The sequence below is a fragment of the Vicia villosa genome, unplaced genomic scaffold (assembly GCF_029867415.1).
Source record: "Vicia villosa cultivar HV-30 ecotype Madison, WI unplaced genomic scaffold, Vvil1.0 ctg.000684F_1_1_3, whole genome shotgun sequence".
NCBI classification, from domain to species: Eukaryota; Viridiplantae; Streptophyta; class Magnoliopsida; order Fabales; family Fabaceae; genus Vicia; species Vicia villosa.
The window spans coordinates 190,699-262,787 of NW_026705306.1; the positions used below are offsets into that span (position 1 = coordinate 190,699).

Genomic DNA, 72,089 nt, shown 5'->3' on the forward strand with positions numbered 1-72,089 from the left:
CAACTTATTTTTTATTTAATAAAAATTATAATTACTATAATTTTTTGTATTTTATCATAATTTATTTTATATATTCAAAAGTTGTTATCAACGGATAGTTTATTTTGTGTCAAGAGTTATAATACGAATCAAGTGTACTCAATTTTTTTAATATTATGTGATAAGTTATGACTTTTTAATCACTCAGTTATACAAATATTATTTCCAAGAAAATATTTATGAAATTTTTACAATTGAATATCATATCACCTATATAAAATTACAAGGATAAAATTGTAAATTATTATTAAAATCCTTCCCCTCCCCTCGTGAACCAAACACATTTTTAAACGAAATCCCTTCCCTCCTCTCCCCTCCCCTCGTTTGAACCAAACATATATATATAATTACAAAAAATCCCTCCCCTCCCCTTTCCTTCCCTCCATTAAAATCCCTCCCCTCCATTTCTCTTCCCTCCATTAAAATCCCTCACCTCCTCTCCCCTCATTTGAACCAAACATACCCTTAAAAAACACACTTAAAAAGAATGGAAAGATTAATAAGTATAGGTAAATTGTAAAAATAAAATAAAAATAGAAGGTAAATAAATGTGATGTAGCGAGAACTAAACGCGTTGTAAAAAAATCGCATTTATACGGTAAAACGGGAAAGATCCAAATGGAAAATTTAATAATGCAATAACACGCAAATTCAGCCTATAAAATGGAGTATAGAAAAATTAAAAAGATTATTTTAATAAATGTCGGAAAATTAAAATGTCCTTATTATTGGATTAGCAGGTGCTGTCAGTAGGGTGAGTTGGATTTTTCAGACCAAAAACGGATGACGATAAATAAACAGAATAAACAAGTTTCTCTAACTATTAGCCCTGGCCAAACGCACACGGTGCCTCTAATCTCATCACAATCAATTAATTTATTTTTTAAATTTAACCATTTTATGACAAACAGTTTGGGTAAAAAAAAGGATAATTAGCTTATAGTATGAAGTAAAGTAAAAAAAAGCTTATATGGAATAAGACCTAATTTTGTCCTAATTTACTTTTTTTTCCCTTCCTTTTCTTATTTAAATTAAACCCATCATTATCATTATACTATCATTATAATATTATTATTTACTAATAATTGATTAAAAACTTGATTCCAATACAAATTTCAAACTAATCGCGTCATTGAAATTATCACCACTTTATAAAACAGTCACAGACCTTTTCTTTTTTCTCACTCTTTCTCTCTCTCTCTCTATAAACCCTCTCTCTCTATCTCTAGAAAAGAAAAGAGAAAGAAAAGGTTGGAGAGAATATAGCAAACTCCAAAAGCATCATCAACACCACATCACAAGAAACCGTTTGTTCGATAGATCTGTGGAGAAGAAGATGGGACAGAATCAAAGATCTCTGATCTACGCGTTCGTTTCTCGAGGAAGCGTTCTTCTCTCCGAGTACACCGAATTCAGCGGAAATTTCAATTCCATCGCGTTTCAGTGCCTTCAGAAGCTTCCAGCTTCTAACAACAAATTCACCTACAACTGTGATGGCCACACCTTCAATTACCTCGTCGATAATGGATACAGTTCGTACTTTTCACTTTTTTTTTTCATCTTAATCTTATTCTCAATTCATTTCATTTCCGATCTAACGAAAACCTAGTTCTAAATTCGATTTCATGAACAAATTAGTAACCTAGATATTAGTTATATCAGTATTTTGACGCTATTTGACTATAAAATTGATATTAGGTTAGCGTTGTTCTTCAGTGATTTTTGTGTTTTATATGCTTATTAATTAATTAATTAATTAATTATCTAGAGATTAATTTAAAATTAGGTTCTGGCGTTTGAAGAGTAGAGTAATTTATAGTACTCATTTTATTTGTATGGATTTTGGTGTTTTTGTAGCGTATTGTGTTGTTGCGGATGAATCGGTTGGAAGACAAGTGCCTGTGGCTTTTCTGGAGCGTGTGAAGGATGATTTTGTTGCGAAATATGGCGGTGGGAAGGCTTCTACAGCTGCACCTAACAGTCTTAATAAGGAATTTGGGTATTGAGTTTTTGTTTTATGAGTTTGATGATTGAGGATTTGTTTTGTGACTGTGTTGTTTAATGGAAGTTTATGTGCTTTGATGTTTGCTTGTGGCAGGCCTAAGTTGAAGGAACATATGCAGTACTGTGTTGATCATCCTGAGGAGGTGAGCAAGCTTGCTAAGGTGAAAGCTCAGGTTTCTGAAGTCAAAGGTGTCATGATGGAGAATATTGAAAAGGTACGGGCTACATATTATGCTTTGTAGTCATTCACTTTGGCTTTGAGGATTATATACAACGGAAGCTGAATGGATCTAAATCTAATTGATTTGTGATTTTAGAAATCTTAAACTCAAAAGTCCGGCTTTGTTCTGGATTACCTCTGGAATATGGCCTCTCTACCGAATCTTTGGTCATTCTGTTCTATTTTCTTTCATTAATTAGGATGACTTTAAGTATAAAATGGAAATTGATATAGTGAATTGCACAATAACTACAAAATAGGTATATATAAATTCTTACTCTTTCAGTATATCATTGCGTATTAGAGTTTGACCTAACTCGTCCTTACAAAACCGGTTGGTAAGGTGAGGAGTGTCCCTCTATATATATACTCTTTCAATGCTCTATCTCTAGCCAATGTGGGACTTTAGGATCTTCCTAATACACCCCCTCACGCCCAGCACTCTTTTGGGCTTGGTGCGTGGATATTAATGGTGGGCGGCCCATGGTCCGATCGATAGGCTCTGATACCATATTAGAGTTTGACCTAACTCATCCTTACAAAACCGGTTGGTAAGGTGAGGAGTGTCCCTCTATATATACTCTTTCAATGCTCTATCTCTAGCCAATGTGGGACTTTAGGATCTTCCTAATATTGCGCGTGTAAGTTAAATATGTTAGGCTTAAATATATTTTTGGTCATTGTTAAATGAGGAAACTCTTTCTTCATTTCTCATCCTTGCAAAATTTGACAATAATGTTTTTTGGTTTCAAATGACACCTATTAATGGTTGTCGTGTCATGTTCGCATAAAGTAATTGTTAAGGACCAAGAAACAACAATGTTAGAGGGATAAAAATCAAAGAAAATAATTTATGTGGACCTAAACTTTAATTCACCCGGTTTACGGAGACGTCCCAAAATACTTTTAAAATTTGGAAGGATAAAAATTCAAGATTTTTTATGCATTGGCCAAAATCATAATTTGCTTGTTTTATAAAGATCAAACACATTGTTAACCCAATATATTATATAATTTTACACCTTTTACTTATGAAAGGATTTTGCCATGTGTTAAACTTATGCACTGTAAAATTTTCACCAACCTCCCAATTCTAGATAAATTGCGATTTTGAAAAATTAGATTGAGTGTACTTTTTTTTTTAAGATGGCAAATGTTTGTAAATTGTAATTAGTTGTTCAAAAACAAGGTAATCAAAATTAAACCGGACATCAAATTGGTGTAGGTACCAATTATGGTTCAAAGATTCAACCTGATTGAACCGGGATTGGACCAGTATTACTTAAACATAATTTTTACACTCTAATATATTACTTTTTATAATCACATTTTTGGACCATTAAAATATTCATTTTTTACTTAAATATAATGAATGTTTAAGAGAGTAATAGAGTAATATCATTTCTTCCGCAACTTTTTTTCTTTGATTTTGTCTCTTTAATTCTGGTTGTATATTATACATATGTTTATTATTGTTCCAATCCACGGATACAATATCTATTTATTTTTTAAAATGAAGTGTGCAACGTTGATTGAATGTGCCATTTTGATTATTCCATCCCTCCAATCTCATTATTCTAAAACAAGGCTACACTTCACATAAACCTCTACTCATTCTGAACTCCTTTTTGTATTCCAGTACTCTTTTAATTCTTCTGATACAGTTGCTTCATACAGTCCCTTTTTCTCTGCTATTGTACTTTTGAAACATATGCTTGATGCAGTCATTTTTTGGGATCTCAAAGTCTAAGAGTGGAAGGACGGCATTATCTTAAAACATTATTTTCTATAATATATTACTCATCACATGAAATTATTATTCTATGTCCACGAACAGCATGTGATAGTGTTTATTTGGAACACAGTATTATGACTCATGAGTGTTTTTGGTTACTTTTGTTTTTTGATTTTGATTAGCTCCTAAATAAGCTGATATTGGGACTCGGTTATGACTTATGGTTATGATTTTGTATAGTAAGAAGTTGAGGCTTTGTTTGGTCATGTTGTGCACCATTTATCATTTATATGATGTATTTTAAGCTATTTTCATTGAATCTTCAAATTGCACTAACTGATACGATTCATGGTTTGAAGTTTAGCTTGGCTATTCATGATTCAATATCTTATTTTTTGTTATAAAATTGTATAGCACTCATAATCAATGCTTTTGGGGAGATTTCTTTTTCATAAACGTTTTGGACTTGAACATGTGAGCTATGTTTTGGCCAGACATGCAATAAATTTCTTTGCACGAAAAGCAATAAATATGAGGGTTCATATCTGATCCTGAAGTTATATTAAATGTAAGACCTAAAATGGTTTTTTTTTAATGATCAATTGGTTGACCTACCTAACTTGGGAAAAGGAAGGTTAACAATGACTAGGGTTCAAGAGGAGCACAAAAAATTAACCGACTATTTGTTCAATTGTTCTCTTGCCAGTATTTTTATTTAAGTAGAAAGAAGTTATTATATTAGAAATCATTTTGAAGAACCATAGCTTCTTTTTTGTAAATAACAAATATTAGACTACTATTTTAATAGCTAATGAAGCTGTGGGTGGTGTCACTTTTTGAAAAAAAGTGTATAGCTTAATTGTTAGGTTGGGTTTTACAGAAGCTTGTGATCAGTGAGTTGAGGTTTTATAAGTTTCTTAACATATTGTACCTTGATTCTAAGTGGAGAGAAAGTGGATTCCTCTGGCTGCATTTTTTATAGTTTTGCATGGTGAGCCAAGGCTTGCTTTTTAATGGACCCTTGATGGAGCTAGGCTAGGATAACTTCTATCTCCTTCTTCAAGTGCTGTTAATGGGGGACCTACCATCTTTTGGCTCATTGTGTAATTCATTGTAGTTCTATTTTCTGATTTTCACTTAGTTTATGCTTCTGAATTCCATGTTAAAGTTGTGATCATTTGATTCAATGCTTCCGTATGTAGCCATAGCCAGTAGGCTGTAATGAATTGGGTTTGGTTCAGAAAAAGATTGTTGAATTAAGGATGCCTTCTGGAATTGTTTCATTTATCCTTAATTTCTATCTGGCTATCACTTGCATTAAATTAGTGTAGCTATAAGTAATATGGCTGAGCTAACAACAATGATCACTGAGTTCTCATGATTTTTTTCTTGCTGAGAATGTATTAAATTTAGATAGATTTTAGGGAAGTTTTGAAGGCATCTCTTCTTTCATGATAGTACATGTTACTTCTATTTCTGTTATGCGTGGCTTGAGTTGTGCTTTGCTTGCTGATTATAACATTTCAATTTAAATTCTCTACTGGACCAGAAACCAAATTATATTGAAAACAAAGATATATCTGTTGTATTCAATTGTTCTACAACTATCAAATATTTACTCTGCATTTTTGTTGACATTACAATTTTGTGCATTTCAATGACATATTGAAGGAGTGAATGTCTGTCTATTACTTATACCACATGTATGATATTGAAAAGGTGGTAGATATATCACAGATATACATGTCAGAAGAAAAGCAGAGAGAAAAACTAGTCAAGTTTTTGGCATCTGTGATATCCTAATCTTCCATGTCTGCAATCCTTATTAGATGTCTAATTATATTGACATGTTTGAAACTTAATGTAGGTTCTGGACAGGGGGGAAAAGATAGAGCTTTTGGTTGACAAGACTGAGAACCTTCATCACCAGGTTAGTAATTGTGTGATTGGAATGTCTCAAACTTAAGCATCAGTACTTGGGTTTTTCATGTCAACAACTATTTTCATTCTAATTCCTTAAGCATTTTTTACGATGATTGATGGCATGGAGTGTAATGATAAGATCTACCTATTCCTCCATCCAACATAAAAGATAAAGAGTTGAAGGGGTGGTAAAAGAAACACTACCTATTTTTTCAAATCAATTTGTTTTCTCAGTTGCTGTGTCCATATAAAAGATAGAGAGTTGAGGGGGTGGTAAAAGAAACAATACCTATTTTTTCAAATTGATTTGTTTTCTCAGTTGCTGTGTACTGTTTTTGATGCAGGCACAAGACTTCAGGAACTCAGGGACCAAAATCCGCAGAAAAATGTGGCTTCAAAATATGAAGATAAAGCTGATTGTACTGGCAATTTTGATAGCCTTGATCCTCGTAATTGTCCTCCCAATCGTTCTTCGGAATAAATAAACGCCACTCTCCTAGACATTTATCTTGTTATTTCGACTTTCTTGTGATTATATATATGATATGATGAGGAAAGATACCAGGTTTATGGCATGATTTTGTATGTAGTCAAGATATTAACCTGTATACCGTTTACCTTTAAGCTTTTACAGTATGATGATGATATATGAATGATTTTATATGCTTTTTTTTGCCTGTCTATTGTAGTTCAATTTCAGTTCATCTGATCCATCTTATTATTATTCATTCAATTTAAGTTCCTTGTTTGTCCCCTTGATTATGAATGTTTTCACGAGGACAAAAAAAAAGTCTTCAAATATTAAGGATTTAGGGCATGCTTGATAAGATTTTGATTTTTTAAATAATCTTTTGCAAGTTAGTTTTAAATATAAAAACTATGTTAAAGAATAAAAACTTAAAAAAATCTGTTTGGTAATTTTAATGTTAAAAATGGGAGATTAAAATACTTTAAAGTGGGAAATTAAAAAGTAAATTACATAAAATGTTTTTTTCCACATATTTCACTTTTTCCTTAATTACAATATCTTGACTTTCAATTCGATATTTATTTAAATTTCATACTCCCTCAAGTCACTTCTAAGAAAATTATTACTAGTATGAAACTAGTCACTGTAATCAGAAAATTATTATTAGTATTCATCAAAGAAATCACACTATTATTTAGAAGATTTTAAAAATATTTTATGTAATTTTAAAAGTAATTTTTATTTTTTGGAGATGCATCTTCGGAGAAAATTTGTTACCGTTACAATAATAAGTTAATGAAACACAAGCACTAAAAGATCAAAAAGTGTTACCATTAAAAGTGTGATAGTGTCTGTCACCTACCTGCTTCGTCTTCCACATACAATCTTCAGATAACTTAAGATGCAAATAAATCAAACAAACGGTCCCCAGTTGTATTCATGAATCCGCTCAAAGTCCTTGAAGTACCGCAGGTAGATGACATTCACGTAAGTGACACTCTTGTTCACAAAAATGACAATGCCAACCAAATACAACAGGTATGCTCTCATAGCGCACACTCTATGCTGCACTACCTGCTTATAATCACGAGTAGCTGTGCTCTAAGTAGCTCATCAGTAAACATCTTTGTCAAAAAGCTAAACCTAGCACCAGTCCCTCGGGTGAAATCAAACTCCTGCAAGGCAGCCTCTGGGTTAACTCCTAGATATTCTACCATCAACTCCAGCCCCTCGTCTTTGTTAATCTTCCCACGATCTAAAATCTCCCTCTAACCATAAGATGCAGCAGACACACGACATTGTTTAGTGTGATAGACATTTCATCATGTGATAGATGAAATAATAACGTCTCCGTGTGCCATCTCTCTACAAACGTATTAAGCATATCATGGTTAACTGTAACATAATCGGTCTTGCACAAGTCTCGCACCCCAGTTAGTTGCAAAACTTCCTAAAACCATAAGTCATTAGGCTGAGGTAGGCCAGTAATCTTCTACCCATGGTTGATGATTTTTAGCGGATCACGTTCCTGCATACATAATTTAATAAGAATGAATATAGTAAACATAATTTAATATTACAATAAACACAGGTTAAAAATAATGAATCCAACGATGATAAGTATGACGGGCCTCCTCCAAACCCTTGAGGTGCCTTCTGGGCTTGGAATGCCTCAGGTGTTGCCGCTGTCTCTTGGGCCTGAGACGCCTCAGGTGCCCCTAGTGTATGAGGTAGCTCAGGTACTCGGGCACCTCTGTTGTCTCGGGTGCCTGAATAGGTGAACTCTGTAGTCTACAGGAAGATAGGGGCACTGATGCATGAGGAGGGGCCCTCGCCTCCATCGGGAAAAGGAAGAAGAGGGCGTACATGAGTCCTAGAACCACAAGAATCTAAATCTGAATCTTATAAGTTTGCTCAATGTTATTCGTGAAGCAAACATGATTTTCGTGGAAAATGCTGATATCAGAAGTTAATTCTCACAGACGGTGCCGTTGTTCCGTTTGGGAATCAGAAATGGATGCTCTGACTTCGCAAAGGAACCTGAAATAAATAGATTATGATAACACTAGTTTTGAACGGTGTCTCTCATCTCCGTTACGGTGGCTCCAGATGGTCCTTCATGGCTAGCACTCCAATGTCCAAGTTAGTTCAAAATTCAAGGTGGTTATATCCAAATTGGAGATTAGAGATTGTGTACCTTCTCATCGCATGTGAAATATTTTTATATTTTGGATCGAGTAGAGTGGATTTGAGATGGATTGAGCCTTAGACCGGTCCAAAATAGTTTTGATTCACAAAAAAAGTGTTGTTGTGTCCTACATATCTCTTTTAATTCACAAAAATATATGTTATAATAATGAGATTTATGTAAAATAAAAAGATATATTTAAATTAAAACAAAATATTTCACCACAGTTATATGTAACAACCGTGGTGGAAAAGTGCACCTTTTAAAAATGCCAAAATAGTGTTGTTGGGGGTCGAACCTGTGACCTTTCAACTTTTCACTACTATTTCTTAATCCAACCGTAGTAAATAATGACGCACTATTTCTGAATGCACTTTCCCATTAGAGATGTTTTGCATGATGTTAAAACACTAGGACAACTTTAGCATTTATGTATATTGGACGGTATCTCTGAGCCTTAATGTGCATCTTAGTATTAGGGAACTTAGAATGCATTTAGAAAAGGTTTTATGCATCAAAAATCATGTTTTATGTGAAAGACACGCTTATGTGTCAACACATACGTGCTATGAGTTGACACATGTCGATCATTATTAAATCCTTTAGGCTCTGTTTGCATGTGTCGACACATACTATAGTTTCTGTTTGCATGTGTCGACACATAGAAGAAAATTTTCTTCTATGAGTCGATACATACGACTTATGAGTCGACACATGTACTTGGTTTTTAAAGGTTGTAAGTTTTGTTTGCATGAGTCGACTCATAACGCTCTTCAGGTCGACACATAGTAGAAAATTTAATGCTATGAGTCGACTCATGACATACATGTGTCAAAATGAGTCAACACATGACTTACACGTGTCAACACATGTGTGAATGTTTTTTGAAATTTTGCATTCTTTTCTAAAATCTAATTTCCCCTTTTGCCTCAAATTTGCGTACATATAAATGTTAGAACAAGATTTGGTTATGCATTCAATCTTTAAGTTTTGTTGATAACATCACATATTTTCAATGTAATAATTTTGTACTCTAATAGTTTCTTAAGTGTGCAAATTTACTATTTTGATTGATTAAGGATTGTTGTCTAGAAAATCATCAAAAATAGCTTCAACACACATTAGAAGAACTATTCATCTCAATTCTGAAGTGACATCAGCAGTTCTGAAGAATGTCGAATGGCTCATCAAATAAAGAATCTACAAATGTATCTTAAGCTAAGTTATTCTATCATACCAGAAGTCAAGATTTTAAGGCTCAAATAAGCTTTTGCTTCCAACTCAGAAATCAAGAATGCGTCGTTCAAATTAGCTGTTGCTTTCAACTCTGAAGACTTCATTCTAACTCTGAAGACTCAACTCTCTTGGATCGTTTATGTTGCCTAATCTCTTCCATGCTTTCTCTACTTCAGACCAGAAGTACATCTCAAAAGAAGAATGATCAAAAAAACTTGCAATAGAAGCAATATGGTACAACAATACATCACCTTTTTCACTATTGCAGGAACGTATTGTACAGACCCAATTTTTGGTGTGCTCTTTGTCCCCCACGATCTTTAGGAGCCATTACATCAAGGAAAGCTATGTCTTGTCTTCTCTCAACGATTATCTTTTCATGGGACTATATATAAGAGACACTCTCATTTGAAGAAGCAGCCGACTAACAACGCTACTCAAGCTATATTTTCAATCTCAGCAAATAAATTTAAAAGAGAAAAAGACAGAAATATCTTAGAGATATTGTACTAAATACTCCATTGTGATAAATCTAGTTTCTAAGAATCTCTAGAACACAAGAGTTGTCGCTCGTCAGATTGTGTTATCATTTGTTCTTAAAGTTTTTGTTTCAATCCGCTTATTAAGAAGCATTATCTTGTAAACAAATATATTTGTAAATCTGTTGAGATTTGTATTCCTCAAGTGACTAGGTTGTTAGTCTGTATACTTAAGAGAGCTAAGGTGTCTTTCTAGACTCTGAGAGGTTGTTTGTTATCTTTCAAAATTAGTGGATTAAGTCCTTTTCTAAGGAGAAATCACTTTGGGTGGTGGACAAGATTAACCTTTTCTAAGGTGAACTTGTATAACCGAACATGTTCTTTTCTTCTCCCTCCTAACTATCTCATGAATTATTGTGAATAGTTTTTCTAAGAAGAAAAGTTTTCAGAAAACCCAATTCAAATTCCCTTTCTTGTGTTTTTCTCTACCTTGAATAAATACCACATACATGCATCATTTCAAGGTGATGAAACCATAAACATACAAAGAGTTCTCTTCATGTTCAACCTCATATCTATGCATACACATAAACAAATTACACATAATCATTCTATGTATGGGTGCTATCTAAATTCGGTTGATAACGTCCAATTTATGTTGTTGAATTATAATTTGGGTTGAGAATCTTTAGGGGTTTCATTGGGAAAAACCAGATTTTGATAAATTGCTTCACAACAAAAGTTCGATAAATTGCTTCACTCAGATTTTGATTAATCATTTCATTGGAAATAGAATACTTGCGTGTTTAAATTCAAACATATTGTATTTATTATTGAAATATACTGATTCAATTGCTTTTCATTATCATTGCAAGTCTTAGTGGTTTTAACACATATCCGAGTTTTCTAATAACGTTTCGGATTAGACGAATTGATCCAGGCGTATTTCCGCTATCCATAACAACAATTTTAAAACTGTATCTTCACCAAGTATTTTTTTAATTGGGGATCTATTCACCCCCTTTAGATGATTTGCCTTCGTCTAACAGTTCAGATTTTTTACCACGACAAATAGCCCGTGGTGAAAAGTAACCCACTTTCTATCACACCCTTCGTTACCACAGATCATCAACTGTGGTGAAATACTTAATTCAAATGTGGTAAAAGATAATTTTTGTAGTAGTGTGATAGTCACCATAGATTTTGTTTTTGATGAGTAGTTAATGTTGAAATAGTGAGTTGCAATAAATGTGTCAACATCTAAAGGAGTAACTTCCAGCAAATAGGTGATTCAGGTGGATGTTGATCCACCACTAATGAACAATATGCATGTAGATCCTTAAGCACAAGAATAACCAGACTGTGATATTGAAATTGACTTCAAACCTGAAGTTTTAGATGGAGTACAAGATTATGCATTTGTATGTGACAAAGAACACCATTTAATGAAGCCACCAGAAAGATATGGGTATGACGACTTGGCAGCATATGCTCTTCTTACTAGTTCGGGAGACATTTCCACCTTTCAAAAGGCTATATCTAGCCAGGAGCGGATAGAGTTCTTGAAGGAATTATTTTTGGGCCGGATTCGCTTTCTAATCAGTTAGACAACCGTCTAGATTAATTAGCATAGTAAAAAAGGAAAGATTTACTAGAATGGGTCCCTGATAGATTAAGTAACTTTCTTAATCAGTTATAGAACAATCTTCGCCCCATAATCGATTATATATGATCCAAAATCAGACATAGGCAAAAGTCACGCTGAATATACGATTAAGCAACATCCATAACCGATTAGACATTGGCCAAAACCAATTGTAAGAAGGTTTTGACAAAAGATGAAGTTTGGAAAATCATTTTAAGTGAGTGTGTGCACTGCCTCAACACTCTAAGACTTACTATTGCCCATTTTACTTATAATTGATCAGAAAGACTAAAACACTTAAGCGCGAGATCAAACGAGCTTTCACATCTTCAGTTCTTTTCGATGTCGATGTTAGCAAATGATTCTCTTGCACAAAACATCTGAACCTTCTTTCTTTTTGATTTTCTTCAATCTATTTTTTCCTTGAAGATGCTCATGATAGTTTTACTAGGATTCCTTTTATCATCATTAAAATCTATTATATTTGTTAAGCACATAGAGCCGCAGAGTTCTCTAAACAACAGGAACAAATAGACTCACTGAGAAACAAAACTCTCAACAAGAAAATTCAATAAATCTTAGAGATGACGAAGATGGAAGAAAAGATAATGTCAATGGAATAATCTCTTTTTTTAGTACATATTCCTAACTAACCCAAAAATGTCAAAAGCCTATCGATCCAATGACCGGGAGACTGAGGGTTCAAAAGATCGTTAACATACAAATAAATCATTGACACATCATTGAAAAAATTAAATCTGATTCCCGTAGAAATCATCATTGCACCTCAACTTTTGCAAGACAATTAATACACGCCTCGCCCTAGGCCATCTAAACTTAGAGTTGGGGAAACTTGGTTGAGAGAGAAAACACAAATTTTAGGACAAGTCCACATCATACTAGCAAGAAACGTGAACAAGAATAATGGAAAGAGATAACACTAGATTCAAACCCCTACAAACTCTAAAGAGTTAAGAACACACAACACCTATCATACAAGCTTAAAAACACCTTTGGTGAGTCTCTTGACAAGACAAAGACCCGAGTCTGCAACTCAAATATCACTCGATCTCTAACCAAACATGAAAATTGTTGACAATTATATTCAACTTGTAAGGTTCATGCCTACATCTGTTAGTTAGTATAAAATCTAACTAATAAATAGTCCGACTCAGGTACACATTTTTCTAAACTTTGTTTGGATTGATGGAACCGGGTGGAGCGGAGCGGAATGGGATGGAATAAAATGATATTCCATTGTTTGGATAAGTTAAAAACGGATGGAGTGGAGCGGAATGGAGTGGTATGGATTCCATTCCATTCCATCACTTACCACCATTTTTCTTCCCCTCCGATTTGGGCGGAATGAACAACTTACTTTGTTCCGTCCTGAAATTTCCAAACAATGGAATGGTATCTTCGTTCCGCTCCGCTCCACTCCGCTCCATCCCACTCCGCTCCGCTCCATTCCGCTCCGTTGATTTTATGATATCCAAACATAGCCTAAGACTCACACTCACATATATTTCTTAGCACCAATAAAGGTGGCAATTTTTTTTTTGATAAATAAACAAATCCTCCACAAACATTAGACAATATTTTCATAGATTTATACATATAATAGACAAATGTTTTATAAAAACATTGTAATAATATTAATATTTGACAAGTACTCGAGTTGTTTCTATTTTATAATATCCAATTAATATATCAAGTGCAAATCAATCTTCCACATGGCTATTTTACTAGTTAGTTTACAAATACACTTCCTATAAAGTTAAAATGATGCGAGAGAAAAAAAAAAAGAAGACACGTACTTCCAAATCGCATATGTTAACCATAATCTTAACTAGGAACATCAACATATTACAAATAAATTAGAGAAAACATAGACATAGACAAATAAGAAATTGTAGATGAGATAAGGAGTCATATAATCTAAGGCTTGAAGTAGCAGATTTGAGTGAGCCACCACCACCTGTATCAGGCTTTTTAACGTTTTGCGCTGATCCTGTAGCTGCAGAAGAATACTTACACGTCCCATAACCTGCCACAAAGCACCAATATTCTCATCATTAGTTTCCCCTTCCAAACAATCAATTTAAATTTGGTTGATGGTGTAAAATTTGTCCAGAAAAATACTAAGCAAACTTACTAGGGTCTTTGTCAGTAACAACTCCGGTGTTGCCAAAATCACAGTCCGAATTGTGGCGTCCCGACTTCTGATAATACGCGTTCATGGCGTAGGCTGCATGGGACCTCAAAGAATCGGGCTTAAAGCACACCCCACCATTCTTTATCGGTCCACAGTCTATCCCATTGCTGCAAACATAGTCAATGTTGGCTTGCAACGCCTTTTCTGATGCGTTAGTCTTCGGCACGCACCACTTCTTTGAAGCAGACGGTTCCGGTGACCCTGCCGGCCCCATTGCAGCAGGCCCAGATGCAGGCCCCATTGCCACGGGCCCAGATGTAGGCCCCATTGACGCAGGCCCTGATGCAGGAACCATTGCCATGGGCCCAGACGCGGGCCCCATTGCCTGTGGTTACATTACATCAACATATTAGAACACTATAAACCTCAGTTCACACTGTCACGCACTAAATATAATAATAACAGTACTAAAAAATAAGAAACACTTCAAATTATTTTAATGCAGTTTAGAGTATGTGTTTGGAATTTTCCGATTCAGAGAATTTTCACACGTGCCTCTAAAACCTTCGTACACATATTAATGAATGAAGGAATTTAGAAAGTGTCCTTATAGTCAAATATTATAATAGCCTTTGAAATTTTAACCAAAAGCTAGCAAGTGGCATGGTAAGGTAAGATGACATGACATGACACCATATCGACATGAAAACGAAATCACCAAAATAGCCCCCAATAACTCTCCAACATGCAAATTCTCGAAAAACCAATGTGAATAAAATAGAGACTTAGTTGTACCTGCTTTTAAAACATGTCGTGTTCAAATTTGTCACGAATGCATATGCATCGAATTAAACCATCACACAAGGATTCTCTTTTATTCTTTCAAACAAATAAATAATTGAAAAAAAATGAACAAGTACCTGTTGATGTTGTCGGGTAAAAACACCAACGTCGTAAACCGGTGTAAGATCCGGTTTAAACAACCCGTAATTCCGCTCGGAAACAGTGGGTTTAAGATTCTCATTAAACAAGGAGAAAATATAAGTTTCAAACGTTCTATTAGGCATCAAAGGAGTCCCTTTCCCTGAATTAACGTGTTTAATAAGATTCCCATTATAAGAAACGGCATTCTCCAAACTCACACCGGGTTGGTTCGGGTCACCCAAAGAAGGCCAACCCGTTTCACCAACAACCAGTTCCACGTCATCGTATCCAAGTTTCTTCATCGCCGAATAAACCGCATCCATCTGAGCATCAAACATATTCGTATAGTTTATTCCAGTTGCTTTATCAAAAACGCCACCGTTTGGTTTAAAGAGCGCATAGTTCAACGTTTCGGGTTTGGCTGGAGAGAAACCGAAGAACGGATACGGGTTAACCATGAAGGGAGATTTAGTTTTACGATGAAAGTCCAGAATGGGAGCGAAGATAGCACGGTCGTAGCCACGGCGGAAGCTTCCAATGCTTGGTGGTTCTGAGGAAGATAGAATACCGAGGGAGTTAGGTGTAACGACTTGAATATGAGTGAGGTTTGCGAGTGTGAGAGCTTGGTGGAGTGCTTTCATGGCGGGGAGAATGTGGGCGATGAGGTTTTTATCTGAAGTTGCGAGGATTTCGTTACCGACGGCGATACGGTTGAAGGCGGTTTTGGGGTGGAAAGGGAGGATGTTTGTTGTGATCCATGAATGGGCTGAGGGTAGTTTGGTGAGGGAAGGGATGTCGCTGTTGGAGACTGTTACGGTGACGGAGATGTTTGTGTTGGCGAAGGCGCGGAGGATGTCGGGGTTTGCGTCGAAGAGTTTGACACGGTTGATGGTGGTTTGGGTTTTGAGGAATGAGGCGACGGTGGAGGGTGGTGGGAGGTTGTCGGCGATGGTGCCGTAGTTGACGCCGATGGTGTTTGTTGTGGCGGCGGAGGAGGAACGTTGAAGGAAGAGGAGGAGGAGGAGAAGAAGGAAGGGAAATGGGGTTGCCATTTTGAGTGAGTTTGTGAGATGCGGGAATGATAGAAGTTTTAATGTGGAAGGGAACGTTAATAGGATTTTGATTGGATCAATCAAACTTCAGAGTTCAAACACCGTTATCTAATGGGGTCCACTTTGGAGTAAAACTCTAATCCAAGGTTTCTGTTCAGTTTGAGCGTTTGATATAGTAATTTAGTAGTTTAGCCGACAAACAAAGATGTTAACAACGAAATAAGGTTTCTATCTAATTGATCATAGTTTAAAAAAAAAAAAGTGTACTTTTTGATTTTTTTGTCTAATTGATGATAGTTTTAAAAAAAGTGTACTTTTTGATTTTTTGTCTAATTGATCATAGTTTTAAAAAAAAGTGTACTTTTTGTTTTTTTTCTATTTGATCATAATTTAAAAAAAAAGTGTACTTTTTGAATATTTGTATAATTTAAAGAGAACTTTTTTCACGTTGTTTATTAAAAAAACTCGCGTGTTTCTTAGAGAGAAGTTCTCTCTCTAACTTAATGTGTTACTTCTACGTTTTTGTGTGGTTTTTTTTTTTTTTTTTGGTTTTTTACCCAAATCTCTACTCCTTTTAGTGGATTGTTGGTAGACATGGCAATAAAACCCAGACTCACGGGTACCCACCCGAACCCGCTCCGGAGTTGACGGGAAAAACCCGCTTTGACTGGGTTTGAATTTGGGTTTGGATTTTCCCCGATTAGAAAACATGGGGATGGGTCGGGTAATGGGGACACTAGTACCCACCCCGAACCCGAACCCGCCCCGTTTATTTCAATATGTACATTATTATTTATATTTCATAATTTATATTATTAAATATGTGGTTAATGTTTTAATAATTTGATTTGTATTTATTATTTTAAATATTTGAAATATATGTATGAAATTTTTTTGAGATTGTTTTATTTTGTTATTTATAATGTAATTTGATTTTTGAAAAAGTAAATATTTTTATTAAAAAATTAATTTTACGAAATACATGGTGGCGGGGCGGGGATACCCGAACCCAACCCGAACCCGTTAAAGACGGGTTTGGGTTTTAATTCCCCATCCCCGTTTGGGTTTGGGGCGGGTAACGGGGATTGATTGGGGATTCGGGTTTGGGTTTGGGGGAGGTAAAAACCGTCCCCGACCCGCCCCGTTGCCATGCCTAATTGTTGGTGCTTTTCAAACTCCCATTTGTTGCCGTTGTATCCTTATGGAGTTTGGTGTTATTATGGTTTGAGGGGTGTCTCATGGAGCGGTGGAAGAATGTTCTGTTGTTTGTGGAGGAAGAAGAAGGTATAACAGTTAATGGAAAGGCGGAGCTAGGAGACGGAGTCTTCCATAGAACTCTCGTTGAAAAGTTGTGGACGAACAACCCTTTCAACAATACAGCTTTCAAAGGAACGACGATTCAAGCTTGGTGTATCAAGCACAACGTTGAAGCTCAAAATCTGGGGAAGAACTTATTCTTGTTCAGGTTTTAGTCTAAGCGGAATGTGAATACGGTCTTAAGCGGGGGTCCTTGGAACTTCAATGGAAACCTCTTAATCCTTGAAATAGTTTCTAGAGAAGAACAATCATCTAGTTTGGAGATGCATTATGGAGTGTTTTAGGTCGGAGTTTACGATCTACCATTATGGAGATGCATTATGGAGTGTTTTAGGTCGGACCTTCTCTTGGTGCCCAGATCAATTGAAGTTTTTTCCCTCAGCAATGGGGTTGCCTGGTCTTTTTTGTTGCAATTAGGATCAGTTAATTATCAAGAGCGCAATTTTTCGAGTTCATTCTGGTATTCAATCTCCTTCCACCTCAACGGTTCGAAACCTTCGTTTCTCCCTCGTCAGGTTCAAGAAGTTTGAATAGGGGCAGCTGATGCACCCCAAAATTTTCCCTCTTTATTTGAGCTATATGTTATTAACGACGTTTATTTTGTCATTCAAAATTGAAGAAAAATAATAAAGAGTTCTTGTGGTTTTAAGGAAGTGCGACGCGAAGAATGGTTTAAACAGTGAAAATACGAGAAAATTCACAAGTCCTATTTGGAAAGTGATATGAGCTGAATTCTCACGTGGCCCCCACCGTTTTGACGATATCTACAACTTTCGTGTTCGGCTCGGGAGCCAGTTCTTTGAGGAAGGTTGTCAAATTGGCAAATTGTTTGGATTTTTATAGAGAAAAATGGTGTTGAATGTAGGGTTTCGGATCTTAGAAAATTCATATCTCATAATCTGTTAGTCGGATTCGCTCGAAAATTTAACTGGAGCTCCGTGCCATTATTACCAAGATTTCATATGTTCGGACCGTCGACCAATTTACACTGAAAACTCCCAACATTTTGAAGAACGTCGTAATCTTTCGGTGAAAAGTGTGTTTTCGAGTATGTCGCGCCAAGTTTGAAAATTCATAACTTCTTCGATTTTTATCGTATGAAGTCCATTCCAGCGGCATTCTCTTGGAAATTTAGTTAGCTTCGATTCTTCGTCACAAATGCTTGTTCAGATTTTGAGCCGAAGATGGAGTTTTATCGAGTTCTTTGAGCGATACGCACGAAATTCTGCACAGTCGCGCTAGATGAATTGGCGTTTCTCGTCATTCAAACGCGCGTAATTTCTTCATCGCTTATCGGATTGAGACGATTCTCGCGGCTACGATCCAAAATTTTAGTCATCTTCGAGTTGACGCCGGTCCTGCTTTCAAACTTCGCACTGATTCGCGTTTCCTCGAAAACGAGTCAAAAAAGAGATAATTAAGGGCGTTTCGGACATTTCATCACTCACACTATATAAACTATTTTTCTTCACATTCTCTCATAACTTGAATTCACCAAAAATCTTCATAAACACTTTCTCCCAATCCTCTCTCAATTCCCTTGGATCAAAATCACAAATCACATAAAACTTTCATCAATCCTCATGAACATTCATTGATCTTCATCAAATTCAAGAACAACATGGATTGAAGATCAAGATCTCGAGTTCGAATTCGCTCTTCTATCTCCATTAGCTTGCGCGCCAATCTCTTCTCTCTCCTTCCGGATTCGCTTTTCAATTTTGTTCGTGTTCGCATTCGTGTCGTGTTCGTGTTCGCGCGTCGGTTTAGATCGTCATCCGGTAAGCTTTCAAATCTTGAATTAAGTGCTTAATTGTTGATGTTAACATGATTTGAATGTTAGATCTAGATGTTGATTATGCTTAATTGATGTTGATGATGATTAAATGTTAGATTCAAGTTGTTAGATTGAAACTTTGCTTGCAATTGCATGTTGATACAAGTTTGGTGCACTATGTGTTCGTGATAATGCTTGCATGAATTCGTTGCTTGATAATTATTGATGATGACTTGAAATCTATGTGGATTGATGCCTAATTGTGGTTGCTTGATGTTCATAATGCTGTGCAAATTGAGACTAATTTTGTGCACAGTGTAACCGGTTACGCTCCTGGCCGTAACCGGTTACGAACTCGTATTTGCCTCTCCTTTTGCTTCTGTGCACAGCGTAACCGATTACGCTCCAGGCCGTAACCGGTTACGAACCTTTGTTTTGCTTTGTTTGTGCTACTGGTTGCAGCGTAACCGGTTACGCTCCCAGCCGTAACCAGTTACGGCTGTGTTCTTTGATTTCAACTTCAAAAATTCATATCTTTTGACTCGTAACTTCGTTTTGCGTGTTCTTTATATCGTTGAAAAGCTTGTGAAATGTACTTTCTTGTGGATTGGTTTATCTTACTAAATTTTATATCCTTCATGATTGTATTTTGGTTCGCTTCCGGTGTTTTTTTTTGCGCGTTTACTCGCGTGTGTTTGTCGTTTGTTTTGATGTGTGTTTCGACATGTTTTCGTATATTTTCTTACGCGTGCCATTGCTGTTTTGTTTGAGTTTTGGTTTACTTGTTTCGTGTTTCCGCATATTATGTTGTTATCCATTTTCGATTTAGTTTGTAGTATAATAACGCAATTCCGATTGCGATATATTGTTATCTCTAACTTGTGTGCTAGTGTGCAAGGCTTTTGGATAGTCGTCGATCGACGCTTATTACGTGAGTGTTCCTCTTTATTTGTAGGACACGATTTCATTCACTCGCATCGTGTTCTCATATTGGAGACACGTTCCTATTACTTTATATCTGCTTGCTTGGTTTGCTTGTTCCTCTTGCAGGTGTATTGTGATTATGCTCGACGCGCATGTCGACCTTTGTGTGCTTTCACGGCTAATCGGTGTGCTGACTATTTGCTTTTGCTTTGCTAGCTGGCTCGCGGGATCCTTAGTTTCCTTTCTCTCGTCGCTACAGTTTACGGATCATCATCCTTTTGGTATTGATCCAGTTTCATTTTATTTTTCTCGCACTTTATCGCTTTCCCGCATCATCCTCTAACATGAGAAGTAGGACTTAGACATTCATCTGGACAAGTTCTCAAAAGAGACTCTGTTTTTGTTGGTGTGTTTATATTTGTGCTTTGCGGAAGGGAGTCACGGTGTAATAAGACCTATATGGCGCTCTGTTAAATCCTCATGGAAGGCATGCGTAAAGGGTTAGCAATCAACCCCCTCCCAGTCTCATCGAGTCCGTTCGGTATACGCACGCTACGCGTTGCTTGCTTCTGAACCAACACAAGATCTTGTTATCGAGTATGTCAGGAAAACGATTCATGCAATCGGACCCCCGCATTTCCTATAGCTCACGTTGATCGACGTTGACACATGGTGTACGCACGCACCGTTTTCCTTTTGGATCCGTGACGGCTTGGTTGCTGAGAGGGACTCGCTCCTCTTGTCTATGACCCGATCATTTCCGCGAGGTCTAATGCTTGGTTGACTCGGGTGATTCGCTCCCCTTGGCTATGGCGGGACCGCTTTTCTACCACTCAGCCAGTGCCGTTGGTTTGTTTGCTTTACGAGCAGAGCTCGCTTGTGTGATATTCTTGTTTGCATTCGCTTTTCCCTGTAGGTTGATAGTTTAGTTTAGACTTGTACCCTTTGTATGATAACATTAGGTAGCAAGCTTTCCCCCTTAGCGTAGGTTTTCCTCATGCATTCTTTAAAACACAAACCACACTCTTCGATTTTCTTTTCTTAAGAGCTTGTTATTTCCGCTCCATTCGCAAGCCTAAGTCTCCAAAGGTCGAGCAGCGGAGTGTGAATGTAACTTGTTCACCTAAAAAACAAAAACAAAACAGAAATTAGTTAGCCGAGCTACGGTACCTCTGATTCCTCAAAAAGGATACGTAGGCAGCGGGGTAGGGCCCGTGCGAGTATAACTCTTTCTTTTCCCTACATTTTGCATGCATTTTAGTTCAAATTAGCGCAATTTGCTTACACACCCATAGATTTAGACACAAGCGTGGATACCATCGAGAACGATGGGCGCGAGGGGTGCTTATACCTTCCCCTCGCGTAACCGACTCCCTTACCCTTTTTCTCTGGTCGTGAGACCGTTGTTTTGTTTTGTGATTTGCTGGCATACCCTTCCTTTTCAGGATAAATATGTTAGTGGCGGCTCTTTTGATTTTCGCGGTAGCGACAGAAAGAAACGCAGACAAACAAGTGTTGTGAGTGAAAGCAATGTTCAGAAATTACCAGAGGTGTTGTTGGATGACCAACACTTCCTACCCAAATGTAAATACTCAGTCGGAACTTTAGAGGGTTAGAGAATCTCCATACAGTTCGAGCCTTGTCAAGGCTCACACAAATTGAAAATCCTGCAGTGGTCTTTCTCATGGAGACAAAGCTTAGAGAAGTGGAAATGGATAGGATCCGACTGAAATATGGTTTTAATTTTTGATTGGGAGTTAGCTGTGTTGGTGATAGTAGAGAAAAGGCAGGTGGCCTTGCTCTTTTATGGACAACTCAAGTCAAGAATACTATTACCTCGCATTCCCTCCACCACACTGGGGCTTTCTTTGAGGATGAGACTAGTGGACAGAAGGCCCTTTTATTTGGAATCTATGGGTAGTCGGAGGAACAAAGGAATAAGAAAACTCGGGAACTCATAAGAAGCTTGAGGCCCACGAAAGGTATGTGGGTTTATTTTGGTGACTTCAATGATGTGGTTCGTGTTGCTGATAAAATGAGGGGAAACACCAGATCTGGCTATCAACTAGAGTGGGGGCAAGGAAGCAGTGGAAGAATGTGAACTTATTGATCTTGGTTATGAAGGAAAATTATTCACCTGGTCAAATGGTAGAGAGGAACCTGAAAACATTCAGTGTAGACTCGAAAGAGGTTGGGGCAATATGAATTTTCTGAATAGTTTTTCTACAGTTAGAATTTGATATCTTTTCACGAAGGTGCTCTGATCACGCTACTATGGCAATTGAGTAGGAGGCATAGAATCAACACTTACAGTGGAAAAGAAGGTCTGTTTTCAAATTTGAAGAAGTTTGGACGAAGGATGATATATGCGAATAAGAAACTCGTAGGGAATGGTCCAATCCTCATGATTACATTGAAGAGAAAATAAAAAACCTCAGTGCTCTGGGTCCTTTGTTCGAAAAGTACCACAAGAACAATATCAGAAAAGAGATCTTAAAAGTGGAAGCAGTAGGCATGGCAACAAGGCGGGTCGCGGACGGTTATTACCTCCCCTAAACCCAAATCTGAATTCCTAAACAATCCCCATTCCCACCCCAAACTCAAATGCGGATGGAGAATTAAAATCCAAATTCAATTTAAACGGGTTCAGGTATCCCCGCCCCGCCACCATCCATTTAGTGTAATCAAATTTTTAAATAGAAATACTTATTTTTTCCAAAATCAAATTACATTATAAATAATAAGATAAAACAATTTCAAAAAATTTCATACATACATTTCAAATATTTAAATAATAAATACAAATCAAAATATTGACCACATAATATTCTAAATTATCAAAAATATATAATAATATACATAATGAAATAAATGAGGCAGGTTCAGGGTGGGTACTAATGTCCCAATTACCCGACCCGTTCCCATAATTTATTATCAGGGAAAACCCAAACCCAAATCCAGTCAAAGCGGGTTTCCCCTTCAACTTCGGGGCGGGTTAGGGTGGGTACCCGCAGATACGGGGATTGTTGCCATGCCTAGGAAGCCGAAATCAACGACACGAGTCTCTGGGCTTCTTCTGTTGATGAGCTTTCTAAGATGAAACATTTGAACAAGCAATTGGACGACCTCTTGGCCAAAGAAGAGATAATCTGGAGCCAACGAAGTAGAGCTTTGTGGTTAAAAATAGGGACAAGAATGCAACTTTCTTTCATGGGAAAGTGTCTCAATGGAGGAGGACAAACACCATTGTGGGAATTAAGGATTCTAATGGTATATGGTGGAACAAGGAAGATGACATTGAAAGGACCTTCAGGAGTTACTTTGATGACATTTTTTCCTCGAGTGGTATTAAAGGTGCAGCAGACCTTTTGACCCTCTTGATATTATGGGGGCCATTACTCAGATGCGCCCCTAAAGGCGCCTAGGCTTGACATAATTCCTACTTTATTTTATCAACGGTATTGGCACATCGTAGGTGAGGAGATTGTAAAGATTTCTCTTGACATCCTCAAAAATGGTCGTAGCCCTGAAGCCCTGAACAAGACTTGTCTCTGCTTGATCCCTAAAGAGAAGAACCCCCACTCCCCGAAGGATTTTCGTCCCATCATCCTTTGTAATATCACTATGAAGACTCTAACTAAGTGCTTAGCCAACAGATTGAAACATCTTCTGTCCAACATAGTTGATGAAGAACAAAGTGCTTCCGTGCAGGGGCTCCTAATCATCAACAATGGCCTTATTGCAATGAAGTGCTTCCATTGACTCAAGAAGAAAACAAGAGGGAAGAAAGTTAGAATAAGGCTTGTAACACCCCGATTTACCCCGCATAATATTAATAAAATCAGAGTTTAAAATCTTTATTTAAAACAATTCTTTGAAACCAGGATGTCACATTTTCTTCATAATACAAAAATAATTTCTCTTAATCATAATAGATACATAACACATATAAACAGATGAACTTTTCAAACGATATTATTTCCAAAGTGAAACAATTTTCAATTACGCGGCGGAATTCAACATATTCAATCCTAGGAACATCATGACATTTTAATCCAACAATTCAGCTTCAAGCTGTAAACATACTTCAATAAGCAATTAAAATATCAATAAGAAACAAATAGCAAATAATAAGGTTCATCCCTCGAGTGTTACGTATCAGAGCGACAATCCCGACTCAATCTACTTGAAGGTAACTAGCCTTCATTCCTGATTACTTGCACGTTACCAACATAGGGGTAACATTCAAACAGAAGAGGTGAGATATCTTACAATATAAAGGAATGCATGATAAATAATATAGGAGATATAGATCATACATAATTTCACCGCTCCATACAACATTAGCAACGTTCATCATTCAACAACACATCATTAATCATCAACAATAAATAATTCACTAATCCTATCATAACCATGATAATGCAATGTAACCGACTCCCTAATATGCATGTGGTACTATCGGGGCATAAGCCCTCTCTAAAATGCCAAATAATGGGCAATAACAAGGCGTAAGCTTTCAACAACAGGGCATAAGCCCTCAACATTGTGCCAATCTAGGCCAACAACAAGGCATAAGCCTTCAACAATGTAATGTATGTGACATCTACGTGCGATAGCATAAATATGCAATAACAAGGCATAAGCCCTCAACAATTATGCCATTCCAGGCCATCATCATCGTCATAATGAAATAACAAGGCATAAGCCTTCAACAATTGCCAATCAAGACCAGCAACAACCTCATTATGAAACATCAAGGCATAAGCCTTCACCAATTTTCCAATCAAGGCGAACAATTATCATCATCACACAGCAATATCATAATACAACAACATTCATTCATCATGAACAATAAGACATAAGCCTATACAATAATCTTGTCATTTCAGGTCAACAATAAAAATCACATCATAGTAATATATTCTACAAATTATTGAATTATCATCCTCATAACCTTCTCATCAATTATCACCAAAATCATCGCATTATACGCAACACTGACACACGAAATATCAATTAACTGCAGAAAATTATTAATTTAAAATCCCAAAATTATACTAATGGACTTAACTTACACGCCCACTAATGCTACTCCCAACATCATAACAGGCTCAATGCTCATATTCTCATTATACTAATTAATTAATTAATTAATTCCAATAAAATAGTATAAACTCCAATAATTCCCAACCACTTCATACTTCATAGAAAAAAAAATCAAAAATGAATAATTAAAATTAATAACAAAATATTCGGGGAATTACAACTCTCCCCCACTTAGAATATTTTCGTCCTCGAAAATTCACCCGATGCAACCAACTCTTAGATACCACTCTAGTATTCTACCTTCCAACTCCCAAGTCATGTTTAACAATACTTCTTCTACTACTTCCACAAATATAATGATAACACCAAAACAATCCAATCGAATGCACATGCTAATCATTCAACATCTTCGCAACATAACAGTTTAGCTGACCTAACAACCACTTAACAACATTTCAAAGTAAAGGCATTTCAAGTAGCAACAACAACAACACACACAAATTTGTCCTCGACTAATCAGGTGTGTACTCTACCACTTGATAATCATCAACATAGCACATTTATAATTGGATATACAACATCATAGTAAATCATCACATTATCATTACAACACCATCACTCACAACGTCATGTCATCCTCATAGTAACATCCACATAACCAGACTTTGTCATATTATATACAGTATTACTCATTGTCTCCAATAATCAACAGATACAACTTCACAACAACAACAAAAAAATCATTATAATATCACACAACCCAATTCGATGCTAACATATCTTACGATATCACAACAATTTACAACGAACACCTTTAAGTTAGTCATCACACCACACTACAACTTTGCCACATCACGCATTAGCTGTACCACTCTAATCATTTATCTCAAAATCAATGTTCTCATTTAATTTCTGTCGACTACCAAATCTACAAGTTTCACATCAAGCTCCTAACTCTCTTTACTATCTGCCAGAAATCAGAGTTCACATTTGATATTCCCAATTTTCCAACCCGCGGCGTTAGCTCGCATACCACTCAAGCCTCCGAACTATTCAATAAGCCCTACTTCCTTCCTAGCCACTTCTCCATTAGGTTCACACGATTTGGTAAACGACCTCCTCACGATAGAACATCAATCACCTTACACCCTATCAAGCTAGCAAGACAAGTCTATCCCATCCAATACGATCCCGTATACTATCAACAAGAGATTAAGGGTGATCAGTTCCTCAATTTGTCAATAGATAGCCGACAATCATAATGGAGTTTAAACCATAGTTACCAAACTATAATATATTTCCTTTAGAACTCGTAATCAAGTCACCTAAAGCACCATAATCCAACAATCTCCTTTGAGGTTTACAATTATTTCCATAATTTCTTTCTCATTCGATCTTGTCCATTAGACACCATCGTCCAACATATTGCACAGTCTACATCACACTCACTTAACATTATACACACATTAAGTTCATTCTAACTCAAGAAATGATAGCATACCCAACACATTACAATTCGTTGTGTTCCAATTGAAGTCTGTATCCATGTAGAGAACTTCAACATTGTTTATAAATCCTTGGTTTCCTCCTAAACCTCACAACATCGAGGATCCATACATTTTCACATCCGTATATCAACTCAATCATAATCTCAATAATACCATTACCTCTCCTTACTTCAATCCATTCATCTACAACATATCATAATTGGCCTCGCCCCAAACAAATTGCAACAATACTTAATTAAGCTTAAAATCTTCTCGTCTCCTCAATCCATACTCTAAGTCTCTCGGCAATCACCACCATGTACCATTTAAATCAATCCTAGGTACGAGAATCATTATTATTGAAGATACTATCACGCTAGCTCCCCAACGCTTCTAACGGCGACCCAAACGGAGTTACGGTCCAAAATTTACGAATTTCCAAAGTTTACCAAAAATTGAGAACACCGTTGTAAAAATGTTATAATAATTAGGAGAAATCGAACACTTTGAGGCTAACACTATATTTTGCAAAACTAATTAAAGATAACCGTTGTTTACAACGAATGTCGCGGGGTGCTAATACTTTCCTCGCACATAATTGACTATTGAATCCAAATTTGGTTGCGACTACCATATTTTTGTTCTTTTAGGTTTTTATCGATATTTTCCCTTTTAAAAATAAACTTCGGTGGAGACTTCTTTGTCATTCGACTATTTATGTGCTCAAGTATTTTTTGCGCCTCGACAAATGCACAATAAATATTTAAGTTGAAAGATAGTTTTAGAAATTCGAGGGACTTCTGATTATAGTTCTTCATTGCATGTTTTTTAGTATAATTTGCATCTGCTTTAGGTGCTTTTGCTTTTTAATTTGTAAAAGTTTTGTAGGTTTTGATAAAATTTCCAAGAATTATGGAAAAGACCGGCCCAACCAAAATCATCATAACAAGACAAATTCAATGGTACTTCATTATGGAAGTTATGATCATGGAGGAAGGATATGACATGTACATAACGATAAGGGGAAAAGAAGAGAAATTACAAGACTGGGCAGAATCCTATTGCACTAGACAAGAAGAGCTACGCAATTTGGAGAATAAAATTAATAAATCGGCACCGAAAAAATAGAGGCACACCAAAAATGAAGTGCGACGCAATTTTTAGGATCGGAAGGTTGGCACGTCGGTAACATTGCAAAATCGCATTGCACCACTAGAGCGAACGTGACACGATTTTATAAAAAAGAAAAGCATAATTTTTTCTATGAATTGACAAATACATTGAGTTGTTAGAGTTCCAATTTTTATGAGAAAAAAATAACATTTCTGAGGCGTTGGAGCAGGGAGAAATCAATGAATCATTGGGGTTTCATCTCTTATTGTTTGTAGATTTAATTACTTTCTGATATTAAATTGACCATGATTTCTTTAAGGATGAATGCCTAGTTTCCCTAGATTAATTCCCCTTAGATGAATTTGTCCTTATATATGTGAACTATGTGATACATTTAGATCTGTTCTCTTTAATGATTTGTTTCTTATAGTTATTCAATAATATTTTATGTTTAATGTTTTTTATTTATGAATTTGGAGAAATCGATCTAGATAGAATTTGAGAACTAATTATAAAGTATGCTATAGGAATTAAATATTGTTGGAATGCTGTTTATATTCACCTAAAAAAAAGATATGCATAGTTGTCGAAAAATATTTATGTTTGATCATACCTTTTTCAGTTGCGATTTCCCCCAATGCATTGGAGAATTATAAACATATGAGGCAAATTGTGTGACGAGACATCATGCACAACAATTTTATAAAATAGTTATGATATAAGAAGAATCCGTATAGGCCTAGGAAGGGATTAACCAAATAAAAAGGGCAAAGGAATCAAAGTGGACTTAATAATTTATTGATAGGAAGATTTTTCTATCAAGACTATGAACTAGGGTTTGTAATAGAAAAGGGAAAAAATACTAAAAAAAAGCTATCTAAAAAAAATTAAAATAAAGATAACATTTTCATTCATTTCATAATTTTGTCCTCTCTCAATGAGTGCATATATATAATAATAATAATAGTGGATAGTAAGATAAAAAAGCCTAAAACCCAAATAAACAACAATGAGAATAAGGGCCTAAACCAAAATAAAATACTACACATGTTACTCCTCATTCTATTTAAATCTAAATAATTCCATGCTCTATCATTTATCGTATTAGAATATTTAACTGTTAGTTAGCTTTTGAATTTTTCAAATAATTGCACAAAAATCAATTTACACTATGCGTACTCACTTTTTACAATTATGTCATTCTTTATTGGATAGGAATTATAATATAATTTCTGTAGTCTTGATACAATAATTGAAATTTTTATGAATCGATAATTTCACTAATCACTTGTATATTTTTATTGGTAGAACTTTACTACATTTGAATTTTTACACCAACAACTTTTTGAGTGAATTAAGAGATTTTAAATTTTATCTTTAGAGCTCAATAAGATTTTCTATATAAACATTAGATGATGGAAGTACCCGTATATATTTGGGTTAAATGTAATACGTTGGATTAATAGCTCCCACTCGTTTAATCTAAATAGCAAATATAAGCTTATCTACCTCTCCCAATAGGTGACCAAATATCAATATTTCCATGTTTGTTCTTGTTCGAACTTATTCACTGACATAAATTTTATAATACTGTTTGAGAAACTTTTTAAAATTATTTATGTTAATTTTCATAAACTTTTATGAGTGTCGTTTTATAAATTCTCCAAGATAATTTAGGTAAATAATTTAGAGTTTTGCAACCCACATGTCATTGATGTCATCCTTGACTGCTGAACACATGTCAGTGTATTTCATGTTGTCTGAGTTGCGAGAGGAATAATGGAGAAGGGAAAACCTGACCCTGCCTGCGACGAGTATGTCTCGGAAGATTTGGTTGTACAACTGTTTGCGCATTTGCCTGTCAAGTCGTTAATTAGATTCAAAATTCTATCAAAATCTTGGTTTAGGAATCTTTCAAGTCACATGTTCGTAGATTTTCATTATGAAACTTCATTGGCGAATGAAAATAACAGTAGAATTTTAATGATGTATCACCATAACAAGTTTTCAATAGTGGATTACCAAAACTCTCTCCATAATGAAACTCAGACATTTCCAACTTTTTTACGGCGCTTCTCTGCTCCTCAAGTTTTGTGTTCATGTTCTTGCAATGAGTTAGTTTGTATCTATGACCCAGACCTCTATGATATCAATGGTTCTTCTATATCATTTTACATCTGGAACCCCACTACATCCACTCACACACGAGTATGTTGGACTCAACTGTATTTTAGGTAGGGGTGGCAATTGGATCCCTTAAGCTAAAATCCATCCACTAAAAGATCCATCCAATCCATCCACCACATAAAAAATAAGTTAATTGATGGATTAAATCCATCCATTTATATACATGGATATATCCAATCCATCCAATACATTTTGATAATCAAGTTTCTTCATAAAATTGAAATATCGAGTTTATTTCGAAAAAACTAAAAATCGAGTTTTTTCGAAAAAATATCGAGTTATTTTGAAAAAAACGAAAAAATCGTAATTTTTCGGAAAACGAAAAAAATCGAGTTTTTTCGGAAAAACTTAAAGGCGAGTTTTTTTTCAAGAAAACGAAAAAAATCGAGGTTTTTCCAAAAAACGGAAAATCGAGTTTTTTTCGTAAAAATGAAAAAAAAATCCAGTTTTTTTGGAAAAACGAAAAAATCGAGTTTTTTATGAAAAAACGGAAAAATCAAATTTTTTCAAAAAAACGAAAAGTCGAGTTTTTTTTCTTCTGAAAAATGAAAAAATGAGTTTTTTTTCGGAAAAATGAAATATCAATTTTTTTAGAAAAACGAAAAAATCGAGTTTTTCGGAAAAACAAAACGTCGAGTTTTTTTTTCAGAAAAACAAAAAGTCGAGTTTTTTTTCAGAAAAACGGAAAATTTAAGTTTTTTCGGAAGAACGAAAAAAAATATTTTAGAATATTTAAATTATTTTTTTATGAAGTTTTAAAAAAATTAAGAATTTTTTAATTATTTCTTGGATGTATGGATTGGATGAATTTTATTCTTTAATGGATGGATTGTATTGGATTTTTATTAAGAGAGTTTAGTGGATTGATAATGGATTGGTTTGGTCCATCCATTAACCATCCAATCTGTATCCATCCAATCCATCCATTTCGCCACCCGTATTTTAGGTTCAGTAATCACCTTACAAGCTCACAATATAGTTTTGGATATGATTCCTCCATTTTTTATTACATATTGATTGTGATTTTTTATAATCCAACTAATACAAATGATTCCTCCATTTCTGAGCCAAATGTTGTTTTATGTTCAAATGGCGGTTTTCTTTTTGAAGAGACTATAAATTGCTTATGCTTTCGTGTAGATGGAACCCTAATTTGTATGATAGCTTTCGATATTCAAAGCCAACAGTTTTCACGTATACCAATCCCACCTCGTTTTAATTATAGCATGGAACACTGGGGGTTTTGGATATCCCAAAATATCTAAGTCTATATGAAATGCAGCATCAATTGGACATTAATATTTTTGTCAAGATAGATTTGGTGTGGATTCATACAACAACTTTCCCTCTTGAGGCCTTTGGGTACTTCCCTTCTTTATGCTATCATAGAGATGACGATATTATTGGAACAACATTTATGAATACTGTCATGCTTGCACTTTGGATCAATAGTAAATTTTCGTATATAAAAATATTTAGATCAATAATAGATTTTTTTACGTATACCATTTTTGAATAAATTTTTTGGGATCATAAATACCATTTTTAGTATATAAAAATATTTAGATCAATAATAAAAATTTTCCGTATACAAATATTATTTTTGTTTAGGTATCATTTATAAAAATATTTGAATGAGTAGTAAATTTTCGTATAAAATAATATTTAGATCAATAATAGATTTTTCCCCGTATACCATTTTTGAATCAAATTTTTTTGGATAGTAAATACCATTTTTCATATATAATAATATTTAGTTCAATAATAGATTTTTCCCGTATTCAAATATTATTTATGTTTAGGTATCATTTACAAAAATATTTGGATAAATAGTAAATTTTCGTATATAAAAATATTTAGATTAATAATAGATTTTTTACCGTATATAATTTTTGAATTAAAATTTTTTGGATCATAAATACCATTTTTCATATAAAAAAATATTTAGATCAATAATAGATTTTTTTCCCGTATACAAATATTGTTTATGTTTAGGTATCGTTTACATAAATATTTGGGTCAATAGTAAATTTTCGTATATAAAAATATTTAGATCTATAACAGATTTTTTTCCCGTATACCATTTTAGAATAAAAAATATTTGGATCATAAATACCATTTTTTGTATATAAAAATATTTACATCAATAATAATTTTTTTCCGTATACAAATATCATTTTTGTTTAGGTATCATTTATACAAATATTTGAATGAATAGTATACTTTCGGATAAAAAAAATATTTAGATCAATAATAAGTTTTTCCCCGTATACCATTTTTGGATAAAATTTTTTTGGATTATAAATACCATTTTTTGTATATAAAAATATTTAGATCGATAATAGATTTTTTCCATATACAAATATTATTTATGTTTAGGTATCATTTACAAAAATATCTGAATGAAATAGTAAATTTTTGTATACAAACATATTTAGATCAATAATAATTTTTTTCCCGTACACCATTTTTTATTAAAATTTTTTGGATCATAAATACTATTTTTCTTATAAAGAGAAAATGGAGTATAGAGAGATTATGATAGAAAATAGAAAAGGTGAAGAGAGAGAGAAAGAATGGTGAAAATAAGGTATAATATAGTTGAATAAAATATTAAGATTTTAATGGACAATTGTGTGGATAGACAAAAAAACCAACAATTTTAATAGGTGTAAAAAAAAAAGTAAGGATGTGTAATTTTATAAAAACCAGAATCACTAATTTTCTTATATTATAGATAATTGTCTGTTTACATTACTAATGCAACAATTATTATTTTTCCACTACTATACCCCTATTTATTAGCCTTCACTTTATTAAATAACTCTATTCATTACAATTAATAAGGATATTATAGTGATTGAAATTAGTTTTAGCATCAAAACCAACACATCTAATCATTTTCTTAAAAACTGTGCATTGCTCAAATGAGACATATTTTATGAGAGAGTGAGAGTAATAATTTAATTTTGTAGTTTGAACATAATAGATTATGACTTTTTGATTTCTTTTATATGTTTTATTAGGATCATTAATAATAAAATATTCTAGAGCTTCAACAATCATTAGAGAAATCTGGTTGTAACATTGTACATGAAGTGGAAGCTCATAGGTTCCACAAGCACGAATTGTTATAAAATAAATTTTATTATTGTATAATCTATAATTTTCCTCATGCTAGATTTGATTTAGCGAAGAATGTTTTGAATCAAATCAGATAAGTTAACAGTTGAACAATTGGTTGAGTTTGATTTTTATATTAGATACTTTTAGTATTTTTCTTGTTTGTTCTTGTAGCATGAGAAATTAAAAAGAAACGGAATTTCTCAGAAATTTGGATTGATTTATTCGAACTTATTCACTGACATAAATTTTATAATACTGTTTGAGAAACTTTTTAAAATTGTTTATGTTAATTTTCATAAACTTTTATGAGTGTCATTTTATAAATTCTCCAAGATAATTTAGGTAAATAATTTAGAGTTTTGCAACCCACATGTCATTGATGTCAACCTTGACTGCTGAAGCCTGAAAGATGCCAGTGTATGAACATAGGTCAGTGTATTTCATGTTGTCTGAGTTGGGAGAAGAAAAATGGAGAAGGGAAAACCTGTCCCTGCCTGCGACGGGTATGTCTCGGAAGATTTGGTTGTACAACTGTTTGCGCATTTGCCTGTCAAGTCGTTAATTAGATTCAAAATTCTATCAAAATCTTGGTTTAGGAATCTTTCAAGTCACATGTTCGTAGATTTTCATTATGAAACTTCATTGGCGACTGAAAATAACAGTAGAATTTTGATGATGTATCACCCTAACAAGTTTTCAATAGTGGATTACCAAAACTCTCTCCATAATGAAACTCAGACATTTCCAACTTTTTTACGGCGCTTCTCTGCTCCTCAAGTTTTGTGTTCATGTTCTTGCAATGGGTTAGTTTGTATCTATGACCCAGACCTCTATGATATCAATGGTTCTTCTATATCATTTTACATCTGGAACCCCACTACATCCACTCACACACGAGTATGTTGGACTCAACTGTATTTTAGGTAGGGGTGGCAATTGGATCCTTTAAGCTAAAATCCATCCATTAAAAATCCATCCACCACATAAAAAATAAGTTAATTGATGGATTAAATCCATCCATTTATATAAATGGATATATCCAATCCATCCAACACATTTTGATAATCCAATAAATTAATTTTATTTTATACTTTAAATTATTTAAAAAATAAATAAAAATAGTTTTTTTTAAAATAATCAAATTTGAAAATACAAAAAATCAAGTTTCTTCATAAAATTGAAATATCGAGTTTATTTCGAAAAAACTAAAAATCGAGTTTTTTTTCGTAAAAATGAAAAAAAAAATCCTGTTTTTTTGGAAAAACCAAAAAATAGAGTTTTTTTTGAAAAAACGGAAAAATCAAAAATTTTCAAAAAAACGAAAAGTCTAGTTTTTTTGAAAATCGAGGTTTTTTTTTAAAAAACGAAAAAATGAGTTTTTTTCGGAAAAATAAATATCGAATTTTTTTAGGAAAACGAAAAATCAATTTTTTCGGAAAAACCAAAACGTCGAGTTTTTTTTCCAGAAAAACGGAAAATTTAAGTTTTTTCGGAAGAACGAAAAAAATATTTTAGAATATTTAAATTATTTTTTAATGAAGTTTAAAAGAAATTAAGAATTTTTTAATTATTTCTTGTGTAACACCCCACACATAATTGACTAGTATATTATGCATGAAACGTTAAAAATCGGTATTTGACTACATACAAAAGCTAAAGATACAAGAGGATCCATATAAATACAACATGAAATAATATTAACAATTACAAAACACGTGTCTTCATGGATCTGCACAGCGGAAAATAAGATCTGACGAGGTCTCCGAGCCATCACCACTTTAAGTCGTTAATTCGAACCTACTATCTGTCAAACGCTACTGAACTGCACCTGAAAAAAATATAAGTTGATTGGGGTGAGATTACTAAATCTCAGTGAGTCCTCCTATCCTATGGGTCCACTCGGTTCTACAGGGTACATGCATCAACAAACCGAATCCACCATTGATTCGGGGTTATCCTCACATCCGGTACAAGTACGGAGAAAACAAGGAATCGTCCACCATAGGACTCATCATATACAAACACACAAGTATATCACAAACAAGTATGCAAAACCCGTATCCATATACGGGGAATCAAGAAGTGTAATAAACCTCGGCTAGATTATGGAACGAACGCACCCTCGATGAGTCCACCCATGCCTAGTGTCAAGGGACTTGTACAAGCTCACTGCAAGATGGTTGAACGGGTTCGCACAAGCCTAAGTGGCCGCGAGATGACATTAGCCTAAATGGCGTCATTGTCCCATTAACCTTCTTCACGCAAGTGGGTTACACCGAGTACAAACCGCCACCTTGACGCATGGTCCCACCGGGCGAAAGCCTAGTATTAGTCTACATGACTTTACTAGAGGTGAGTTACAATCATTATGTAATAGCCTACATGGCCACATAACCCCACCATACCGTGCACGCAAATGTGTCATCGTCAATGAGTATAGGCCCCTCACGGCACTCACGAGAACACTACAACGGTAGCTCAGGTGCGCGACCTCTGATCATAACATCGGACTATTCCACGGACCACATGATCCAGGATAATACCTTACATCATAGTAAGAAGTATATCCCAACCTAACCCCCGGCCACTTCGATTCAAGCATACGTACACGCATCAAGTGTAATATCATAACACAAACCAATCCGAATGTTCAACCAAAACATTGGACATCAACATGGATCCATACTTATCTCATCCAGGTAATCAAAATCAATCACAATTGAATAGACAAGGAATTGATGAAATAAACTTATCCAACATTAGGTATAATATTCCACATAAACAAAATGAATGGAATTATCGGTAATGTGTGTCATAAAACACCACTCTTCAGACATTCATATGCATATTAATAATTAAGGAGGGGTCCGATTACGATTAGAATCCGAACTGCCCTCAGGGGAAGGAAAAAATGTAATTCTGCTCAGCACTGGCCGCTTAGCGGCCTGTAAGCGGGTTTTCTAGGGGCGAACCTCAATTGTTTCCCCGCTTAGCGGCCTCACGTCCGCTTAGCGGGCTCGCGATTTCTATTTTTCTTCACAACAGCATCCTCCGCTCAGCGGGCAAACTGGGTCCGCTCAGCGGAACCACAAATTTCTGGAAAAATGCTCAGCATCCGCTTAGCGGCCTTAGCCCGCTTAGCGGACCATAGCAGACACAGAAAAATGCAGAACTCATCAGTTCTGTCCTGGGGTATTTTAACCCCGTGAATCCACCTGCATGCACGATTTAAAGATATATCCAGCCAACAAATAACAATTAACAACCAACAAATAGCACAATTATCATGTTAGTGTCATGGATTTATAATTATTTCTCACAATCCCTAAACCCCAAACATGCAATTCCCATGATTTTCCCCAAAGTCTCTAACTAAGGACTCACCATGGATTTAATGGAGGTTATGAGAATACTCTTGCTGCCATTAGACTCTCTCTTTGACCAACACTTCACCTCTAATATGATCAAACCCGTAATCACTCTTGTACTCACTTTCAGCATCAATCATCAATCTTCAAATGCGTTTATCTCCACCAATAACCAAGCTATGAACGCGAACCATAGGTGCAAATCGAAGAGAAATTCGTTAGCTTTCCAATGGGACCAGAATCGTTACGATCGGAGTTATGAGTTGGGAGATATACCTGATTTAGTGGAGCTGTATCAATAGTTGCGAAAATGGAGCTTGCCTCATGAGTTCTTCTTTCTTTCCATGTTCCTATGCTCTCTCTTCTTCAAAAATTCTGACTTGGAAGGAATATAGTATTTACTACCACTTTATGACCATGCAATTGAAGAATAATACCCAATTTACCTTCCAACTAGGCCATATCTACAACAATGCCATTTTGTTCATATCCAACCAAATCCCTTTAATTCTAACTAGTCCACTTGTTCTCATAATAATTCTAAATAATTAACATAAGCCAATATCAATATGCCTTCTAATCATCACTTAACCAATTAAATCATAATTAACTTATGTCGGAGGATCGGGGTATTACATTCTCCCCCCCTTAAATAAAATTCGTCCTCGAATTCCTTCCGCTCACCAAGAAAACCAACTCTTCATATCTATCCAACCAAGAGAAAGAATGTTACTCACATTCCTCTTTAGATAATCCCACTACTCTGTCTGATGGTCATCCCATACGAAGAAACATAATCCGCCAAAATACTTGCGTCCCACTATTCACAATCAGAAACTCTAATCCTCACGCAGCCCATCTCTGCAGATACTTCGTCTTGACATATATGGTATAAGACCTTTCCAAGGTCCTCGACCTCCACTGCTCTGCACTGGATTTCCATATCTTCAAAAACTCTAATAATCCACTCAGCTCTTTGAATTACTTCCCGTTTGAGGATTACTGCCACAACGTCGCTTCTGGGATAACACTTCAAGTTATTCTCCACTCGAGTTCATACAATGTCATTAGGTGGTCTCCAATTCCTTGGTCTTAACCTCTGGTTCCCAAAGTCTTAGGATGATTGTCCCAAATTTATCTTTACTTATACAACTGATTCTTCTTACTTTAACCCTTACTCCAGTTTAGACATAACAACCGTCACCGCAAAACCACGAAGGTGTAATCATCTTGCAATAGTAGCCTTGTCATTCGACAACTTCACACAAGATTCCACTGATGAGAGGTGATCTTCAAAAGCTGACCTGTGACCATTGTCCAAGTCTTCCTGCACGATCATAATACACAAGACATAACCACAAAGAACTTGTGTCAACTGAAAATCTCCACTAGACCTCTGCATTTCAGCGGTCATAATACTATATCAAACACTTGTTGCTTGCAAGCTCAACTGATGATCTACAAACATCGGACAACATGCCATCCACAAAGTGTCTTTCCAAGTCGTCCCATTGACGACACGTCTCAGGATTATGGTGAACTCTTGTAAGGGACTGAGATGAACAAAACGCCACTTCGAGGAGTTTCTCTTAGGAGGACACTTCCATTCCAAAATAAGACCCAAAATAATCCGTCCATTTCTATCTCCAATCTTATCTGGTTCTTCCTTTATCCGTTGCGCTACTCTGATCCCAACAAGTCACACACCTTTAAATCCTCAGAGTCACGTTATATCCATGAATACACAGTAATTCCTTATCTACAGTTGTCCAATTACAACACGTGCCAGAACTCCATATGCGTTCATTGTTGACTACTACTCCTTGTAGTTGCGTAATCCCCAGAACCAAGTCTCCACCTACTCTATCATTTCAGGTTAGATCCATCTATCACAACTTAGGCACAAGCTTCGGTTTCAGGACATTGAAAACCAAACACCCATTGACTTAAAAATCGTCCTTCGTTACTGATTTCCGCAACGTATAAGCGTATAACTGCTATGTCCATCATTCCAACAAGCCTTGTTGCTTAGATGGTATAACTAATCCTTCATAACGTACTGCAGCTTACCACAACTCTGTCAGTTCCACATCGCTTCTCCCCAATCAAACGGCTTCATTCTCTTAGCGTAGTATCGCCTCTGATAACTCGTGTAACTTACTGATATAACGATTCTCCCATAGCCACACTCCATTCACACAGTCATCTAATGTCCGTTCCACCGCTGAATCAGACACTAAACTGACTTCCTCGACGGCTGCATCCTTCATTGTAGTGCTTCCAACGGTCTGAGTGTAGCCACAATACAAGAAATTGCACTTTGCACTTTGCATTTCGAACATCTCTCTTATAAACTCCTCAGAAGTTCTCAGACCCAAAATGTCCCTGCTTTACAAAGATTAACACTTCTCCACTCAGAGTATCTAGCAATACCTTACCAGACACATCACACATCAAGCCAATCCAAGATACAACTTGCATATTCCATCACCGGTCACCAGTGTTAAGGGATAGCCACTCAATATGCTGACCGGAATATCTTGGTCATACATGAGTTCCACCCTATACTCACATAACTGGAATTTAACACTTCACGGAACAAGAACGTCCCCAAGGTATAATATGATACTAACTCACGGGATCACGATCACTCAGAGTCTCCATAAGTATAGTATCGGATCTTGACCCATCACACCATCGCCTGTCTAGTTATTCCTCTACTATCGAGCGCGACGTATGGATCCTTATCCCACATACCTTATGAGAGTCTGGATTCGCGTCTCACGAGTCCCAAAATCAGAATTCTACCTTGAGCTTCAGATCACCTTTGCCCCACACATGTCAGAAAAAGGATGACTCACGCATCTTTGTGCACGATAGTGATACTGTGGCATTATACCCGTCTGGTAGTACCAACATGGTGGTCTAACTCCGAGGCCATGTACCCAGGTAAACTACCTCAGTGGCGTATAGCGATCTCCACGCGTATCCTAAAGTCACAACCGACAAGTGTCTGAACAGGCTTCCAATAGGCTCATCGTTCCTCAAGTCCTTCGGATCACACTCCTCAGGATGCTAAAACCTGAGAGTGCTACACACCAAGGTTTACTTACTCGGGAAGCCAAAATGCTAAGCACGAAGATTGGAGTTCAACTTCGGGTTACCATGCAGTGCGCGTACCCACTCGTCCCACGCATGCATAGGATTCCAAGGATAATTCAGTCCAGATAGGAATACTATGGTTCCTAACAACCAACACAAATGCGATCATCCTATTGACGTTCCAGATAGATCTTAGTTCTTACTCGGCTGAACGCCTAACGCCAAGCGTAATTCTGTGGCTCCACTCGGGGTCAGACGAACAACTAACAAGAACATAGGTTACTGCATTTCACGCTTCTACATCATTTCATATTCCATCTAGCGTAGTTCTAGAACCTAAATATAAAATGATAAGAACAGAAATACACATCCTCTTCTATCGACTGGGTATTCAAGCCTCGCCCAATCGTAAGTTACCACACTCGTACATTCCACCAACCTTTACTAGGTAACCACTTTCGTCTAAGATACACCAAGTTGAATCAGGATCCAATACTCCGTCCATCCAATTACTGTCCATGCCAGCGTAATCAGAAAGGTCTGACTCCTCTATCCGCGCTTCCAAAGGTTACTCTGTCCTATCAGCTCATCAGTCGCACTTAACACCGGCAGTATCATCAGTACTAAATCCTACTAAATCCCAGTTCAACACCTTCGGAGAATCTTACTTACAAGGCTCTTTCTCAATCATGTCTGGATTTCCCTTGCTATTACCAAGATTTAGAGAAAATTTCACTTCGTCCAATCAAAATACTGGGGTTCTAGTTGTCTCGACCCACACCTTGACAGTTCGGGTATCACTACTTCGTGTCGAACGCTCTCCTTAAGCTTGACGACTCCAATAATATCCACTTACAATGTCCAAACAATCCATTACTCATCCTACTTCAACGACTTAGGTTCACAACCTTGCAGGTTTTATGAGTCCTCGTGGCGGCTCTGCCGTAATTCCACTGTCACGCATTCAGTCGATGAGTTGATCAAGTTCAACGACTCAATGAGATGGCAGTAAAATCAGGCTAGCAACGCACACATGTGAGGAGGAAAGGAATTGCTAGTGATGTCTCATGGCTCGGCCGAGAATCGACCTGCTCTGATACCAACTGTAACACCCCACACATAATTGACTAGTATATTATGCATGAAACGTTAAAAATCGGTATTTGAGTACATACAAAAGCTAAAGATACAAGAGGATCCATATAAATACAACATGAAATAATATTAACAATTACAAAACACGTGTCTTCATGGATCTGCACAGCGGAAAATAAGATCTGACGAGGTCTCCGAGCCATCACCACTTTAAGTCGTTAATCCGAACCTACTATCTGTCAAACGCTACTGAACTGCACCTGAAAAAAATATAAGTTGATTGGGGTGAGATTACTAAATCTCAGTGAGTCCTCCTATCCTATGGGTCCACTCGGCTCTACAGGGTACATGCATCAACAAACCGAATCCACCATTGATTCGGGGTTATCCTCACATCCGGTACAAGTACGGAGAAAACAAGGAATCGTCCACCATAGGACTCATCATATACAAACACACAAGTATATCACAAACAAGTCTGCAAAACCCGTATCCATATACGGGGAATCAAGAAGTGTAATAAACCTCGGCTAGATTATGGAACGAACGCACCCTCGATGAGTCCACCCATGCCTAGTGTCAAGGGACTTGTACAAGCTCACTGCAAGATGGTTGAACGGGTTCGCACAAGCCTAAGTGGCCGCGAGATGACATTAGCCTAAATGGCGTCATTGTCCCATTAACCTTCTTCACGCAAGTGGGTTACACCGAGTACAAACCGCCACCTTGACGCATGGTCCCACCGGGCGAAAGCCTAGTATTAGTCTACATGACTTTACTAGAGGTGAGTTACAATCATTATGTAATAGCCTACATGGCCACATAACCCCACCATACCGTGCACGCAAATGTGTCATCGTCAATGAGTATAGGCCCCTCACGGCATTCACGAGAACACTACAACGGTAGCTCAGGTGCGCGACCTCTGATCATAACATCGGACTATTCCACGGACCACATGATCCAGGATAATACCTTACATCATAGTAAGAAGTATATCCCAACCTAACCCCCGGCCACTTCGATTCAAGCATACGTACACGCATCAAGTGTAATATCATAACACAAACCAATCCGAATGTTCAACCAAAACATTGGACATCAACATGGATCCATACTTATCTCATCCAGGTAATCAAAATCAATCACAATTGAATAGACAAGGAATTGATGAAATAAACTTATCCAACATTAGGTATAATATTCCACATAAACAAAATGAATGGAATTATCGGTAATGTGTGTCATAAAACACCACTCTTCAGACATTCATATGCATATTAATAATTAAGGAGGGGTCCGATTACGATTAGAATCCGAACTGCCCTCAGGGGAAGGAAAAAATGTAATTCTGCCCAGCACTGGCCGCTTAGCGGCCTGTAAGCGGGTTTTCTAGGGGCTGTCGCACGCTCGCGAAAAATGAACAGAGTCGCCACCAATATATTTATCCCATAAGGGAAAGGAATATCAGAAAACCTAACAAAGGAAGGAACAGGGTCTTGCGACCAGAGAATCAAGGTACGGGAGTCGGTTACGCAAGGGGAAGGTATTAGCACCCCTCGCGCCCATCGTACTCGATGGTATCCACCTATGTTTGTTTCTATCTAATGGGTGTATAACTATGTCTATGTCTAAATGCGAAATGAATGCAAAATGTAGGGAAAAGAAGAATTGTACTCGCACGGGCCCTACCCCGCTGCCTACGTATCCTTTTCAGGAATCAGAGTTACCGTAGCTCGGCTCACGTTTTTCTGTTTGTTTTGTGTTTTTTAGTTGGGCGGAGTTAACGCTCGCGCTCTTGCACAAGGGGACAGCCTAGGATGCAATGGAGCGGAGATAACATGCCCTTAGAAAGGAGAAAAAGAGAGATTGGTTTGTATCTTTTAGGGTAATTCCATGATGACGAGAACCCACTACAAGGCTTCGCATCACTTCCTTACTTTTGTTTTAAATCTGAACATTTATTAGGTTTTTTGAAGTGTTTTTGATTGGTGTTTTTTAAGGGGATTTATTTGTGACTTAGATCATACCAAAAGAATTTGGTTTTGCATATTTAGAGAACACACATCGAAGCCCACGCCACAATCGTTTCTCTAAATAACGGTTAAGAAATACATCGAGGCTTCACACCTCAATCATTTCTTCTCCGCTAAGTAAACGAAATACAAAAAGAAGTTTTTGTGAATATTTAGAGAATGCACATCGAGGCCTACGCCACGATCGTTTCTCTAAACAACGGTTAAGAAATACATCGAAGCTTCACACTTCAATCATTTCTTCTCCGCTAAGTAGGAAAGAACATATATCGGGGCCTACACCCCAATCATTTCCTTCCTACTATGAAATATAGTAACGGTATGATCTTCATCGATATTTATTAAGTATTTTAAAAGTTGAAAGGGAAAAGAATGAAAGGAGGGAACTATTCTAATTCTAGTCTAAATTGTCCATACATGTCTAATGTTAACAAAGTGACTAAATTCTAAAAGGAGCAATAAAATAGGCCAAAAATATGGCCAAAGTCAAGTAACAAAGTCACACAAAAATCATATAGAAATCAACATGTAAATGATACAAAAGCAATTCAAACATTAGTGCCAAAATGGAACTAAAAAACTACTATTTTATGGGTTTTTATAAAAGAACTCAAATGTCAAAATTAACCTAAAGGATCTACTGTTTTTATGAGCTTTTTAATGAGAAAATTCTAAGACTGAAAATAAACCCAAAAGTGATCTAAACAATCTAACAAGGAAATTTTTATTGATTTTATTGTCTTTTAATATCTAAAAAAACTAGAAAGAAAATACTAAAAGGAAAATTAAATCTAATTACAAAACATGGAAACAGGGGGGTTTAAGTCTGAAAATGGTGGTGCATGAGTAATTGTTGGCGCTGGACCCAATCAATAGCCCAACAGGTTTTTTGTTTCAGATTCAGCAACCAAACACTGAGCGAATGGGCCTAAATGGAGTGAGGAACGGATTTCGGTCAAGGCCCCAAGACAAGATTATCCATGGACAATTATTTTCAGATTTTCTTCAATTTGAGAAAAATAAAATAAATTAAATTAAAACTAAAAAATGAAAATAAAATAAGAATGAAATAAGAAGAGGGATTAGGGTTTTTACTCGTTGTGGCCTTTGAGCTTCTGCGTCCTTCTTCTTCTCAAACACTAACGCTTCCGACGGCGGTGTGGCCGAAGACGGAATTCTCCGATTCACTTCTCTCTTCTCCGCCGCGAACAATCGAACGAGCTACCGACTCCTCCCCTCACGTTACTCATCTCTCCGTCTACGTCTCCCTCAACTCGCTTTGCTCTCAGACTCCCTCCGTTTCTTCGTGTTTGTTTGTTGCGATGCGATGATGATTGAAGCAATGGTGGTGAAGATCGATGATGATAGATTGTTGAAGGTTAATTTGCGGTGAGGATTGCCGATGATTGATGACGAAGGCGTGATGTTATGCGTTCTTGATGCAGCTTCGGTAGAGGAACAAAGAATTCAGAGATTGCAATCTCAGAGAAGGTGAAGACGATGAATCGGTAACGACTTTCCTGTAACTTTTCCGTTAGACCTTCTCTTGCGATGATCTTGTTCTTTACATTTAATCTGCAGAAATTTGAGAGCGATGCTGATTGGCGATGAAGATTGTAGAAGTGGTGAAGAAAGCTTTGAAGAGAGAGTTGAAGATTGAGAGAAGATGACTGGTGGAGTTTTGAAGATTGAAGAATTGGTTGGAGAAATGATGATTCTGTTAGAGGTTCAGAGAAAGCATTGAGGATGAAGGAAGGTTAAGAAGTGATGATCGATGAAGAAGAGGAAAAGATGGAGGAGATGAATGGAGAGAGCATTGAGAGAGTGAAGGTATGGAATTATGGTGGGTGAACCCTTGAATCTGAGAAGTGAAGATGATTATATAGGGAGAGTTGATTGAAGCTGGCTGTTAGCATTGGATGAGTTCTGTTATATGAAGACTGAATGGGAACTGAGAGAGACATCCGAAGTTTGTTACAATTCGGTTAGAGGTTAGTTTCATTCTGTTTCTTCCTCTTCTCATAATCCAATCCTTCTTCTCTTTCTGTTATGATCTGTTGTTGAATGAATGGTAGTTAGTTAGGTTGTTGGTTAAAATGGTTAGAGGAAATAGGTAGTTAGGATTTGTGATTCTGTTATGGACTGTTATAAGGTGGTTAGAAAATTCAGTTAGGGGCTGTTAGGTTATGTAACTGAAATATGGAGTTGTTTGTGCATTGCGGAACTTTTGTTTATGTTTGAACTGCTGACAATTTTCCTTCTACTTTTGCTGATAGCTTGCTGCAAATTGAATATGTGGGGCTTGCCTAGTAATTCTGTTATTCTGTTTGGGTTAGTTTTGGTAGTTATGTGAGGTTAAGTAAGTGTTAGTTGCTGACTGATAGTTTTGAAGGGCTGAATTGTGTATGGATGTATTGATTGAGCGGTTCGGGTCTGCAAGTTTGGAATGGGGATGGAATTGTCCTGTCCTGAGTTTCTTGTGATAGACTGTAACTTAGGCATCCGGTTTGCACTGTTTGGATGTAGATTAGATACTTTTGAATTGTGTATGGTTTGCTCGGTTCAGTTCTGATTATCTATTCAATCTGCATCTGTTTTGATTCTCTGTACAGGTTTTCTTCACGTGTTGCTTGTGATTATCTGGTGAGCTGAACCTGATTATTTTCTGAACCGAATGTGCCACCGTTAGATGATACGTTTCCGTTCTTTTCGGACCTGATGCTGGTTTCCTTGATCTGTATGCCGTTGGAGTTTATTTTCGTAGAGGAGTAAGTCGGCATAGCGTAATCTGAACTCTAACTTTGAACCGCGTATGCTGTACTGGATTCCTTTCCTGTTTGATGCATTGTGACCTTTTTGGTAATTTTAACAGGGTGCATAAGTAGATAGCGGAGATGATGGCCTGAATACTTGTTGTCCATGGTGCAGGTTGAGCTTATGATGGATGTTTTGAATTGATAGCATGTGGACTGTTAATGAGGCTTTATGGTATGATGCTTGATTGTTTTGATTTTGAATGGTGCAGCACATGGTACATTTGGAGGCATACTTTGAACATAGTCATGGCATAAAGAATGGAGCATATGGGAGTAAAATCTTGAGTACTGAAGCTGACTTGGAACAAAGATAGGGCCAGAATAGGGTGTTGACTTCGGTCAACTGTTTGACCAAAAGTCAACAGTTGACTAAAAGTCAACCAGAAGTCAAAGATGTTCCTTTTTGTTGTTGTAAATTTCAAACATGACTTCTCTCTTGTAAATTGCTTCGCCCAAATGTATATTGACCTCTTTGACATAATGGACAATTGAAATTCAATCTTCCCTCCATTTGTATTATTTGAAATATTTGAATTTATGCTTGCAATCTTGAATAGAATTTTCCTACGAGTGAATTGTGAATGATACTCGAGCGGATATTGAATGACGACTTGAGTCTTGTATGAACACTCACCTTGAACTCATAATTACGCACCACTTTGCCATTAGTCTTCCAACATACTTGGACCATAAGTAACCCAACTGATTAAATGAAGTATTTTGAGTTGCCAAAGCCGTATCCTTAATACAACTCAAGAACGTATCGTGTCTTGATTGAAATGTCTCCTTTAACAAACGACTTTAATATGACACCTTGAGGATTCCTCCTCTGATGAAGATAAGAATTGAAGCACAGGAGAACATCTTAACACGAAATTCAATTGTCCTTTGCTGATGGACTTTAACAAACTCGAACACCGCGAATAAGAAAACCTAACCCAACGATCCTCGGTCAAACTTATGATGGATGCATACCTTGTAACTTGGTGAAGAAGAAATCCCTGAGTCAACCCTAGTACGTCTTTCAACACATACAGGGAAACCAATTGAGATAAGCTTATCTGAAGTAGAAACCCAAAACTTTCAAACCTTGATCCCAAAGCCAAGTTATTGATCAATGAATGCAAAGTTTATGCAAATGACCTAATGGAGAGTATGTACATGAATGCAAAGCCTAAGCCAGTAGAAATAATGGGGTAGGACAAATTTGGGGTATGACAGGGGCGAACCTCAATTGTTTCCCCGCTTAGCGGCCTCACGTCCGCTTAGCGGGCTCGCGATTTCTATTTTTCTTCACAACAGCATCCTCCGCTCAGCGGGCAAACTGGGTCCGCTCTGCGGAACCACAAATTTCTGGAAAAATGCTCAGCATCCGCTTAGCGGCCTTAGCCCGCTTAGCGGACCATAGCAGACACAGAAAAATGCAGAACTCATCAGTTCTGTCCTGGGGTATTTTAACCCCGTGAATCCACCTGCATGCACGATTTAAAGATATATCCAGCCAACAAATAACAATTAACAACCAACAAATAGCACAATTATCATGTTAGTGTCATGGATTTATAATTATTTCTCACAATCCCTAAACCCCAAACATGCAATTCCCATGATTTTCCCCAAAGTCTCTAACTAAGGACTCACCATGGATTTAATGGAGGTTATGAGAATACTCTTGCTGCCATTGGACTCTCTCTTTGACCAACACTTCACCTCTAATATGATCAAACCCGTAATCACTCTTGTACTCACTTTCAGCATCAATCATCAATCTTCAAATGCGTTTATCTCCACCAATAACCAAGCTATGAACGCGAACCATAGGTGCAAATCGAAGAGAAATTCGTTAGCTTTCCAATGGGACCAGAATCGTTACGATCGGAGTTACGAGTTGGGAGATATACCTGATTTAGTGGAGCTGTATCAATAGTTGCGAAAATGGAGCTTGCCTCATGAGTTCTTCTTTCTTTCCATGTTCCTATGCTCTCTCTTCTTCAAAAATTCTGACTTGGAAGGAATATAGTCTTTACTACCACTTTATGACCATGCAATTGAAGAATAATACCCAATTTACCTTCCAACTAGGCCATATCTACAACAATGCCATTTTGTTCATATCCAACCAAATCCCTTTAATTCTAACTAGTCCACTTGTTCTCATAATAATTCTAAATAATTAACATAAGCCAATATCAATATGCCTTCTAATCATCACTTAACCAATTAAATCATAATTAACTTATGTCGGAGGATCGGGGTATTACATCTTGGATGTATGGATTGGATGAATTTTATTCTTTAATGGATGAATTGAATTGGATTTTTATTAAGAGAGTTTAGTGGATTGATAATGGATTAGTGGATTGGTTTGGTCCATCCATTAACCATCCAATCTGTATCCATCCAATCCATCCATTTGCCACCCCTAATTTTAGGGTCAGTAATCACTTTACAAACTCACAGTATAGTTTTGGATATGATTCCTTCATTTCTGATTACATATTGATTGTGATTTTTTATAATCCAACTAATACAAATTAAATTCATTCGGAACTATTTTCTTTCAGAGAAAAATGCTTGGTCTGATTTGAATTTGAATTTCAATATGCCTGAGCCAAATGTTGTTTTATGTTCAAATGACGATTTTCTTTTTGAAGAGACTATAAATTGCTTATGCTTTCGTGTATATGAAACCCTAATTTGTATGATAGCTTTTGATATTCAAAGCCAACCGTTTTCACGTATAACAATCCCACCTCGTTTTAATTATAGCACGGAACACTGGGGGTTTGGGATATCCCAAAATATCTAAGTCTATATGGAATGCAGCATCAATTGGGCATTGATATTTTTTTCAAGATAGATTTGGTGTGGATTCATACAACAACTTTCCCTCTTGAGGCCTTTGGGTACTTCTCGCTATCATAGAGATGGCGATATTATTGGAACAACATTTATGAATACTGCCATGCTTGGACTTTGGATCAATAGTAAATTTCTGTATATAAAAATATTTAGATCAATAATAGATTTTTTCACGTATACCATTTTTGAATAAAATTTTTTTGGATCATAAATTCCATTTTTTGTAACACCCCAAATCTACCCCTCGAATAATAAGAAAAATCAGAGTATAAAAACATCGAAACAAGCAACAATTTGAGGCATCACATATTCGACTAACAAAACTACAATTCATGCTCAAAGTACATGGATACATAACACTTATATCAGAGGAAACTCATAATTCATCGAACATATAAATCCAAACAACTTCATCATATTGCAGCGGAATCCAAATAACAACATAATATCTAGATCAACATATGTCTTTGCCAACATGGCACAATGTGTCCAAAACGTCTCCACAAGACACGACATCAAAGTTCAAGAAAAGATAAACAACATAAAACAAGACACAAGCAAGTATCGCAAATATTCCCCCCGAGTGCTACGTATCAGAGCATTGACACACCGACTCGAGCTATAAGGTACACGGCTACTCCACGTCGTTACCTGCACGTTACCAACGGAGGGTAACATTCAAACATAAGGGGTGAGATATCATTCATTATAAAGAAACGTATGATAATATTCTAAGCAAGAGAAAAGATCATACATTGGTCACCACTTCTCATCCCCATACTCAATACAATGATTTCACAACACATAATCAACTTAAGGAACGATAACAAGGCCATCAATTCAACTATGACAACATATACAATTCGCAAGTAAAATTCCACACAATCGCAACAAACATCTCATCATCAAGTCACCACATCATAATCAAGTAAGACTCGAATGCAATTCACATGTGACTCGACTTATGCAAATGCATGTGGTACTATTTGGAGTAAAACTCCCACGCCTCAAGATTTGCCATTGGGCACACCGTCGCTAATTGCCATTAAGGCCACCGTCACTTTTTACCATTAAGGCCACCGTCTCTTTATGCAATGGATGTGACTCACTAAATGCAACATCCATACAAACACGACATTCACAAATACGGACTAAACATCATTACTTTTATAGTAATTCACCTCTTCCCAATCACGTCGCTACGTTGTATCATCATACAACAACACACCACTTCACCACACAAATCATAACATTAAACAAATACATTTAAAGAAGGACTAAAAAAGTTTTATAAGCATTCCTAAATCATATTCATTAGAAAGGTCTCAATTATAGCTTCGCATAGGTTCAAACGGCACTTAAAAAGGAGTTACGGTTCAAAAGTTACATCATTTCATAGTTTAGGAAAAATTCTGCAAAACAGAGTTCGCGGCGCCAACGGGGTTCGCGGCGCGAACTGAGCGAATCTAAAAATCCCCAACTTTCTGCCAAGCAGTTCGCAGCGCCAACAAGGGGTCGCGGCGCGAACTGAGCAGATCCAGTTTTCCCCAAGTTTCTGTCAAGAGGTTCGCGGCGCGCACAAGGGTTCGCGGCGCGAACTGGCGATTTCAGAAACCCCCAAAACACAGAAAACAGCATACGAAACCCATCCCAAAACCCCTAAACTCAACCCAATCAAGTTGGAAAACACCAAGCATCACGAATATCAGTAGAATACATGTTATAGTCACAATTATAACACCTATTATGGGTCTTCTAACATCATAACATCTTCAATCATGCTTAGATTCACAATTTCATAGAAGTCAATTATAATCTCTAACAATCTCCATTCAATTTCTACACAATCATGGATAACAACATATAATCAAAACCCCACCCAAAACATCATCATACATCCCTTTAGCATGAAAGAATCCCACCCTTACCTTAGGTTTTGGATTGAAGCCAACTCTATCTTCAACCTTGAGATTCTCCTCTTTCTCTTCACTCTACTCTTCTTTCACCAAAAACCCCAAAATGAACTTCTAATTTCTATTTCCTCTAAGACCATAGTTTTAGTTAAACCCTTACTATCTTAAATTACTAATGGGCTCTAACTAACACCCCTCACTTACTAATACCAACTTAGGCCCAATTATCAATCACACTTACTATCTTATATTATAAACTAATAATTCCCAAATAAAACAACATAAAATCAATCAAGCATATAATTAACACATAGTTCACAATTAATTCACATAAAATAAGGAATTAAAGAAAAACGGTCGTTACAACTCTCCCCCACTTAGAATATTTTCGTCCTCGAAAATTACCTCACTCGAATAACTCAGGATACGACTCGCGCATCTTGCTCTCCAATTCCCACGTCATACTTTCACCGGTAGCACCCGACCAAACGACTTTCACCAAAGCAATCTCTTTTCCTCTAAGCGCCTTCGTTTCTCGATCCTCAATTCTTATCGGCATAGTCTCCACCGTGAGATTATCCCGCACTTGTACATCATCCATATGGATTACATGCGAAGGATCAGGAATATACTTCCGAAGTTGCGACACGTGAAACACATCATGCAAATTCGAAGGCGAGATTGGCGCCAGCCTATCGAACATTCGAAGTAGAAGGAGATTAAATATCGGAGACCCGAAATTTGTCCTGAGGAGATGGAGTGGCTGTTATCCTTATTTTTGTTTGGTATCTGCTGGGGAAAGAGAATTTTGTTTTTCTGGTGGATATATTTATGGTATGTAATTGGAAGAAGGGTGATAGCTTGTAACGTAGCCCAAGGTGCCAATACAAGGTTTTCAAAGAGAATGGTTGTATGAAACAATGACCGAAAGGAAAGAAGATCTCGTACGATCTATGACTCAACACCGGGAGAGGACCTAAGCATGATCTTCAGGACTGAAAGAATAAGATCTCTTACGATCTATGACTCAACACCGACTCGACACCAGGAGAAGACCTAAGCATGATCTTCAGGACTGAAAGAATAAGATCTCTTACGATCTATGACTCAACACCGACTCGACACCAGGAGAAGACCTAAGCATGATCTTCAGGACTGGAAGAATAAGATCTATTACGATCTATGACTCAACACCGACTCGACACCAGGAGAAGACCTAAGCATGATCTTCAGGACTGAAAGAATAAGATCTCTTACGATCTGTGACTCAACATCGACTCGACACCAGGAGAAGACCTAAGCATGATCTTCAGGACTGAAAGAATAAGATCTCTTACGATCTGTGACTCAACATCGACTCGACACCAGGGACAAAAGAAGACATTGTGTCAGACACTCATCAGAGATTGAAGATACCTCGCCTCGGCACCGTGGTTGGAAGAGATTTGAAATGTAGTAGCAGATATCAATCAGAATTTGTAAGGACAATTTTTTTGTGTGGGGATGTATTATTGTCTTGACTGGGTGCGGATTTGTATTATCTGGCTTATGCTTTGTGTGCATGTTTGAATTTTTCCGTGGCGTAATGCTCCCTTTTGATGGATATGCTACGCTTTTGAGGATGCAATGTTATATGCAGTTGTAACACGGTGAACTGACTTTTTAATAATCGGAATGTCGCGGTTAAGCATGAGTCGCCACCGACTTTTATTTTATCCAAACAAATTCAGAAAGGCAAAAAGAAACAGAAAAAAACCTTTTTAAAGAAATCTAAGTTCGGGGGGTAATTTATGCAAAGGGAAGGTGTAAGGCACCCTTTGCATCCATGGTTTCCCATGGGCTCTTAATTGCTTTGCTTGCTCGTTTGTTTAGAAAAAGTAGATGAAAAAGATAGGGACTTTAGCTTGTGAATAAGCGTTGCTCTTTTGAAAAATTATGAGAAAGAATATAATAAAAAGGTTTGAGCATTGCAAGGCAATTAGGGGCAATTACCTTAAACTCAGATGATAGGTCTCTTTTTGCCTTTCAGAATGAAAGGGTCTATCCTTGTCATAAGAGGGCAGGAAGCCTTTCGTTTGGAGATTGAAGGGTCATCGAAGCATCCTTTGCCATAAGACTGTCCCATGCCATAAAGGGGCAGGTAGTCTAAGGCAAGGATCAGAATAAGCCATTTTTCGTAGGCAGCCAGAAGATACCTCAGCCTTTTTCGTAGGCAACATCCGAGGGTCGAGGTCATGTTAGTGTATCGAAGGCAGCATCATTTTAGGGTCTCATGACCTTTTATCGAGGCAACATGGCTGAGGTATCCTCGTATTCGAGGGACGTGGCTTATTCTGCAAAAACACAAAGGCAACAGGCAACAAGGCAACAGGCAACAGAGAGGGTTACCCAAAAAGCGTGCGTGTGTGCATCAATCACGTGATTATGTTCAGTTATATTATCTTGTAATTAGTGATGCTAGATTCAATTCAAAGTTGTCACTCCCTAGAATTACTAACCACAGCAATATAAACAAATAATTAAAACAATACGGGGAAGGGAAATTGCAACCAGCGGAGGAAGGGGGAATTGAAACCAGCGGGATATAATTAAAAAATAAAACAGAAAATATTAAAGTTAGGGTTTAGGGTTACCAATACTGTAGCTTCGACAATTGACAAACCCTGAAGATTTGGAAAAGAAAGAATAAACAAAGAAGGGTGAGTGCATTATCGGTTCGAAGGCAAATGAAATTAACCCTAAAAGTAAAAGAATAAAAAATTTAAGAATGCGTAAATAAATGAAAAATACTTAGCTTTGCGTTTGATTTGATATGGTTGGCGGTCGGAGGAAGCCTCGGAGGTAACCCTAAAAAAGGAAGGTAAAGGCAGAAAAGAAGAGGGTGAATGTATGTACAGTTCAAGAAAGGTTAAGGGCAAACCTAAAAAAAGGGAAACAAAATAGACTTTTAATTAAAAAGAATACTTAGCTTCGATTGACACAGGTTGATAGTCAGGAGTTGCCTGAAGCATTGACTCTGAACACCTGGGAATTAGCAGGAAGATAATAGGGAGTAGTGAGTGTACGGCTAATTCAATGGCAAGTAAAGTTAACAACAAAAAAACAAAATAATAGAATGATTGTTTAAAATAAATATGAAATAGGACTTAGCTTATGGCTGGCATGGCGCGTAATCGGAAGGATCTTTGATTAACCCTTAAGAAGAAGAAAAATTAAAATTAGTGCATTTACAGATTCATGACTATTAATACAAACCCTATTTCAGCTCACACGGCAAACAAAATAGAAAATGATATTAAACAAATCCTAAAAGGTTAATGGAATCGAGGGTTCGATTAAAAGAATAACCAACACCAAGTCTAATAGTTATAGGGTTAAACCTAATATTTTATTTAATTAAATGTATAAACATATAAAACAAAATTAAAAGATTATATAAAAAAAATCGAATTTTCGATTAAATAATGGAATTATAATGATAAAGAAAAAAAATGTTTTAATGAAATAAATTAAAAAAACAACTATTAAAGTGTATACAAATGAAAATAAAATAATATATAAAAAAAAATAAAGAAAATAGGAGACTTAGCGTTTTTGATTCCCTGCTGTTGGCCTTTGAGTATCCTTGGTGGTCCTTCAGCGTTGATGCGTTGGATCTTTGCTTGATACGTATCTGAGGGTGGTGCGCTGAGGCTACATGATAGTCACGCATGGAGCTGCAACATGGGATCTGGAAACAAGAAAAACCAAGAAAATAAGCAGAACAAATGCAGGAGGCAGGGATCGAACCCTTGCCCCTGCGAATCAAAGCACAACGCGTTACCACTACGCCACTTAGCATTCGTTGAAAACTACACCAACATTATACGTCTTATGCAAAACGCAATTGACTCAAGAATTCAAATGGATTTGCGCGCCCAGCATTGTCATCTTCCTCGTGGGACTGGTTTTGCTGCTACCACATAACCACGATTTAGCCACGAGTTTATGGTAGCCAATTCCTGCAAATAACAAACTCACAAAATACACAGCATAAATTCATGAGGGAGACATGGACCGACTAGAAATTTGCTTTCGAGTCCAATGGAGCCCCTAATTCGGGCTAATTTTACCTGTAATCAGAGTTCCCAATTCACAATCCAAAAACCCTAAACATGGTGGATCATTCAAATCGCAATGAAAATCAAATTAAACGTACAAAAACGATCTAAGCATCAATATGAAAACAACTACATAACCAAAATCCATTTATGATGCATGAGAGAACGTAATCGAAGCTAGCAACAAAACGAGCAAACCGTGGCTTTTTGATCGTGAACCCAGGCGTTTCGAGCTTTAAGAATGATTTTCCACACTTCCTGAACCCTCAAGGATTATTTGTACCTCTCCAAAAGTTTCCAGATCCTCTTTAAATTCCAGAATCGACTTGGCTTTTTCTTTGAGTCTGTTGAAGGAAGCGTACGATTTTCTGGGCAGCAATCCTTGTCCTTTGTGTTTAGAGAAGCTGCATACTTATAATAGAATGGATTAGGGTAAGAATCTTGAAAAAAATCATATTGAATCATCTATTTTCACGATGAATCTTTGATTGGAAAATTTTGTATAGAAACTTCTAATTTTGCAACCAATCTCAATCTTTTTCAACTAAGCCATATGAGCACGAATTTAAATCAAATATATGATTTAAATGATGATTTAATTTGATTAGCACCAAAATAAAATCCATCTTTTCCTATTTTCTTTCAAATATTTGATTAATATTGACTTTTTAATGAATAAAAATTCACATAAAATCGATTAATCATCAATAATTCGTGACATAAAGATTGGAACTTCTAGATGACTTGTATAACAAGATTGGATAAAAAGAACTTGGGCCCATTTGCAAAAAAATCCATTTTGAAGCATTTTACTTCACATTTTTTCTCTTAAAATCGACCCACTTTGACAAGGCATATCTCCCTCAATTTTTATGATATGGAGGAGTTCTAGGACTTTTTAGAAACCTTAGAGAGTCCTCTAACCATTGTTTTTGGTCCCATATCAAAATGATCTTCCATGCTCCTTGTGTGTCCTTTTGAAAAAAAGTTACTTTTTGTCGACTTTTGAAAAGGACCTATAATGTTTTGGTCCATATCTCTCCAATGAAGCATCTTTAGACTTGGCATGTGAGAGACAAATTTGTAGAGAATTCAATTTCCTTCAAAATGAGCTTTGAATGGAAAATTTTGGATGTTCCATGTGAGAGTTATGGCTGGTCAAAGTTCAGTTGACTTTTCCTATGCAAAAACCCTAATTTAGAAACCTTTTGATTTGTTGATTTTTGATTTTTCCTTTGAATAAATCAAACCCTATTTTCATAGCCTTGTGTAGGAGAATGTGTCTATGAGTTTTGTGTATTGATTGGCATTTGTATGAGAGAAATAGTATGGGCAAATTTTGGGGTATGACAGCTGCCCCTGTTCAATTATCTTAAACCTGAAGATGTAGAGTGGTTAGTATGCCAGTCGGTATCTGAAGGTGGAAGATGATTGAACACTAGAATACCAAGAAATTTGCCCTAGCTGAAGTAGGGACTTTTGTCGGAGATGGGCTTGAAGATGCCATCCAGATGTCGGGACTGAAGTGTTTGAGAAGTAATTGTTTGAATGTTGATCGTATAGTAGATGAATTAGATTTTAGGAGAGTTGTTCGCGTCAGCACTGTTCGTAGTAACTGAATTAGACTTTGGAAGATGATCGTGTCTACACCGTTCGTGATGATAGAATTAGATCTTTTTGTCGTGTCAGTACCGTTCGTAATAACTGATTTAGACTTAGGAAACAGTTGATCATGTCCACACCGCTCGTGATGATGGAATTAGATCTCTGAGAGTTGATCGTGTCAGTACCGTTCGTAGTAACCGAATTAGATCTTGGAGAGATAATCGTGTCTACATCGTTCGTGATGATAGAATTAGATTCTCTTGTCGTGTCAGCACTTTTCGTAGCAACTGAATTAGACTGGGAAGGTCAGTGATCGTGTCTACACCGTTCGTGATGATAGAATTAGATCTCTGAGAGTTGACCGTGTCAGTACCGTTTGTAGTAACTGAATTAGATCTTTGAAAATGACCGTGTCATTACCGTTCGTGGTAAATGAATTAGATCTTCGAGCGTTGACCGTGTCAGTAACATTCGTAGTAGCTGAATTAGATCTTTGAAAATGATCGTGTCATTACCGTTCGTGGTAAATGAATTAGATCTTCGAGCGTTGACCGTGTCAGTACCATTCGTAGTAGCTGAATTAGATCTTGGAAAGTTGGAGATTTCGTTCATTTGTCGGTACCTGTATCCTGCAATAGGTATAGTTATGCAATGTCATGATGCATGTAATGAGTCCCTCAAAATGAATGAGAAACTTTGTATGTTATGGATGAAGTCATTACGAGGTTATGTATGCAATGTATGAATACGTTTATGACATATGATATGTGATTTATGTAGTCTTGATTGAGAAAACAAATCTCTATGTCCTTGTGATTTTGATGTCTGATCTTATTTGAAAATGCTTAGCTGGGAATTTATGACTCTGCTTGGGGATGATCAGTATTTTGATGGATCCTGACTGCGGATGAAATATATTAGTAAGCCATGTCGGCGAAGAGCAAAGTGTTGGAGAAACGACAGTGTTGAAGATGTAAACTCTGTTGGGGATCCATATCTTTATCGGGACGAGAACTTTTGAAGATATCTTCTTAATGATTACTCTGTGGGGATATGATCTTATGAACCTGGCTCTGTGGAGAGATGTGGGTGTCTTGAAAGTTGCCCCCAGTATCATAGTAACTTACTACTTGATTCAGGACACGCCACTGAGTATTGATCAAAATGTTGAACTGGACTTGCATAGATTTGCCCCAGTTAGCAGGAACTTTGGAAAGATTCGCCTTGCGAGGATTTTATGAGGTGTTTACTATGGGCGATATGCCCCCAGTAATCATAGGCTCGTGACAATGTCTCACGTTGATTGGGGAGTAGCTTTAGATATACTTGGATGCATGCCCCTGATTGTTCGAGCATCCATGAGAGATTCTCGGAATCTTGACTTGATTGCCCTAAATTGATTGGACAAAACATATCATGCCCCTTGTATACGTAAGAGACATTGCTTCCTGGAGTGATCTTTGCTGGTCGGGATAACTTTGAGTCATTTAGTCATACTCTGTGCAAATTCTTTCTGATGCTAACATTTGAAATTATGTAGCAGAATGTATTTAATAATGAATTCATGAGATGCAATGCATACGTTTGTCTTGAGTTTTTGAAAAACGTTAAAACAAGAGATGTAAAGGGCGTAATACTTGTAAAAACATGATATTTGTAACAACGTGATGTTTGTAAAAAATGAAATATCAACTCAGCATTTTTGGTACCTTAAGGAGTCAGGATACCCTTTTGGTGACAGTATGCTTTCGAACTAACCATGCTTCAGTTAGGACTTTCAAGGGTTGTAACGTGGCTTGGTTCACGGTTTAAGAAACAAAGGATAAAGGCTCAAAATTTGATTGTACCCACCCCTTCTTCGCGATGATCTTCAATCCTAAGCTCAGTTAATTCAACTTATGCGTTCAGGTTCCGAGAGACTTTTGGATTTGCACCTTTGATAATGATGATGGTTCACAAGCAAAGAGAGGTTTTGAGATGGCAGTCACTTCTTCCTTTTGGTAGTCACAACATTGTGTTGTTCAGGAATTTATTGACCTTTCTTTTTCATTTTTTTTATTTTGATATCCCTAACTTTTGCCTGAACTGTCTATTTTGAGATTACAGTCAGCGGGATGCCTTGATTTTTGCCTAAGTCATCTTTTTGATTTTTGACTTAGCAGGCTTTTCTTTGCATATATGTTTTTTCATTCATTTTTTTTGAAAGATGTTGACTGCTTTGCTTAATGATTGATGAACCATCATTGGCTTTTGATTGACATCCCCCACACCTCTTTGATGTGTGCGGATGAATGCTTGTGATTGAAAGGTGTACTGAATGATTCTCTTGAAATAGAATGCACAGCCAAATTAACTGAGAACTACCCTGCCCCAGGTTATGATCAAGGGTTTTAATTAGTACAGGAAAGAAACTTCTACTTCTTAGGCTCAAAGGGGTTGACAAGGGATTATCATCCTTATATCTCCACTGTTTGGGAATTGAAACAATGCCTGTACATCGTCAGCATAGTCCGCTCAAAAGCATACTGTATGAGGTTGCGGTATCGTTTTCTTCATCTTCCCTCAAAAGGTGTACAACTTTAGCAGGAGTCGAGTATCATAGAACACATGCAAAGTAAAGATGCAATTTAGATGAGTGATAGCGAAATAATTTGTTCAAGACAAACATATGCAATGCACTGATGATGATTATTAAAACAAATAATGTCTATCATGAGTCAAATGTTTAAACAAACAGAAGAGAAACTTGCAAATGAAAGTAGATCTAATGATCCAGAAGTTTGTCCGTCTAGACGTTAGTCAGTCTTGTCATGACTAGGCATAGGAGAAGTGATCACCACCGGAGTTTCAAGAGGATTGAATTTGACTTTCCCATCATTGATCAGATCTTGAATCTTATTCCTCAATGTCCAGCAATTGTTTTTGTGATGTCCGGGAATATTGGAACGGCACGCGCACCTCGCATTGAGTTTATAGCCATAGGTGTTAGAATTCTTAGGAGTATCCCTCCGAGTAATTAATCTGATCTTCAACAGATGTCGTAATGTTTGAGCGGAAGGCTATGGATTTTGGTGAATTGACGCTTAGGTGCATCTGGCTTGCGTCGTTGTTGTAGGACTTGGTGTAGAGATTCAGAGTATCCGGGGTTCGAGCTTCCGGAATGTGTATCTAATTGAGAAGACCAGAACGGGTCATGCTTTAGACCATATCTGTAGAGGAGTGTCAGAACGAGTCATACATTAGACCATATCTGAGGAGGAATATCAGAACGATCCATACATTAGACTATATCTGTTGAGGAATAGCAGAACGAGTCGTACGTTAGACCATATCTGTTGGAATGTCGGAACGAGTCATACATTGGACTATATCGGTTGAAGGATATCAGAACGAGTTATTCATTAAACCATATCTGAAGGGGAATGTCAGAACGAGTCATACATTAGACCATATCTGATGAATAATGCCAGAACGAGTCATACATTAGACCATATCTGACTGAAGATACCGGAACGGGTCACACATTGGACCATATCTGATAGGGAATACCGGAACGGGTCGCACGTTAGACCATATCTGATAGAGAATGCTTGCTTGTTAGAGTCGATGAGTTATTTGACGAAGTTTTGGAATGTAAAAGGGCTTGTCAGAATGAATCTCCCGCTCGATTATATCTGAGAGGAATGATTGTCGAGGCGGAACCTGAAAACAAAGTTAGAAATATGCGATGTCATGAATGCAAATGAAATGTTTTTCAAGGATCTTTAAGGAATTTAGTTAGCAACATTGGAAAGTGATTTGGTCGCGTATTTGTTTGAAGAACTCTGACTCTTGTCTTTGAACATCCTTCTTTGAGAATCAAGCTCACCATATCGAGTGGGTCATCGCCTCTGATTCGGGATACTTCTGAATTTGAAGGTACACGGCTAGAGGAAAATAAATCCTCTTGCCCCTTGATAGGAGTTGAGTCTCTGAATAGGAAAGTATGCGGCCGGAGGAAAGTAAATCCTCTTGCCCCTTGATTAGGAAATTCGTCCTTGATAAGAGCACTTAAAATTGTGCGCCCTAAATTCCTAAGATCCTTAAAAGGGTTAGTTAAATCATGTTATGCTCATGGTGTCATGATGTCATGCAGATGCAATGCATTAAGTAATGCATAAGGTCAAATTGTCCTACAGGCAAATCCTGCAAGAAAGTAGAAAGTTAGAGTATAAGGTAATGAGGACGAAATGTCCTACAAGCAATCCTGCAAGGAAATTGACAGTTAGATAACAAACAGGTCACACAAGAGTCCTTAGGTTTAAAGGCTTGCATGAAGTTGGTAGGTAAATACCCCCCACTGAAGTTAAGTTGGTTCAACCTGTCCTATATAAAGATCGGGTTCTAGGGAGCTCATATCATTGACCTTTCTCGAAGGCGCTTATCTCAGTTCAGCAATCGAATCACCAACCAAGAAGGTCCTGAAAGTCCAGTCCATATGAGTGTAGCTTCGAGTATCAACCAACTCCGGTCGGAACCAAAGCCAGCTATCTCGCTACTTGCTAATAGGCCAAAGTCAAGTTCAACTAGGGTTCTAGGGCAAATTAGTGCTTAATGACACCACGCAGCAGCCAAGTGTTTCCTCAAGTCGGATCCCGAGGAACACCAGGACAAACAAATGTGTCACACTAACGATGGCCACCATATCAACCACATCAGTATACGCTGTGCAGTCTCCTTGGTCTCACGCCATTTACCTAAGGTTCTCAGATCCGGGTTAGGATCTTTCACACAAGTAAATACCCAAAACAGCCTTTGAAATATAAAGCAAACAAATCAAACAATTAAAGTGATCCTAAACTTTAAGGTAACCCCTCTTTTATTCGAAAGCATCCCCAGCAGAGTCGCCAGTTCTGTAACACGGTGAACTGACTTTTTAATAATCGGAATGTCGCGGTTAAGCATGAGTCGCCACCGACTTTTATTTTATCCAAACAAATTCAGAAAGGCAAAAAGAAACAGAAAAAAACCTTTTTAAAGAAATCTAAGTTCGGGGGGTAATTTATGCAAAGGGAAGGTGTAAGGCACCCTTTGCATCCATGGTTTCCCATGGGCTCTTAATTGCTTTGCTTGCTCGTTTGTTTAGAAAAAGTAGATGAAAAAGATAGGGACTTTAGCTTGTGAATAAGCGTTGCTCTTTTGAAAAATTATGAGAAAGAATATAATAAAAAGGTTTGAGCATTGCAAGGCAATTAGGGGCAATTACCTTAAACTCAGATGATAGGTCTCTTTTTGCCTTTCAGAATGAAAGGGTCTATCCTTGCCATAAGAGGGCAGGAAGCCTTTCGTTTGGAGATTGAAGGGTCATCGAAGCATCCTTTGCCATAAGACTGTCCCATGCCATAAAGGGGCAGGTAGTCTAAGGCAAGGATCAGAATAAGCCATTTTTCGTAGGCAGCCAGAAGATACCTCAGCCTTTTTCGTAGGCAACATCCGAGGGTCGAGGTCATGTTAGTGTATCGAAGGCAGCATCATTTTAGGGTCTCATGACCTTTTATCGAGGCAACATGGCTGAGGTATCCTCGTATTCGAGGGACGTGGCTTATTCTGCAAAAACACAAAGGCAACAGGCAACAAGGCAACAGGCAACAGAGAGGGTTACCCAAAAAGCGTGCGTGTGTGCATCAATCACGTGATTATGTTCAGTTATATTATCTTGTAATTAGTGATGCTAGATTCAATTCAAAGTTGTCACTCCCTAGAATTACTAACCACAGCAATATAAACAAATAATTAAAACAATACGGGGAAGGGAAATTGCAACCAGCGGAGGAAGGGGGAATTGAAACCAGCGGGATATAATTAAAAAATAAAACAGAAAATATTAAAGTTAGGGTTTAGGGTTACCAATACTGTAGCTTCGACAATTGACAAACCCTGAAGATTTGGAAAAGAAAGAATAAACAAAGAAGGGTGAGTGCATTATCGGTTCGAAGGCAAATGAAATTAACCCTAAAAGTAAAAGAATAAAAAATTTAAGAATGCGTAAATAAATGAAAAATACTTAGCTTTGCGTTTGATTTGATATGGTTGGCGGTCGGAGGAAGCCTCGGAGGTAACCCTAAAAAAGGAAGGTAAAGGCAGAAAAGAAGAGGGTGAATGTATGTACAGTTCAAGAAAGGTTAAGGGCAAACCTAAAAAAAGGGAAACAAAATAGACTTCTAATTAAAAAGAATACTTAGCTTCGATTGACACAGGTTGATAGTCAGGAGTTGCCTGAAGCATTGACTCTGAACACCTGGGAATTAGCAGGAAGATAATAGGGAGTAGTGAGTGTACGGCTAATTCAATGGCAAGTAAAGTTAACAACAAAAAAACAAAATAATAGAATGATTGTTTAAAATAAATATGAAATAGGACTTAGCTTATGGCTGGCATGGCGCGTAATCGGAAGGATCTTTGATTAACCCTTAAGAAGAAGAAAAATTAAAATTAGTGCATTTACAGATTCATGACTATTAATACAAACCCTATTTCAGCTCACACGGCAAACAAAATAGAAAATGATATTAAACAAATCCTAAAAGGTTAATGGAATCGAGGGTTCGATTAAAAGAATAACCAACACCAAGTCTAATAGTTATAGGGTTAAACCTAATATTTTATTTAATTAAATGTATAAACATATAAAACAAAATTAAAAGATTATATAAAAAAAATCGAATTTTCGATTAAATAATGGAATTATAATGATAAAGAAAAAAAATGTTTTAATGAAATAAATTAAAAAAACAACTATTAAAGTGTATACAAATGAAAATAAAATAATATATAAAAAAAAATAAAGAAAATAGGAGACTTAGCGTTTTTGATTCCCTGCTGTTGGCCTTTGAGTATCCTTGGTGGTCCTTCAGCGTTGATGCGTTGGATCTTTGCTTGATACGTATCTGAGGGTGGTGCGCTGAGGCTACATGATAGTCACGCATGGAGCTGCAACATGGGATCTGGAAACAAGAAAAACCAAGAAAATAAGCAGAACAAATGCAGGAGGCAGGGATCGAACCCTTGCCCCTGCGAATCAAAGCACAACGCGTTACCACTACGCCACTTAGCATTCGTTGAAAACTACACCAACATTATACGTCTTATGCAAAACGCAATTGACTCAAGAATTCAAATGGATTTGCGCGCCCAGCATTGTCATCTTCCTCGTGGGACTGGTTTTGCTGCTACCACATAACCACGATTTAGCCACGAGTTTATGGTAGCCAATTCCTGCAAATAACAAACTCACAAAATACACAGCATAAATTCATGAGGGAGACATGGACCGACTAGAAATTTGCTTTCGAGTCCAATGGAGCCCCTAATTCGGGCTAATTTTACCTGTAATCAGAGTTCCCAATTCACAATCCAAAAACCCTAAACATGGTGGATCATTCAAATCGCAATGAAAATCAAATTAAACGTACAGAAACGATCTAAGCATCAATATGAAAACAACTACATAACCAAAATCCATTTATGATGCATGAGAGAACGTAATCGAAGCTAGCAACAAAACGAGCAAACCGTGGCTTTTTGATCGTGAACCCAGGCGTTTCGAGCTTTAAGAATGATTTTCCACACTTCCTGAACCCTCAAGGATTATTTGTACCTCTCCAAAAGTTTCCAGATCCTCTTTAAATTCCAGAATCGACTTGGCTTTTTCTTTGAGTCTGTTGAAGGAAGCGTACGATTTTCTGGGCAGCAATCCTTGTCCTTTGTGTTTAGAGAAGCTGCATACTTATAATAGAATGGATTAGGGTAAGAATCTTGAAAAAAATCATATTGAATCATCTATTTTCACGATGAATCTTTGATTGGAAAATTTTGTATAGAAACTTCTAATTTTGCAACCAATCTCAATCTTTTTCAACTAAGCCATATGAGCACGAATTTAAATCAAATATATGATTTAAATGATGATTTAATTTGATTAGCACCAAAATAAAATCCATCTTTTCCTATTTTCTTTCAAATATTTGATTAATATTGACTTTTTAATGAATAAAAATTCACATAAAATCGATTAATCATCAATAATTCGTGACATAAAGATTGGAACTTCTAGATGACTTGTATAACAAGATTGGATAAAAAGAACTTGGGCCCATTTGCAAAAAAATCCATTTTGAAGCATTTTACTTCACATTTTTTCTCTTAAAATCGACCCACTTTGACAAGGCATATCTCCCTCAATTTTTATGATATGGAGGAGTTCTAGGACTTTTTAGAAACCTTAGAGAGTCCTCTAACCATTGTTTTTGGTCCCATATCAAAATGATCTTCCATGCTCCTTGTGTGTCCTTTTGAAAAAAAGTTACTTTTTGTCGACTTTTGAAAAGGACCTATAATGTTTTGGTCCATATCTCTCCAATGAAGCATCTTTAGACTTGGCATGTGAGAGACAAATTTGTAGAGAATTCAATTTCCTTCAAAATGAGCTTTGAATGGAAAATTTTGGATGTTCCATGTGAGAGTTATGGCTGGTCAAAGTTCAGTTGACTTTTCCTATGCAAAAACCCTAATTTAGAAACCTTTTGATTTGTTGATTTTTGATTTTTCCTTTGAATAAATCAAACCCTATTTTCATAGCCTTGTGTAGGAGAATGTGTCTATGAGTTTTGTGTATTGATTGGCATTTGTATGAGAGAAATAGTATGGGCAAATTTTGGGGTATGACAGCAGTGAATACTATATGCAGAATGCCAAATAAAGGCATTAGTGAGGTAAACACCAGGGAGAATCCCCTTAGCGTTAAGGACCATGCGGAGGTGCCAATAGGTATTGGACTTTGATTTGTAAGATGCACCTTGAAGAATAGCTTGTGACTTCTCACCATGTGCCACTGCTCGGAGGATTTTCAATTTGATGAGATTCCCTCGATCCACCATGTTGGGGATGAGAGATCCAGATAAGAAGCCCAGGTGGGGGAAGTAGAACAACTCCTAGGAGAAATAAACTCCTATGCTTGAGGAATGGAACAAACTCTCGGGAGAAATAAACTCCATGCTTGAGGAGAGACCAAGTTTCCAGGAGAAATAAACTCCTATGGTTGGGGAGAGAACAAAATAGCTCAAAAGATTATGCCCCATGTTTCATGACCCATGAAGGAAATTTCCCTAAAGGATCCTTGAAGAGATTAGTCGAATCTCGACGTAACTGCCCCAGATTGGTTGAACTCAAGAGAGCTTCCTCGACGTGATTGCCCCAGATTGGTCAAAGCTTGAAGAGATTTATCGACCTGATTGCCCCAGATTGGTCAAAGCTTGAAGAGATTTATCGACATGATTGCCCCAGATATACTGAATTTGAGAGGTCCAACCTCGATTCAATTGCCCCTGATCAGGTACATCTTACTAGAATCCTCGAGCTTTCTTTGTTTTGAAGTCAAACAAACGTGGAAACAACTTTACCACGCTCAACGGAGTCTTCAAACTCTTCCCCTCAAGGTAATCAAAGAAAGCATTAAGTGTTCATGCCCAACGGAGTTCTTTTAGAGGAACTGCCCCTTGATGGTCAACATTTGATATGATTAGCTTTTACTCCTCAGAGTTCTCAAGTCTCTTGTATTTTGACATGATCAAGTTGCTCACTGATTCTCATCCTTGAAAATTTCCTTGATGTTAAGCACATATTTTGTATGCAAAAGGATGTTAATTCTAAGAATGATAATCCTAATGCAAAGTGTATGTTAGTCTTGAAGTTGAAAAACTTTTTATGAAATGAGGTTGCGACCTCTTGTGACTGAATCACTAGTTGACACAACCTCGATTTTTGCATATGGAAGATAAGGCAAGCATACGATACCAACATGGAGATGTGTTACGCTTCATTGGGAGTCAGTTAAACGCTATCTCATCGGAGTGCGCTTTCAAAATAAACCCTACTTCAATTAGGACTTTTAAGGGTTGTTATTTGGCCGGGTTCACGGTTTTTAGAAAACAAAGGATTTTAGGCTCAAAATTATTTGGTACCCACCCCCTTCGTGATGTTCTCCATTCCTAGGTTCAATTAACTCGACATGAGTGTTCATTCCTCACCAGGAATTTGGGATGGTTGAGGAATCAATGAGGTTTTTCGGACATGGCAGTCACTCACTTTCTTATTCTTCTGATTGATCATCACACGACATTGTTCCTTTGATGAGGATTTTTATTTTGTAATTCTTGTTTTTCGCTTCTGCTTTCCCTAACTTTTGCCTGGACAAATTCTCTTGGATTTTATTTTGGAGTCCAGCGGGATGCCCTAACTTTTGCCTAAGTCACTTATTTCAAGTTTTTTGACTTAGCGGGCTCTTTTTTTTTTTTATTCACCCCTTTTTTTTTTGAACAAGTCGTGTGATCTTGAATCTGTGATTTGCGGGAGGTGATTGTGACTGCCTCGTTCTTTGATTGATGAGGGATAACCATCGTTGTGTCGTTATCTCTTGACCTCTTGATAGGATAAGGATAACCATCGAGGTTTTGAAATTCCTCAACCTTTTGAAGGATAACCATTGTTATATCCTTAGATTCATACCTTTTTGGTGAGTTTTGAACACTCGATCAAGTTAAATGAACGCTACCCTGCCCCAAGGTTAAAATAAGGGTTTTTTATGATTAGAAAAGAAACTCCTTCTTCAAGGCTCAAAGGGGTTAACGAGGGTCTATCTCCCTTATATCTCCGATGTTTGGGGATTTGAAACAATGCCTGTACATCCTCAGTAGGGTTTTTATTCAGAAACACATGATTAGAGATTTTGCATTTTTATTTTTCATCACTCTCCCTCGGCTTTTTGCATAAGCAAGCAATTAGTAAAGTTGGTATCGTAATGCCAAAACATTTTATGAGTGATAACGAATGGATTACTTCAAGACAAACATAGACAATGTATTATGATTTTCATTCAGAAATTAACAAGTTTTTACATGCTATTGATGCTTAAACACACAAATGAAAAATTACAATGAGAATGCAGTAAGAAACTAAATGGGTGTCGTTGTTGAGGAGACTTGACTCCGTCTGGACTTGTTGAGCTTGAATACTTTCTGCAGTTCCTTCCAAACACTTCAGATTACTTCAAAAGAGAACTCCAACAAAGTCTCCCATGAGTTGTAAACTTTTGCCTTACTTTAGGGATTCGAGCAATGCGAGTGATGCAATGCTCAAGATAAGAGTACGTCTTACTTATCCCTCGTGCGGGAGCCCCAAGCATAGATGTTGAAGAAGTATTCGCCTTCATAAATGGAAAGAATCTGGTATGGTCATCAAACTCAAAAGAGCTACTTGTGGTGAAGAAGACCCAAAACACGAATCTTAACCAATTGAAATTCTGACAAACGAGGAAGCAACTGGGCATAAGGCCATCAATTTGTCTCTTATATTTTTCTCTCTGTTAACTAGCAAGGCCACTGAGAAGGAGATCCTGAGAAAAGGCAACTGATATATGAAGTAAAACCTTGAGAATGAGAAGCATTGTGAAGAGCACTCTTGATTATCACACGGAAGAAGATTCTGATGAAGTCACCCAAGGATTTGTAATGCTTTAGGGATTCGAGCAAGGCGAATGATGCAATGCTCAAGATAAGAGTGCGTCTTGCTTATCCCTCGTGCGGGAGCCCCAAGCATAGTCGTTAGAGTAGTAATTGCCATCGAACATGGAGGAACCTTGCGTAGTCACCAAACTTAGAGAAGCTATTTGTTGCAAAGAGAACTCAAACACCAACTGAAACACCAACCTCCACGAATACAACTGAGCATAAGAACCTTGAGAATGAGAGATGCTTCTACAAAACATTCTTGATTTCTTTTTTTTTGGAAAAGATTATGACGAAGTTGCTCGAGAATTTGTGGTGCTTTTATTATTATCATACCAACCAACTCAGACAAGGAAGTAGTCTTCAACAAAATAGGGAATACTGAAGTGAGAGTACGGAAATGAAATGATGATTGCCAATGTTGAGGAGCCTTGACTCCATTTGGGCTTATTCTTCTTCTTTTTTTTTTTTGTGATACTTTCTAGAATGCGGGCATTCACTTATGCATGAACTCTTCGTTTTATGTGCAGGCCATTTGGAGTGAATGATATTACTTTGGAGTCAATGAGATCTTGGACTGTGTGTTTCAAAATATTACAATCCTCAGTTGAATGTCCAGATGTCCCAGAATGGTACTCACACCTTGCATTTAAGTCATATCCTTGAGGAATTGGTATTGGAGGGGGCTTAAACTCCCTTAGTTGGACCAAAGAATCCTTGAGCAAATGAGAAAGCAGCTGACTATAGGTCATAGGAATTGGGTCAATCCTTCTTGGCGGTCTCCTTGGCGTTTGTGGACCCTGCTGATGGCAATGATTCCAGTACCCATTCTGTTCGGGTGTCTTCCTCTTTTGATCTGGCTGTGAAACAAATGGAGACTGATGAGGTGGGAAACCTGGAACCCACGATGGTGCCTTATGCTTCTGATTTGAAGTAGATCTGACATAGAAGTATGAATCAACCTTTTCTTCTACCGCAGTTGGAACCCCATTTCCTTGAACAAACATACCCTCGGGGGTGAACAAAATCACTTTTGAATCAATGAGATCTTGAATTTGCTGCTTCAGCGCCCTACAATTCTCAATATCATGACCAGGTGCCCCAGAATGGAACTCACATCGAGCATTGGCATCAAAGGTGGGGGGAAGCTTTTCAGGCGTAGCCAATTCTCGTAGCTCAACCAACTGAAGCTCCAGCAAACGGGGAAGTAACTGAGCGTAAGGCATCGGGATAGGATTGAGAATTCTCTGAGGTTTCTTGGGCTTTTTCCCACACATTTGGTCTCCTTGATTCATTCTAGGGGCATGAACATTTTGACGTGGAGGCAATGGCGCTTGAAATTGAGGGAGAGCTCCCTGAGGCATCCCATGAGTGAAAAGAGATCCTATTGGGGAGAAGGAATCAACAACTTCTGTTGCAGCAACAGGAACAACATCACCTTCCTTCCTTAATACCGTCTTCAGAACTTCCATGACCAAGCTCAATTGAGTCTTCAACTGACTATTTTCTTCCTTTAGTGCATCCTGATTATGGGCCAAGTCTTGCATCTCCAACATAAGATGACCTATTTGTTCCCTCATCTCATCCATTTCCTCACGGAGTTGTTCCATAGTTGATCTTGGAGTTGTGGCGGTGAGAAGTCAAATCTGTTATTGATCTTGGAATCTGAATAGAAATGGTCCCATAAGTCTTTGAAAGAACCATGAAATGCATGATAGTATGAATGCATGTTTCATTTATGAGAGATCCTAAAGTCTTTTCATACACTTCCATTTTCTTTTTTCTTTTGGAATCTAAGCTTTACTTTGTATACAATATCTTTTCTTTTCTTTTTGTGCTTTTCTATTTCCTTTTTCTTTTACATATCTTTTCTTTTCTTTTCTTTTCTTTTCTCCCTTTTTTTTGGAAATAGACTTTAGGATCTTTCATAAATGGAGTGGACAAAGCAATGATGTTATGCAATGCAAAAGCATGGGATCAACGGTCCATATAATCTTAGTAACCACCATACAAACTTCTGAATGACTGATACAGGTCAAATGTCACAGGATCAAAGGTCCGACACCTTTTTGAATACCAGGAAAACCAATAGTCACCAACAGAACATAATAGTCACCAACGGTACCTGTCATGTATATCCCTCCCCACTCACGGGTGTAGTCTAGGTCAAGGTAAGGTCAAAATGGCAACCAGCGTTATCAGTCCTCCTGAGGCACCAATGTTGTTGCATCTACATGCCAACAATGATACCCCATTTGGACCTCGACTGGGCGTGGGTCTCATGATCGCAATCAACAGAACCTGACAATCTGTTGGCGTCATGACTATCCACTCTATCCTAGGTATCCTATGTGTCACTCTGGCCTGGGTATTGGGCCTTTTACCTCATAGAACATCCCACCCAACCTGCAAAACAGAACAGAAGACCCCAAGGAACACAGAATATAATCCATATGCATGATGTGCAAACAGAAATAAACATGGTATGCAAGCAGAAAAATAAACATGCAAACACATATACAAGGTATAGACATAAAAACAAATAAACACCCAGTAAATAAACAAACAAACGCAGGCTAGGATCGACTCGCTAAGGATGGACCAGCAACAGGTCTAGCTAAAAATCCCCAGCAGAGTCGCCAGCTGTCGCACGCTCGCGAAAAATGAACAGAGTCGCCACCAATATATTTATCCCATAAGGGAAAGGAATATCAGAAAACCTAACAAAGGAAGGAACAGGGTCTTGCGACCAGAGAATCAAGGTACGGGAGTCGGTTACGCAAGGGGAAGGTATTAGCACCCCTCGCGCCCATCGTACTCGATGGTATCCACCTATGTTTGTTTCTATCTAATGGGTGTATAACTATGTCTATGTCTAAATGCGAAATGAATGCAAAATGTAGGGAAAAGAAGAATTGTACTCGCACGGGCCCTACCCCGCTGCCTACGTATCCTTTTCAGGAATCAGAGTTACCGTAGCTCGGCTCACGTTTTTCTGTTTGTTTTGTGTTTTTTAGTTGGGCGGAGTTAACGCTCGCGCTCTTGCACAAGGGGACAACCTAGGATGCAATGGAGCGGAGATAACATGCCCTTAGAAAGGAGAAAAAGAGAGATTGGTTTGTATCTTTTAGGGTAATTCTATGATGACGAGAACCCACTACAAGGCTTCGCATCACTTCCTTACTTTTGTTTTAAATCTGAACATTTATTAGGTTTTTTGAAGTGTTTTTGATTGGTGTTTTTTAAGGGGATTTATTTGTGACTTAGATCATACCAAAAGAATTTGGTTTTGCATATTTAGAGAACACACATCGAAGCCCACGCCACAATCGTTTCTCTAAATAACGGTTAAGAAATACATCGAGGCTTCACACCTCAATCATTTCTTCTCCGCTAAGTAAACGAAATACAAAAAGAAGTTTTTGTGAATATTTAGAGAATGCACATCGAGGCCTACGCCACGATCGTTTCTCTAAACAACGGTTAAGAAATACATCGAAGCTTCACACTTCAATCATTTCTTCTCCGCTAAGTAGAAAAGAACATACATCGGGGCCTACACCCCAATCATTTCCTTCCTACTATGAAATATAGTAACGGTATGATCTTCATCGATATTTATTAAGTATTTTAAAAGTTGAAAGGGAAAAGAATGAAAGGAGGGAACTATTCTAATTCTAGTCTAAATTGTCCATACATGTCTAATGTTAACAAAGTGACTAAATTCTAAAAGGAGCAATAAAATAGGCCAAAAATATGGCCAAAGTCAAGTAACAAAGTCACACAAAAATCATATAGAAATCAACATGTAAATGATACAAAAGCAATTCAAACATTAGTGCCAAAATGGAACTAAAAAACTACTATTTTATGGGTTTTTATAAAAGAACTCAAATGTCAAAATTAACCTAAAGGATCTACTGTTTTTATGAGCTTTTTAATGAGAAAATTCTAAGACTGAAAATAAACCCAAAAGTGATCTAAACAATCTAACAAGGAAATTTTTATTGATTTTATTGTCTTTTAATATCTAAAAAAACTAGAAAGAAAATACTAAAAGGAAAATTAAATCTAATTACAAAACATGGAAACAGGGGGGTTTAAGTCTGAAAATGGTGGTGCATGAGTAATTGTTGGCGCTGGACCCAATCAATAGCCCAACAGGTTTTTTGTTTCAGATTCAGCAACCAAACACTGAGCGAATGGGCCTAAATGGAGTGAGGAACGGATTTCGGTCAAGGCCCCAAGACAAGATTATCCATGGACAATTATTTTCAGATTTTCTTCAATTTGAGAAAAATAAAATAAATTAAATTAAAACTAAAAAATGAAAATAAAATAAGAATGAAATAAGAAGAGGGATTAGGGTTTTTACTCGTTGTGGCCTTTGAGCTTCTGCGTCCTTCTTCTTCTCAAACACTAACGCTTCCGACGGCGGTGTGGCCGAAGACGGAATTCTCCGATTCACTTCTCTCTTCTCCGCCGCGAACAATCGAACGAGCTACCGACTCCTCCCCTCACGTTACTCATCTCTCCGTCTACGTCTCCCTCAACTCGCTTTGCTCTCAGACTCCCTCCGTTTCTTCGTGTTTGTTTGTTGCGA

General features: G+C 37.0%; 2 protein-coding genes across 2 annotated transcripts; one reads left to right on the forward strand and one right to left on the reverse strand.

Annotated features, from left to right (window-relative positions):
- Window positions 1–1,213: 1,213 nt before the first annotated feature.
- On the forward strand, window positions 1,214–6,584 carry LOC131630444 (vesicle-associated membrane protein 721-like). The gene is made up of 5 exons (XM_058901215.1): window positions 1,214–1,571; window positions 1,897–2,038; window positions 2,138–2,258; window positions 5,866–5,928; window positions 6,266–6,584. Exons 1-5 carry the CDS (start codon window positions 1,376–1,378, stop codon window positions 6,404–6,406), a joined length of 663 nt encoding a protein of 220 aa, XP_058757198.1. The 5' UTR covers window positions 1,214–1,375; the 3' UTR covers window positions 6,407–6,584.
- A 7,152-nt stretch (window positions 6,585–13,736) lies between these two features.
- Window positions 13,737–16,220, reverse strand: LOC131630454 (glucan endo-1,3-beta-glucosidase-like). The gene is made up of 3 exons (XM_058901225.1): window positions 15,014–16,220; window positions 14,094–14,478; window positions 13,737–13,985 (listed from the first exon to the last, which is right to left on the reverse strand). Exons 1-3 carry the CDS (start codon window positions 16,067–16,069, stop codon window positions 13,816–13,818), a joined length of 1,611 nt encoding a protein of 536 aa, XP_058757208.1. The 5' UTR covers window positions 16,070–16,220; the 3' UTR covers window positions 13,737–13,815.
- Window positions 16,221–72,089: the final 55,869 nt, after the last annotated feature.

Bases quoted from the DNA above. Each gene is read 5' to 3' on its own strand.
- LOC131630444 (XM_058901215.1), top strand. From the start codon at position 1,376: ATGGGACAGAATCAAAGATCTCTGATCTACGCGTTCGTTTCTCGAGGA. The intron at 1,572-1,896 runs GTTCGTACTTTT...GTGTTTTTGTAG, and splicing joins CCTCGTCGATAATGGATACA to CGTATTGTGTTGTTGCGGAT. The intron at 5,929-6,265 runs GTTAGTAATTGT...TTTTTGATGCAG, and splicing joins CTGAGAACCTTCATCACCAG to GCACAAGACTTCAGGAACTC.
- LOC131630454 (XM_058901225.1), bottom strand. From the start codon at position 16,069: ATGGCAACCCCATTTCCCTTCCTTCTTCTCCTCCTCCTCCTCTTCCTT. The intron at 14,479-15,013 runs GTACTTGTTCAT...ATGTAACCACAG, and splicing joins TTACCCGACAACATCAACAG to GCAATGGGGCCCGCGTCTGG. The intron at 13,986-14,093 runs GTAAGTTTGCTT...GCTTTGTGGCAG, and splicing joins TGTTACTGACAAAGACCCTA to GTTATGGGACGTGTAAGTAT.